Here is a 67,388-nt window from a genome sequence, read left to right on the forward strand (position 1 = left end):
GATGAATCTTTTATTTCAGATGCAAAACCCAAATGTAAGCACAGTAAAGCCACAAGATGCAATGGAGGGCAAGCGTTTTACTGGTGGGGAAGGAGACATTTACACTATGATATCACGACTTGGGAGTGCGTGCCACGGATGCCAAAGAAGACGAGGTCAGCATGAAAATCGCTGTCATTCCAAAATGAAAAACAAAAGAAGACTGTATGGAATTAATTAATTAATTACTTCTTGGATTTGTGATACCAACAATATGTCTGTTGACAATTTTGTTTATTAAGAGCTTAAAAGTGAATATTTAATTGATATGTAAAAGTGTTATGAGGCTGTCAAATACAGAAAGATTTTGAAAAGAAGTTTTTATGAGATTTCATAGCCAGTAGGTGGCAAACTTAATTTTCCATTATTACAGCACTTTCTTTCAGGTGGTGAAGAAGTTCAATATAGCTACGAGTGCCAACGCATAGCGGGAATACAACTTCAAGCAGTGACATGAGTGCAGCAAGATAGGACTTAAGGTAGAGGTAATTATGAGCATACAACTGACAGGTCACATTCACAGAAATTGTACCATGGTTAAGTACTCTCCAGCAGTGAACACCAGTAGTAACAGACCAACAAGAATACATCTTAAAGAATGGTTTTTGCCACTGATAACCAAATTAGTTTCAGCTAGACTGCACTGGGACTGATGGTTTAACGGCGATGTGTAGGCCTAGATTTTGAGAGGCTGTGGTATCAAACCCTGGTCGGGACATGGAATATTTCAGTCTGTCTTTAACGTTGAAAGACTTACATCAGATTATAGTCACAAGGAATCATCATCATCAGAGCTGTGTGTTACATAATCACAATACAATTGCAAAACACTAATTTTCAGTAGACTTTGCCTTCTTGTTTAATTGCAAATAGAGTTACATACTCTGGTGGCAAGAGATTCAACAAGTTTCCATACAACAAAGAAAGAAACTACGAGTGTCTGCCATTTCAAAAGATAATTGAAAGCATATCTCATTACCCAACTTTCTACTAATTAATAAAAGAATGCATTGTCCATTTTAGGCTTTGCTTTATTAAAATAAAGCTATTAGCTAATTTCTGCCTTAATCCATTATCAAGCACACTTGTTATGTCATTTTACATGCTGTGCTCGTCACATTCTTTTATGTCACATACATAAATCCAGAAGTCATACTCAGTCATTAAAAAACCGATGTTACGATGGAGAACGACTCACATAACATATTGAAATATATCATTAACATATGTCACAGTTATCAAAGCCAGATAACTAGCAGTTATACATTGCACTTTAGATGGCACCAGCCCTTTATTCAAAGAAGCAGATTTCATTCTGATTTAGGCTACACAATTATATTTAGATGGCATAAGCATGAGAAGTGTTAAGCAGTGTTATGATAATTTAGAGGTAAAGCAATAAACATGCTAAGTCTCTACAATTTCCTTGTCTTGTCAACAAATCATATATCCTGGCTCATTCCACAACTGTGAAGGCTATCTTTCTTGATGGGATCTATGGAACATGATATGAAGAAATGAATGCACCGCTTCTGGATTTACACCTATCCTCTTAGTATCCTGCATGGGTATGAGAAATTAGTTCTTAGTAAAATTTCTAATGTTTTGAGGAAAGACACTAAATATAGCTTCATTAACTTCCTTGGCTTTGTCCAAGCTGCAGTATTTGATTTACCTGTTTGAATGTTAACTATATTTACTCTGTAAGTCTGTCTTTCAGGTGAATTTATCCTAAAAATGACCTAGGGAATACAATGGTAATCACTGGAATAGGATGGATACTGTACTGGTTAGATGATGTTTTCAAACAATTAGCCCTGCAAGTAGCCTCTTACCAGGAGCTGTCAGATGTAAACAATGGTCTTCAAAGTTTTTATATGTCCATATTGGTGAGAATTTAAACTGGAAAAAACAATTTTGGAACTTAGTTCTGCCATATTTCAACTTCAAATCATTGCAAATCTTGGGGAGAAACAAATCATTAAGTCATTTAATGTCATCATATATAATAATGTTCTGGGATAACTCATCTTTGAGAAAGAAAGTGTTCATTGCATTGCTCAAAAAAGTCCTGTGAGAATAATTTGTGATGCTCATCCACGATCATGTCCTAGACATCTGTTTGAGGAGTTACGCATTTTCACTACTGCCTCATAGTATATCCATTCCCTCATGAAGTTTAAATGTAACTAATCCACTGCAGTAAAACAGGTACAATGATACACATAATTACAATACCAGACAGAAAAATGAAATCGATTACTCCACATTACAGATGTCCTTAGTACAAGAAGTGCATAATTGTGCCTCCAAAATTTTTAGTCACTTACCGTATGACATGAAATGTCACATAGGCAGAAAACTTAAATATGAAATCAAACTGAAAAAGTTTCTTCACATAATATGAATGTGTAATGACAACGTAAAAGGACTTGTTCCACATCATAACAATTTTTCAAATGATCCATGGAACGTGAAACTAAGTAACTCAGTCTCCAAAGAACTGAAGCCATTGGAGATGGCTAGACTGAAGCTAACAGACCTGCAGTATGACTTAGATCTTTGCACCGATTTAGAAGGCTTTATGTTAATCCAGTCACCTGGACCAGGCCTAAAATTACTGCAGCTCCCAAAACTGCCAACTCTTCCTGCACTGCTGCCAAATCAGCATCTAGTTCCAAGATAAGCTACTGTTTATCAAATACTGTGTAGCAAAAGTGACAATCACTGCATTTTCATAAGTAACACTCTTAGAATGAATACTGTACATAACATGGCATTACAATTTAAGAAAAACAAAAACAAAGCAATTTACATACACAGACATTTGCATACTTACGGGTATAGTATGACAAGGATGGAAAAGGTAGCTGGCTGTGGCCATATAGTAGAAACAATCCGAAATTTCCTGAATTTTTTTGAGAAACCATGGAAAACAGAAATCAGGACGGTTGTATGAAGACTGGAGCCTCCATCCTCCTGCAACAGTTTGTACATTTGTTCAAAATAACACTTATGGTATTTGGTTGGCATGCTATGATCATGAAAGGTAAGTGATTTTCGTGCTAAACTGTTTCAAATTAAGAATTATTTTGGGGCAAATCAGTTACATAATTTAGGAGTATTTTTTAACCTTAAATATTATGCACACCACAATGAAACTTATTTTACGAGAGAATATGAAATTTGTTAATTTAGATTTTTAGATCATTTATTGTCACACAAACGGTGGTTATGTTCGTTCACAGCTACCGCACAATCGACATAAAACGAAGTAGTTTGACGATATTCAATGAGTAGTTTTGTGAACACTGATGTTATACGAAATTGGTACCTACAATTACACAAAATTATTGGTAGTTTCGTAAAACTAAATACAAAAACTTATCTATAGCTCTGGGATACAACATCGTTCCGTCGTATTTTCTAGGTAACAAATATTATCTACTAAGTACAAATAAACTTAATATATTATAATAGCTGTGAACGCAATGAACTTCTGTAACTACGAAACTTCAAGTAGTTGCGTCTGAGCTACAATTATAGCTAACCAGGAAAGCAATTCAATAATTAGAATCTTGGGCTACATTACAAACCTATATTTCTCTGCAACCTCCATTCAAAATCAATCATTAAAAATAATGTCGAACATATTGAGCTGAAACTTCAACGAAACTACGGGTAACCTCTGTAGAGCGTCGAATAATTTCAAGTCCAGCGCTTCGAATATTCCCTTCGATCCTCGTCTCTCATTGGCTACCTAAAACTGTCTTCCCATTGGCTAAGGGGACTGACGCATTGCCAACATATATGCTTCGAAAAAAGGAGTGGTTGACACCTTCCTGATATGAAATGAAAAACTGGCATGTTGGATTTTATTTCTGCCAATCAACTTTTGTGCTGTTAAAGGACCTATACATGCACCAGTTTGTCTACCGACCTATCACATACACTGTTTTGACCAACAAATTATGTCGTTTGTTGCACTGTCGTGGCAACCGTCCCACAAAAGTTCATCTGCTGTCACTGCGAGCGGAATAAACGTTGTGTTAAATGAGGCTAAAGGCAGCTAACTGTCCCAGGTTCTGCGGGACCGTCCATCAAGGGAACCTCTAATAACGCACTGGAAGAATTAACCAAAAAAGACCCACAAAACGTCTAACATGTTCCACATTTTTGTAATTTTCACATTCCATCAATCATATTTTATTTTCATACTTCGTAGGAAGTATCGATCGACTTGTTAATACCGATCAACTGGAATGAAAGTAAATCTAATCTAATACAGAATCTCTGTTTGACTATGTGCATTAGCATACGTTGTCAAGTGAAAACGAATAAGAATGAAACACAGCATAACAATTTTTTAACCAGTACAGCTCCGCGAAAAGTTGACCGATTAGTCTGTTACGCGTGGGATGTTCAGATGAAATCACTTGACTTTGCTTGGAGCGGGAATGTGAGAGGAAAAATGCTGACACCAGTGCCAGTAAACGACGGTTGCGCGTGCCTCATACTAGGCAGTGGCAAGCGAATAAATTTCACATAGATGTAACATGCATTCTTGAAAGCGAATTATAAAGGCCCTCTTGGAATGCGGTACTTATTTGTAGAAAAGAAAATGAAACTGAATTAAGGGTTTTGTAATACAATGTGGTTAGCATAACAAAATAACAAACACTGCTGAACCACTGAGGCTGGACAGATCTGTAAAAACGACCTTCGGCGCAAAGCCATTGTTTGAGATTTAATTTAGTCCATGCGCTGACACGACATTGTTAACTTGTGTCTGTGTTGGCCAGTTTGATGAAGTAATCTGCTTGTATTAGTTGGGAATGCCGACGACTGCGAATAAGCGAAGTTGTAAATACACAGAAGACTTGCAGAAAGAGTTCTCTTTTTTACAGTAGTGTTGAGCACCTTTTGGAGTATGGTGCAGTTCACTTTCGACGAGAAAAATACGGCGATCGAGAACTTGCAAGAGTTTGTGGACCTTCAAAGCGGTAAGTCAGAGCCAGAGTCTTAGATCTGTGGAGTGCACTTCTAAATTAATTCAAAAAGGATTTGAATAGAAGTTTCGCTGTGGCAAAACTAAGTACTAGCAATTGTAAAGAGGTGATTGCGCTTTAGTCTTTAGACAGATTGAAGACAGAACTTAATAATGTCCCATTTATATGTACACGTACAGATATTTCAAATGCTAAAAACGTAAAAATATTTCCAATGTAAGTGCAGTACGTTCATCCTATCAGTGGAATTAATGTCAAAATATTAGATATCATCAATTTACCTCGCGAAACTGTAGTCATTATATATGATTCTTTAATAGACATTCTTGCAAAATATGATCTTCTAGAGAAAGTGACTGGAATTTGTGCTGATAACGCAAATAAAAATTTTGTTGTAGTTCAATGTGAAGGATGTTTTCTTCAAACTTCAAGAAGGCTTAGGAAGAAAAATAGCTGGTGTGAGGTGCTCAGCACACATTGCGTACAATAGTATACAAATATCAGTAGATTTGTTACTAGTGGACGTCGAATATATTGTTGCGAAGATATATTCATAATTTTATACATTCACAGTGTGTGTGCAAGCTCTCGAAGATTTTTGCGAAGAGGCGACGATTTAGTACAAAACTATTTTGCGACATAGTAAAACAAGATGGGTCACTCTTTTTCCAGCAGTTGAGAGAATCTTGCAAACATATGTACCACTGAAAGCTTACTTTTTATTGCAAGAAAAAAGTTCAGCTGCACTACATGCATTCTTCTCTAATGAATGCTCAGAGCTGTGGCTGAAATTCGTACATATTCAAGCTGCATTATTTAACGATTCCATGAAAATGACTGAAGGAGTCAAAAATTAGCATTATGGATGTTTCTCATCTGTTTTTGTATCTGAAAATCATCTAGAAAAACCACATAGAAAACGATTATATACCTCTGAGCATACGAAATAAGTTAAAAAAACATTGTGGAGAGTGGACAAGTCGATAGAAATTATTTTATACGGTATATATGTTACTTCTATCACATCTGCATCCAGTACCTACAGAAATATATTCATCAGTACAACGAATTCGAAACATGTAGTTGTAATGAGCTAAAACAATGCCTAAAATGGGCTGATGTGGAGTACACATAACAAAAGTTAATGGTACAGATGCCTAAGACTGCAACGACAATAGCAGAAGCTAACATACTTGAGAAAGTTTGCTGCATCTCACATTATTTGGATCACGATGTTCTGAATAGACGGGAAGAGATCAAGGACAGTACAGAGCAATGGTGGTTTAAGGTGTACAAAATCTTAACAAACCACACAAAATCTGTCTGGCTATCATCCAGCACCAACTCTGTTTACCAGGGATGAATGCACCTACTGAACAAGTATTTTCGTTGATGAAGGTCGTGTAGATTCGACGAAACCGTCACTTGAATTTGAAATGCTAAATGCAGTGCCTATTGTAAAATTTAACATGAGAAGTTGTGAAAATGTTTATAAATTTTAAATCAAAACGCAGAATTAATCAAAGAATGGTACTCTCGTCAGAAATATGAATTTAAAAATAAAATAATACATTAATAATTTACATTTCACTTCTAATTTCAGTGCAATGAAGACACTCAATCACCTATCCTCAGTCCCCACTCACACGCACAAAATGCCTCACAGTGATATTTTGTAAAGGTGGTCGCTTTAGGCTACAGGGTCCCACAGCCAATCGATTGATCACATGTGTCTATCGTATGGGCGACCGATGATACTGAAATCCATCAAGAAGAGTGGTTGGATAAAATACTGTAATAGTTTGACCAAGAATACTAAATTGTAGGGGATATGGCAGAAGGTCTATGTACTTAGGATTATCTCCCCTGGAGTCAATAATGTGCAATCACATGAGTGTATAGAAGAATTCTGTGATTTTATTGACGAATCAAGTATTCGCAATAAATTATTCAGGAGACAAAGGAGAAATCCTGCAACTTGACATATGCTAAGTATGCAGTTCTCTACTAATGAGCTGATATCAGCCCTGCAGCCAAGCGACTAGCGCGAGGTTTGGTGTTCTCGTAAAGATAAGTTATTTTAGATTATAAAACACATAGATTAGTACTGATTACGTGGTAAATAAGTGTATTAGTGTGCCGTTTAAGTGTACCATTAAAGGTTTCATTTCTCATTACGTAATATAGCAGAAAACGCGAAAAGACCGTACAGTCGTATTTTCTGTTTACGTTCTGCTGCAGCAAATCTATAGAATTTCGTTTAGTTGTTCCTTGCTCTCTCCAGCAATTTAACGTAGCGTACCTCTTCATTATTTAACTAGCATTTCCGGAAAGTAGCGTAAAGTTTAACTTGTTGTTTCGGAAACTTTGCACTTTTGTTTTTGTTTACACACAGTTGCGTATAGGCCAAATTTGTGTAACCATATTTTCGTGTTTATCTGTAATTTAACTGACTTATTCTTAATAAATTATTACGTTTATCATGAGTGAAAAGTGCTTGACTTGCCGTAGAATTGTTAGGTCGGGGCTTTGGTGTGATGGGTGCTGTAGTTTTTTCCATGTGGGTGACTGTAGTGGCGTGGGAATAGGGGAAGTAAATGAGACTCATCAGTGGTTTTGTAGGATTTGTAGTAGAGATAGGAAGATACTGGAACAGGAGGGGAAAATTGCTGCCCTTCAGGCTGAGTTAGACAAGGCCAGGGGAGATCTTGACAGGTTAAGGAGGGAGAAGGGTAAAGAGAGGTGGGAAGTGGCAACAGGCAACAGGAGGAACAGGCCTAGAACTTTGTCTGACAGCTTTATGGTGAATGTGGAAAATAGATTTGACCTGTTGCTTCAGTTAGAAGCTGGTGAGCCTCAAGCAGTTACAGGTGTAGACAGGGCACAACAAACTTTCAGCAGCAAATTGAAAAGTAAGAATGTAGGGAAATCAGTAAAGAGAAAGAAAGTGTTGTTGCTAGGTAGTTCCCATGGAAGAGGTGTTGGCCAACTCTTGCAGGATGAACTAGGATCAGAATACCAGGTCACCAATTTTTTTAAACCTAGTGCTGGTCTGGAGCAGGTGACAGAGGATTTAGGATCACTTTGCAAAGATTTCACTAAGGAAGACACCGTGGTTATAGTGGGTGGGGCAGGTAACAGTATTGACAGAGATCCTGGGTACAGCATAGAGTGTGACCTGGCGAAGATTGCATCAGCATCGAGGCATACCAGTGTTGAGTTTGTATCTGTTCTTGGGCGCCATGACCGACCTCATTTGAACTCTTCTGTCAAGAGAGTTAATTTGGAGCTGGAACGGCTGCTCATGTCGGGTGCGGGGTCACACATTGGTGTGGTTCATGTTGATTCTGTCAGTAGGTGGGATTATACTAGGCATGGCCTTCACCTCAACAGGAAGGGGAAGGGTAAATTGGCTGGGGAAATAGCAGGAAAGTTAAAGGGGGGAGGCACTGTCATGAGTGGTAAAATACCAGTGGTTATAGGATTCAGAAAAGACCCTTTTTTAGGGTAGGGAGGACAGAAAGAAAACAAATTTTAAGAGAGGTTAGAACTGAGACAAACCTTCAGTTTGAGAAAGAAATCAAAAAACATAATTCCAGCTTATTACATCAACATAAACAGCCATTGGTTAAGAATTTTCAACTGTCAGCAGATATTTTAACTCCATCCAATTTTAAGTCAGTCAATGTGAAATGTCAGCTATCTTTATTGCATCAAAATATTCGAGGACTGAGAAATAAAATTAATGAATTAACTATCTGCATAGATGAATTAGAGTCTTCAAACCCAGCTGACATAATCTGCCTCTCTGAACATCATGTGACCACTGGTATAGAACTTTTAAGTGTTACAGGGTTTAGGTTAGCATCTCACTATTGTAGATCAGAAATGGAGAAAGGAGGAGTTGCCACATTCATCAGGAACTGTCATAAATTTAAGAACATAGACATTCATAAATTTTGCCTAGAACAGCATATGGAAGCATGTGCAACAGAATTAGATTTTCACAAAAAATCTTTCATAATATTAAGTGTATATCGAGCACCTGCAGGTAACTTTAATCTGTTTGTAAACCACCTTGAAGCTGTACTGGCCCATTTAACAACCAAAAACAAAGAAATAGTGGTTGCTGGTGATTTCAATGTAGATTTCCTTAAAGACTCTCCCAATAAGAACCTATTTGAGTTAGTAACACTATCATTCAACTTAATTCCCACAGTAAAGTTCCCCACTAGGATAACCACTTGCTCACAAACAGCCATTGATAATATCTTTATAGAAAAGTCAAATGAACAAAATTATATTACAAAACCAATAGTCAATGGCCTCTCAGACCATGACATGCAGTTCCTTCTGTTAAATGTTAATACTGAACAGGATATAAAATCTGTTAAATCTGAGCTCAAGAGGGTAATCAGTAAGCCAAAAATTGATTATTTTAGGACACTCCTCAGAGACATTCACTGGACTGATGTTTACAGTGCTCATGGCATGAATGAAAAATATAACATTTTTGCTAATAGTGTGCTTACCTTATTTGAACACTGCTTTCCCCCAAAACTTACCAAGGTTAGAGCAAAGTCTACAAAGAAGCCATGGATTACTCGAGGAATAGGGGTATCTTGTAAAACAAAAAGAAAACTGTATCTGTCAATCCGAAACATTTCCAATGTTGATGCTATAGCACATTATAAGAAATACTGCAAAATATTAAAGACTGTAATACGGATGTCAAAGCAAATATATTACAAGGAAAAGATAGTCATATCAGATAACAAAATAAAGACAATATGGGATATAGTGAAGGAGGAGACCGGTAGAACCAGACATGAAGAGGAACAAATAGCATTAAGAGTAAATGATGCATTGGTGACAGATGTGTATAGTGTTGCAGAACTTTTTAACAAACATTTTATAACTGTTACTGAAAAGATGGGGTTGTCAGGTTCGGTAGATGCTGCTATGGATTACCTTAGACCAGACATTTCAAGTAACTTCCATAATATGAATTTGACCCTCACTACCCCAACAGAAATAATGTCCATCATAAAATCTTTAAAATCAAAAACATCTAGTGGGTATGATGAAATATCAACAAAGTTAATTAAAGAATGTGATTCTGAGCTAAGTAACATATTAAGCTATCTGTGTAACCAGTCGTTTATCAGTGGAATATTTCCCGAATGGCTGAAATATGCTGAAGTTAAGCCACTGTTTAAGAAGGGAGATAAAGAAATAGCATCAAATTTCCGTCCAATTTCACTGTTGCCAGCATTCTCAAAAATTTTCGAAAAAGTAATGTACAGTCGTCTTTATAACCATCTTATCTCAAATAACATACTGTCAAAGTCACAGTTTGGATTTCTAAAAGGTTCTGATATTGAGAAGGCTATCTACACTTACAGTGAAAATGTACTTAATTCATTAGACAAAAAATTGCAGGCAACTGGTATATTTTGTGATCTGTCAAAGGCATTTGACTGTGTAAATCACAATATCCTTTTAAGTAAACTAGAATATTATAGTGTAACAGGAAATGCTGCAAAATGGTTCAAATCTTATATCTCTGGCAGGAAACAAAGGGTGTTATTAGGAAAGAGACATGTATCAAGCTATCAGGCATCATCCAACTGGGAACTAATCACATGTGGGGTCCCACAAGGTTCCATTTTGGGGCCCTTACTTTTTCTTGTGTATATCAATGACCTTTCATCAGTAACATTACCAGATGCCAAGTTTGTTTTGTTTGCTGATGATACAAACATTGCAATAAATAGCAAATCAAGTGTAGTCTTAGAAAGATCAGCCAATAAAATATTTGTAGACATTAATCACTGGTTCCTAGCCAATTCTTTGTCACTAAACTTTGAAAAAACACACTACATGCAGTTCAGAACTTGTAAGGGGTGTCCCAAGAGTATATGTCTAACATATGATGACAAGAAGATAGAAGAAGTGGACAGTGTTAAATTCTTGGGATTACAGCTTGATAATAAATTCAACTGGGAGGAGCACACCACAGAACTGCTGAAGCGTCTTAACAAATCTCTGTTTGCAATGCGAATTTTGTCAGACATAGGGGATATAAAAATGAAAAAGCTGGCATACTATGCTTACTTTCATTCCATAATGTCATATGGGATTATTTTCTGGGGTAATTCATCAAGCCAAGCTAAAGTTTTCCGGGCACAAAAACGTGCAGTAAGAATTATATGTGGTGTGAACTCAAGAACATCCTGCAGAAGCCTGTTTAGGGAACTAGGGATACTAACTACAGCTTCCCAATATATTTATTCCTTAATGAAATTTGTCATTAAAAATATATCACTTTTTCAAACCAACAGCTCAATTCATGGAATCAATACTAGAAATAAGAATAATCTTCACAAGGATTTAAAGTCACTTAGTCTTGTACAAAAAGGTGTGCATTATTCAGGAACACACATTTTCAATAACTTGCCAGCAGCCATAAAAAGCTTAACAACCAATGAAATTCAGTTTAAGAGAAGCCTAAAGGATTTATTGGTGGCCAACTCCTTCTACTCCATTGATGAATTTCTGAGGAAAACCAACTGATTTGTATATAAGTACAACATAACTTCTGCACAATTTCAGTGCAGTAATGTGTTCACTGAAAATTTGTGTGTGTGTGTGTGTGTGTGTGTGTGTGTGTGTGTGTGTGTGTGTGTGTGTGTGTGTGTAAGTATAATCTAACTTCTGCACCATTTCAGTGCAGTAATGTGTTCATTGTAAATAAGTATTACAGTAGTTGTATTACATGTTTCTTACCTTATAAATAAATATAAAACTTTTTTATTTTAAATTCAGTGCAATAGTATTTGTAAAATGACTCTTAGTGTTCATTAAAAAATGACGATCATTCCACTTGGGACCTGTGGAATGGTACATTAGCTTATTTGTTTTAGTTTAAATATTTGTCATGTATTGTTGTTTTTCTGACATGTTCCACATCCTGGAGGACCTCCTCACTACGGATCAATTGGAATGAAAGTAAATCTAATCTAATCTAAAAGTCATCAAAGATAGCACTTATACTGCCTCAGCAATTGATCAGAAAACATATTCCACAATACAAAACATGCCTGACAATGCTGTTTGAAATCTGTAATGGAATTTGGATGCATCAAGAATTAGTCCCAAAATGGAAGACACAGATCATAGTCCTAAATTTTAAAAAATGGAAGGAACCATTATTAGCCACTCATACAGACTGACTTCACTGTCGTCACATATTGCTAAAACATTGGAAAAACTAATATAAAGGTAAATGGAATGGTGGGTAGAATTATCATTCTTACCAGATGGATCACAATTCGGGTTCTGTAGAGGTAAAAGATGCAGGGACAACAGCATGTTAGTTGGCTTTGGTGAGATCAACTATAGAGCAGCACTATTTTAGGATATTGCAAAAGTGTATGATAATATTTAGACAAATATACTGTTTGATAAGTTGCTACATTTAGGACTCCACTAACGTTTGTAGAAGGTATTTCGTCATTAACCAATGAATGGACTCTATATATTAGAGAGAGTAAAACAGAAGGTGGTGAGCAAACTTATGTTATCGACAAAAGAACTGAGTCACTGACTTTGGGGCAATGGCCTGATGGTGACACTGGAGAAATCTTTGGTAGTCATTTTCACTAGGAATGGTTATGTACCAAGAAATTATTTAACACATATATATGATAAAATAATACAAGTTATAGCATTTATTTGGTTCTTTTGAATGACACTAGACAACAGGTTTACGTGGACATTTCCTATTAATACCTGAATCATTCGATCCAGATTGAATTAAGGATATATGTACTACAAATCCACAACTTGCAAAATGTCGAGAAGCTGAGCAGATTACAGTATCACTGTATATGCACGTACTTAGGAGTGACGAAATCCTCACAGATAAATACACTACTAGTGGAGGCGTGAGAAATATCCTTCCAAATATGGAGGAAGAGTTTGTGGAACGATACAGAGTAGAGAAATTATTATGCTGATAGTTTTCAGTTCATCACATTCTATGACTGCACTGTTCTTTCCAGGAAATTGGGGCAGAAAGCCTTTGGATTTCATTTTGGCATGTACTGATTTGGAAAATAAGTGCAAAGATTTTGCCAAAAGTATAGAGTCATCTGCTTACCAATATGACTATTTCATCATCAGAAATCGCATCTCAATGGAAACGACAGAGGGAAAGTCTGATGTCTTGGAGACACTTACAGCAATGCAAAGACGAATGGAGGAAACAAGACAATGGGAAACCGACGTATTCGCAAATGGATCAAAGACATCAGCAGATGACAACACAGGATGTGTTATATTTAGTCCACAACTGCAGATAGTCAAAAATTTTAAATTACCAACTACTTCTACCTATTTGTCCAAAACAATCCCAATATTAAAGGCGATACAATGGTGTATGAATGAGAACTATACATCCTATGCAATATTATCGGACTGGAAAAGTCCCTTCAAGCAATATCAAATATAAAAGTCTGAAAAACCACCAATGAGTACCTACTCCAAGTTCCTTATTGGTATTATGAATACCTCAAAAGACAGAAACAAATCGCCTTTACGTAGGTGAAAGCCCATTTTGGAATCTCAGGCAATGAAGGAGAGATCAAGTGGCAAAACAGGCTATAAGCAACGGAACACCATTAGAAATAAAGCTCAACTATATGGAATATGGACAACTTATTCAGAAACACGCAATCGAATACTGATAGGAAACATGGATGCAGAGCTCACTACACAAAGGAGGCCACTAGCGAGTTCTTGAAACTTTGTTAGTAGACTTTCTCGGGATAGTTTACATCTATCTTCAAGAGAGCTCCAGTATAGTTCCTACAGTATCTCTGAGACACTCCCATGGATAAATCAGCCCTGTAACCATTCATACCCTTCATCTCTGTATACTTTCAACATCCCCTGTTAGCCCTGTTCAGTATGGATCCCAGGCACTTGAGCGATATTCTAGAACTGGTCACACGAGTGATTTGTAAGTATTTCCCTTTGTAGACTGAGTGCCTTCCCCAGTATTCTACCAACAAACGGAAGTCTAGCACTTGCTTTACCCATGCCTGAGCCTATGTAATTACTCCATTTCGTATTCCTACAATGACTGACACCCAGGTGTCTGTGTGAGTTGGCCGACCGCATCAGTGACTCATTGATATTATAGTCACAGGATATTGTGTTTATTCGTTTTTGAAGTGCGCAGTTTTACATTCCTGAACATTTAAGATATGTTGTCAATCTTTGCACACTTTGAAATCTTGTGCAGCTTTTTTCAGACAGTGTTTCGTTATAGATAACTGCATCAGCTAAAAAACGACCGAGGTTCCTGTTAGTATTAATACGATGATTGTAATAACACTACTCGGGGAGATACGAACATATGTTATTTCAATTCAGAAAATATACTGAGGCGAGGAACAAGTTTCTAGCATTTCATATGAAGAGTAAAATCCTGCAAAAATTGCCAGTCAAGTCTGTGCTATATGACCCGAGGATTAAAACCTGCAAGAAGATAATCGTGTTTATATGTAATAGACAGATAAAGATATAAAGTTTAATGGTAAGCTATGAGGGATAGGTAATGCTTACCTACACGAAAGAAAATGGATAGTGAGTGAACAAAACTTTATTATTGCGCAGCAATGACTGAATGGGGTAAAAAAATACCATCTTTGGTTTGTTTACTTTTTCTCTGGCGTGTGTTATTTAGCTTTTGTGTGTTTGTAAACACGTGAGAATATTATACAGATGAAACAGCATAACATGTGGGGGAACTGAGTTTGACTTTTATGAAACCGTCGTAGACCACATGGCGCAGGGAATGTTAGAACGAGTGGTTCCGGCGTGCGACAGTAGATTCGGGGAAAAATATGTACTTTATTATTTCGTAATTTTGGATATTGTTGAGCGTAGTCTTCACACGTTTATATGAATTGCAGTAGTACACGTGACTTTTAAGATGAATAGCAGCTCAACTGTGAATACCTTCATTCGAGGGAAATGCATGTCAATGTGTCCAGAAAAAGAAATAAGGATGTGAGTTCGAACTAGAGTACCGAGCAATATCCTATTCATAAATAATATCTTGAGTGACAATTTCTTTCCTGGAAACCCTCTGCTTTAGAGTTCAACCGCAACCTGTTTATGTGGCTACCTACTTTTACTCTCCTGTATGCTCATTGTACACGTGGCCGAGACATTGCGTCGGTCAGGCACCCATTTGTACCACACAAGTAGAAAGGAAAAAGAATACAGTATACTGTTCTCTGATAATTATCAGAGTTTGCTATTTTAATAAGCGCCATCTTATTTTTTTCCCTTTTAGGCGAGAGCGAAATGGTTTGCTACATCAGTTGGAAAGTGTGCAGATGGGGAAAAGTGAATCTGTAACTGGAAACAGAAGAACTATCAAGTCACGGTGGCGAGCTGACTACAAACGCGTAATTAAAAGCTTCAGTCGGCCGGCAGCTGGACACGGACCACCGGACCCCGACGATATCCGGCCCCCGCAGGTGCTGCTCCAGACTGTAAAATATCTCTTATCCGAGTAAGTCATCAGCAATGATGGTACGCAGCTGTAAGTCATTATTTGCACTACAACTTCTGGTAATGGGTATAACTTCCGTATTGGGCCTCCTTTCCATTTTTCGTAGTTTATATTCGACCCTACGTAGTACATAATATGCATCAAAATACGTGTTGTAAACTTGTTCCATTAACTAATATACGTTTTCATAATTTACCTTATAGTGGTAATTTTATGACGAAAAGTGCGTTAAAATGTAGGCCACACTACAAGTGGGTCAGTCTATTACCACAAACTATATTTGTCTTTCACATTCGTTGCCTTCCACAACTCACGGTCATTGTATCACTTTTCAGCCTTTCCTGAACCACGGGTATCGGTACAGATCTCTTTGTCACCATAAACGGTACTTCATGTGTAGGCGAGAGGGGTATCCAGTGTACACTCTAGCTAGAGGTTTAGGTTAAGTTAAAAAGTGATAATTGCTTGTGAATTCATGAAGCTAATAAATATGAAAACCAAATAAAGTTTATGCTAACAGATTGACCTGTAGCATAGCGTAATGTTTACATTTGCATGATATTTTAACGCATTTTGCCTTATTAAGAAAACCTATATTACATAATGGACTGGTCTTCGACATTTATTTTGATGCAAAGTCCATTACGTAACTTGTTGTTGTTGTTCTGGTCTTCAGTCCTGAGACTAGTTTGATGCAGCTCTCCATGCTACTCTATCCTGTGCAAGCTTCTTCGTCTCCCAGTACTTACTGCAACCTACAACCTTCTGAATCTGCTTAGTGTATTCATCTCTTGGTCTCCCTCTACGATTTTTACCCTCCACGCTGCCCTCCAGTGCTAAATTTGTGATCCCTTGATGCCTCAGAACATGTCCTACCAACAGGTCCTTTCTTCTTGTCAGGTTGTGCCACAAACTCCTCTTCTCCCCAATTCTATTCAATACCTCCTCATTAGTTATGTGATCTACCCATCTAATCTTCAGCATTCTTCTGTAGCATCACATTTCAAAAGCTTCTATTCTCTTCTTGTCCAAACTATTTATCGTCAATGTTTCACTTCCATACATGGCTACACTCCATACAAATACTTTCAGAAACAACTTCCTGACACTTAAATCTATACGCAATGTTAACAAATGTCTCTTCTTCACAAACGCTTTCCTTGCCATTGCCAGTCTACATTTTATATCCTCTCTACTTCGACCATCATCAGTTATTTTGTTCCCCAAATAGCAAAACTCCTTCACTACTTTAAGTGTCTCATTTCCTAATCTAATTCCCTCAGCATCACCCGACTTAATTCGACTACATTCCATACCCTCCTTTCAAGACACTGTCCATTCCGTTCAACTGCTCTTCCAAGTCCTTTGCTGTCTCTGACAGAATTACAATGTCATCGGCGAACCTCAAAGTTTTATATCTTCTCCATGGATTTTAATACTTACTCCAAATTTTTCTTTTGTTTACTTTACTGCTTGCTCAATATACAGATTGAATAACATCGGGGAGAGGCTACAACCCTGTCTCACTCCCTTCCCAACCGCTGCTTCCCTCTCATGTCCCTCGACTCTTATAACTGCCATCTGGTTTCTGTACAAATTGTAAATAGCCTTGTACAAATGCTAGAAACGTAGGTTTGCCTTTCCTAAATCTTTCTTCTAAGATAAGTCATAAGGTCAGTATTGCCTCCCGTGTTCCAATATTTCTACGGAATCCAAACTGATCTTCCCCAAGGTCGGCTTCTACTAGTTTTTCCATTCGTCTGTAAAGAATTCGCATTAGTATTTTGCAGCTGTGGCCTATTAAACTGATTGTTCAGTAATTTTCACATCTGTCAACACCTGCTTTCTTTGGGATTGGAATTATTATATTCTTCTTGAAGTCTGAGGGTATTTCACCTGTCTCATACATCTTGCTCACCAGATGGTAGAGTTTTGTCAGGACTGGCTCTCCCAAGCCTGTCAGTAGTTCTAATGGAATGTTGTCTACTTTGGGGGCCTTGTTTCGACTCAGGTCTTTCAGTGCTCTGTCAAACTCTTCATGCAGTATTTTATCTCCCATTTCGTCTTCATCTACATTCTCTTCGTTTCCAGAATATTGTCCTCAAGTACGTCGCCCTTGTATAGACCCTCTGTATACTCCTTCCACCTTTCTGCTTTCCCTTCTTTGCTTAGAGCTGGGTTTCCATCTGAGCTCTTGATATGCAAGTGGTTCTCCTTTCTCCAAAGACCTCTTTAATTTTCCTGTAGGCAGTATCTATCTTACCCCTAGTGAGATAAGCCTCTACATCCTTACATTTGTCCTCTAGCCATCCCTGCTTAGCCATTTTGCACTTCCTGTCGATCTCATTTTTGGCACGTTTGTATTCCTTTTTGCCTGCTTCATTTACTGCATTTTTATATTTTCTCCTTTCATCAATTAAATTCAATATTTCTTCTGATACCCAAGGGTTTCTACTAGCCCTCGTCTTTTTACCTATTTGATCCTCTGCTGCCTTCACTATTTCATCTCTCAAAGCTACCCATTTTTCTTCTACTGTATTTGTTCCCCCAGTCTTGTCAATTGTTCCCTTATGCTCTCCCTGAAACTCTGTACAACCTCTGGTTCTTTCAGTTTATCCAGGTCCCATCTCCTTAAATTCCCACCTTTTTGCAGTTTCTTCAGTTTTAATCTACAGTTCATAACCAATAGATTGTGGTCAGAGTCCACATCTGCCCCTGGAAATGTCTTACAATTTAAAATCTGGTTCCTAAATCTCTGTCTTACCATTATATAATCTATCTGATACCTTTTAGTATCTCCAGGGTTCTTGCATCTATACAACCTTCTTTCATGATTCTTGAACCAAGTGTTAGCTATGATTAAGTTATGCTCTGCGCAAAATTCTACCAGGCGGCTTCCTCTTTCATTTCTTAGCCCCAATCCATATTCAGCTACTATGTTTCCTTCTCTCCCTTTTCCTACTGTTGAATTCCAGTCACCCATGACTATAAAATTTTTGTCTCCCTTCACTATCAGAATAATTTCTTTTATCTCATCATACATTTCAACAATTTCTTCATCATCTGCACAGCTAGTTGGCATATAAACTTGTACTACTGTAGTAGGCGTGGGCTTTGTGTCTATCTTGGCCACAATAATGTGTTCCCGATGCTGTTTGTAGTAGCTTACCTGTACTCCTAATTTTTATTCATTATTAAACCTACTCTAGCATTACCCCTATTTGATTTTGTATTTATAACCCTGTATTCACCTGACCAAAAGTCTTGCCACCGAAGTTCACTAATTCCCACTATATCTAACTTTGACCTGTCCATTTCCCTTTTTAAATTTTCTAACCTACCTGCCCGATTAAGGGATCTGACATTCCGCGCTCTGATCCGTAAAACGCCAGTTTTCTTTCTCCTGATAACAACGTCCTCTTGAGTAGTCCCCGCCCAGAGATCCGAATGGGGAACTATTTTACCTCTGGAATATTTTACCCAATAGGACGCAATCATCATTTAATCGTACAGTAAAGCTGCGTGCCCTCGGGAAAAATTACGGCTGTTGTTTCCCCTTGCTTCAGCCATTCGCAGTACCAGAACAGCAAGGCCACTTTAATAATAATAATGAATAATGAATAAAAAATAGGAGTGTGGGTAGACTACTACAAACAGCATAGTGAACACATTATTGTGGCCAAGATATACACATGAAGCCCACGCCTACTGCAGTAGTTCAAGTTTATATGCCAATTAGATCTGCAGATGACGAAGAGACTGATGAAATGTATGATGACATAAAAGAAATTATTCAGGTAGTGATGGGAGATGAAAATTTAATAGTGATGGGTGGTACAAGAATCATAAAAGAAGGTAGTATACATGGAAGAAGCCTGGAGATACTGGAAGGATTGAGATAGAATATATAATGATAAGACAGAGATTTAGGAACCAGGTTTGAAATTGTAGGACATTTCCAGGGGCAGATGTGGACTCTGACCACAATCTATTGGTTATGAACTGTAGATTAAAACTGAAGAAACTGCAAAAAGGTGGGAATTTAACGGGATGGGACCTTTATAATCTGACTAAACCAGAGGTTGTACAGTGTTTCAGGGAGAGCATAAGGGAACGATTGACAGGAATGGGGGAAAGATATACAGTAGAAGAAGAATGGGTAGTTTTGAGGGATGAAGTAGTGAAGGCATGGAAACCCAGTTCTAAGCAAAGAGGAGAAAGCAGAAAGGTGGAAGGAGTATATAGAGGGTCTATACATGGGCGACGTACTTAAGGACACTGTAGATGAAGATGGACAGGGAGATATGATACTGCGTGAAGAGTTTGACAGAGCACTGAAAGACCTAAGTCGAAACAAGTCCCCAGGAGTAGACAACATTCCATTAGAACTACTGACAGCCTTGGGAGACCCAGTCCTGACAAAACTCTACCATCTGGTGAGCAAGATGTATGAGACAGGTGAAATACCCTCAGACTTGAAGAGGAATATAATAATTCCAATCCCAAAGAAAGCAGGTGTTGACAGATGTGAAAATTACCAAACTATCAGTTTAATAAGTCACAGCTGCAAAATACTAACGTGAATTCTTTACAGACGAATGGAAAAACTGATAGAAGCCAACATCGGGGAAGCTCAGTTTGGATTCCGTAGAAATGTTGGAACACGGGAGGCAATACTGACACTACGACTTATCTTAGAAGATAGATTAAGGAAAGGCAAACATCTTTTGACAATGTTGACTGGAATACTCTCTTTCAAAAACTGAAGGTGGCAGGGGTAAAATACAGGGAGCGAAAGGCTGTTTACAATTTGTACAGAAACCAGAAGGCAGTTATAAGAGTTGAGGGACATGAAAGGGAAGCAGTGTTTGGGAAGGGAATGAGACAGGTTGTAGCCTATCCCCGATGTTATTCAACCTGTATATTGAGCAAGTAGTAAAGGAAACAAAAGAAAAATTCGGAGTAGATTTCAAAATCCATGGAGAAGATATAAAAACTTTGTGGTTCACCGATGACATTGTAATTCTGTCAGAGACAGTAGAGGACCTGGAAGAGCAGTTGAACAGAATGGACAGTGTCTTGAAAGGAGGGTATAAGATGAACATCAACAAAAGCAAAACGAGAATAATGGAATGTAGTCGAATTAAGTCGGGTGATGCTGCGGGAATTAGATTAGGAAATGAGACACTTAAAGTAGTAAAGGAGTTTTGCTATTTGGGGAGCAAATCAAGTGATGGCGGTCGAAGTGGAGATGATATAAAATGTAGACGGAATTGCAAGGAATGCGTTTCTGAAGAAGAGAAATTTGTTAACATCGAGTATTGATTTAAGTGTCAGGAAGTCGTTTCTGAGAGTATTTGTATGGAGTGTAGCCATGTATGGAAGTGAAACATGGACAATAAATAGTTTGGACAAGAAGAGAATAGAAGCTTTCGAAATGTGGTGCTACAGAAGAATGCTTAAGATTAGATGGGTAGATCACATAACTAATGAGGAGGTATTGAATAGAATTGGGGAGAAGAGAAATTTGTGACACAACTTGTCTAGAAAAAGGGATCGGTTGGTAGGATATGTTCTGAGGCATAAAGGGATCACCAATTTAGTATTGGAGGGCAGCGTGGAGGGTAAAAATCGTAGAGGGAGACCAAGAGATGAATACACTAATCAGATTCATAAGGATGTAGGTTGCAGTAGGTACAGGGAGATGAAGAAGCTTGCACGGCATAGAGTAGCATGGAGTGCTGCATCAAACCAGTCTCTGTACTGAAGACAACAACAAGAGGCCTAGATGCATTGAAACAGTGTGTATTGGGAAGAGAGTCTCCCTACACCAACATAATGAATGAGTCATTTCCAGTGGGGAACTTTCCATTATATCTTAAACAGTCAAGAGTTATGCCTCTGTTTCAGGAAAAGTAACACAATAGGCAGAAAACTACAGGCCCGTTTCTATGCTGTCATCATTTTTAAACCCAATAATCCATTTACCGTATCCACAAAATTGATTTCTCGGCAGAACAGAGCCTCAAGTTCAGTTCTACATGAGAAACAGGCCACTGCACTCAGGACTGCACCTCTTGCCAATAACTGAACGCCGGCAACTGGCTGCCTATCTCTATAACTCTTCAATCGAGTTCAGTGCTCTGTCATTCAACATTGCACCAGACACCAATGTCTCTGAACTGAGTATCCCAGCATCACATTCTCAGGTCTGTTAATCCCCCCGACTTCCTTCTCTGCCAGGCCCTGTCCGACACCAACCTCCGCCTCTGCCTCAGGTACCTGATTCCCCTCACCACCTCCTCTCTGCAGCCTCTGTCCAGATCCACCCGTCCACGTCGCTGTGTGTCGTATGCAGTCCCACTGCCTTCAGCCTGAGTGGGCACACTGGTTCTGAGTCTCTTCTCCGTGTATCTGCTGCCTCTCTCGCAGCTATCGGCCACTTTTTGCCAAATTTTCACCCCATTTTGCACCTCCCCTCTCCCTGTGTCCACACCCATTCCATCTTGTACGATTCCTCTCCACACTTGAGTTGCAGAACTGGCAGAATGTAGTTGGCCAAGCCCAGACAGTGACTCTGTGAACATACAAAGGTGGTTTGATAATTCTGATAAATTTCCGTGAAACAACGGAACATGTTTATTGTGTATCATTCTTGGTAAGCGTTATTATCCCAAGGCTCATATAAAGAATTTCAACAATGTACGGCTTACAGTTCATTGATGACAGCTATCTGAATTCATCAATGTGTCAACAGCAATTGAAAATAGGGAAAATCAAATTACGTGCTGTTATTACAGTTTTTCTGGTGAAGGGTTGAAGTGCCACACAAATCAAAACAGAATTGCATGTATTTCATATGGACTCAAACCGCCATTGGAGACCATTTAATTTTGGATAAAAAAATTGTAACGATTGGACGAGCACTGAAGACGAAGCTCGTTCCGCCCATTCAGTCGGGGTCACCACAAAGCCTTCAAAACCGATGGTACGGTAATCCGAGACCGCTGAATAAGAATTTGTGAGATCGCTGAGACTGTAGGCATCTCAACTGAGCTAATGCATGAATTACAGCATGGAGAATGACCTATATGAAAGCTGTGAGTGACGTGGGTGCCGCAGTTGCTTACAGTTGACCAAAAGCACATCCAGCACAATATTTGAACACAATGTCTTTTGATGTTTAATATAATCTGCAATACTTTTAGCACTGGTTTGTGACTGTTGATGAAACCTGGATCCGCCATTATATACTTGAGTCAAAACAATGAACAAAGGCTGATGAAAGTGCACTGAAGAAGGCTAAGACCATTTTGTCAGCTGGTAAGGAGATGGTCACTGTTTTTTAAGGAATAGTCCTCATAGAATACTAGAAAAAGGGGAGACCCATAACTGGACACTATTCTGTTTCATTGTTGGATCATTTGAAACTTGTGTTGGCTAAAAAAAAAATACGAAGAGAGGCACACAAAAAAGTGCTGGTTCACCAGGATAATGCACCATCCCTCACATCAGTAATAACAATAGCGAAAGTGCTGAGCTTTGAAGCTGTTCAGCATCCACCCTATTCACCAGACTTAGCCCCAAGTGACTTTTGCCATTCCATAACTTGAAGCTTCGGCTTCTTTGGGAAGAAATTTTCATCAAATGGGGAAGTGATAGTTCAACAGAACTTACATTTCCGGCTGGATGAAAAAGCTGGAGGATTGCTGGACAAATGTATATCCTTCAAAGAAGACTATGTTGAGAAGCAAGGTAAGTTGTTTATGAAACAAACATTTTTCTTTTTTTTTTACCAGTATTATCAGACCACCATTGTATATAAAAATCATCATCTGATGTAGTTGGCTGCAGTTGACCACTATAAGAGCTTCATTGTTTTGTTTCTCACGAGAGAGATCAGTGATCGGATGCTACTGTGGTGTTCACCAAGTTTCTTTTTTCTCCCAACTTTATTGGTGTTTGGTCATTGCCTTACACCCATCCCTCTGTACACCAATTTGGTTGACAATTTTCCGTATTGATAATCTGTCTTGCCATAAAGTGACAAAGCATGCACTGCCTGAGTGTGTCGACTGAATGAACAGTACTCACTAACTGCATTGTCTCATTCACGATTGCAAACCCATTGCTTCTTATCATACTGTTCTAAGAGTGCAGGTTTACTTTAACCTCTGTCACACAGGTTGCAGTATGTAGTGACTTTCTGTGGTTGAAGCAAGATCGGGTTAGAGATTACCAACCAAACATAAACTGTGCAAGTCACAAGTTAGCTGCACATTCTCTCTCTCTCTCTCTCTCTCTCTCTCTCTCTCTCTCTCTCTCTCTCTCTCTCTCTCTTTTAAACAGTTTATATTGTTAATGTCCTAGATGAAACTAACATGTGTTTATTTTTGAGCAATGCGATCATTGGCAGTGCCGCTCAATAAACGTCTCACCCGTGTAAACTTTCAGAGTTGTTCCCAGCCAGAGCCTGCCTTGGAATGAAGTGTACGACTTTGTGTTCGACCGCCTGCGTGCTGTGAGGCAGGATTTGGTAATACAAGGCACGCCATCTGTGGAATCGGTGGAGATACTGGAGCCGATTGCGAGATTTCTGGCATACGCCGGATATAGGTACGTAGCACACAGCAGAGCGTGCCTTCATTGTTCATCCTCTTTACAGTTTTCTATGCGGATATTGGCTCGAGAAGATTATAGCGTTGTCAAAAAAAGCTGTTTATTCTTTTCGAGGATAGCCTATATGGAAAAGGGAACTTGGCTTCCCAGTGTGGGCAATCCCACATGTTGCAGAGGTTGTTTTGACTGCACTGCAGAAATTTTGCTGGGAAGCCCTTACGCACCATCTGTACAGTCTTGTTCACTCCAACAAATATTTTTCTGTGAAGTCATGGATTGTCTTGTCTCACATTGGCATAAATGTGTTAACAGATATGGAAATTATTTTTTAAATAATAAAAAGTTTACTTTAAACAATCAAAAATCCTGGAGTGTAACAATATTATGAGAAGAAAAGTTGCTACTCACCAAATAGTGAAGATGCTGAGTCACAAAGAGGCACAACAAAAAGACTCTCACAATTATAGCTTATTGTCATTAAGGCCTTCGTCAACAATAGACAAACATACGCACACGCAAACACACTCACGCAAACGTAATGTGAGTTGAGTTTGCGTGAGTGTGTTTGCAAACTCAACCCACACTGTGTTTGCATAAGTGTGTTTGCCTGTGCGTATGTTTGTCTATTGTTGACAAAGGCCTTAATGACGGAAAGATATAATTGTGAGAGTCTTTTTGTTGTGCCTGTCAGCTACTCAGCATCTCCACTATATGGTTAGTAGCAACTTTCCTTCTCATAATATTGAAACAGTTAATTTATTTTTTTCCATCTGTCCCTCTTTTATTTGACTGCCCCTTATATATTCACTAAAGATAATTCTCATAGATAAACTGTTGCTGCTTGGGGAGAATAGTGATTCCCACAGTTTCAACATTGGAAAAAGAAAGACCGTTATTACTCATTACCAAAGCTGTTATTGTCTCAGAAAGGAGTACAGTACAATATTTTCTGTTCCATAGACAACCATTTATTAAAAAGCGATAGTATGTACAGCAGTTTAAAGAAAGCAGCTTTATATCTATTATTAGGAAGTAGAGTTATGTCAAAGACTAATATGTTTATTCTTGTAAAATTTTTGCTCCACTGTGAGATTTACAAAAACGGTAATGTACCAGCTCCTAAATATATTGTGGATATGTAGCCTCGTTTCACACCTTTTCTTTAAAAATTGTGAAAGTGCTGTATGGAACACACAGCTAACTAACTGCAACTGGTTGCAGATATTTGTGTATTTATGCTGACATATGTCCTAGGAATGCACCAGATGAGGAGGGGATCCAGTACTGGTATCATAGTACCTGAAAAAAGAATCAAAAAACTTCTCCTATCCTTTCTAATTAGGCCGATTCAAGGCTTCCTGGAGGAATATAATGTTAGTATCCCTTCTGAAACTCGGGAAGGATGTCACATTGCCAAGTAGTCACCGTAGTAGAAGTTGTGTTCGACTAGCACATGATCCAGCACTTAGAATTGTAGGAACTGCGTAGTCACTTTTTTGGCAGGTTTGGAAGTACTGTTCGACCCTCGATAGTCTCACACTGTGAGAAGTGGGAATACAATGATAGTCCTTCGTCCCTTGGATGGCACCGTCTAGGTATCTTCTTCAAGCTGTGACTGACGTTATTCAGAGGCGTAATGTCCTCTGAAGGCTCCACAAATGGAACATCTGAGGCTCTCTCTGGGTACTTGTATGTCCTTCCTTTCTCGACGCTTTTTTAGACATTCATTAGGTGATGCTCCTTTGGTCTGATTTGAGCAGGAGAATGGTATCCCTCAGAAATCTTTTTAAGTGTGACTGTTAGATACAGCAGTTGATGACATTCCGCCCATACTTAATTCTTCCATTCATTGTTCAATGCTTGTTGACAACTTTACGATATCTTGACCCTTACCCGATCACATGACAACTACTCGTCAGTCACAACTGACTATAAGGTGGTCAGAGGAGTGCACTGGTACACAGGTTTTAAATTTTTCTTAAGCAGTGTTTCTGTGTAAATTTTGATCATTCCTGTCTTGCTTCTGAAATGAAAATGAAAAACTCTCAATTTTTAAGTTGAATGATGTTTTTGGGTTTCGAAATTTGTGAGAGGGTGACAGAATTATCGCACGTGAGGGATATGAAGGTCAAACACCTAATGGCATTGGATACATTAAAATGCCTCAGACATAGGTCACGGAGAGTAGACTGAATGTTATACGAGATTTTTGTGTGATCTGGCCTCGACTACGAATGCACAGTTCATGGTGCGGCTATGCAGTCACACCTGAAACTCATCTGTTTCGTTCACTGTGAGGGTATTTGGCTGGCAACAGGAACTTATAAGATGGGTCATATTCCCACCAGCTGCTTTGACAAGGGTGGTGAGCCCCACTCACAATTTGGCAACAGACGCTTGTCGTGTCTACACTCTCGATGCCTCGGACACCGAGATTCCCTACTGTCACCCCCCCCCCCCCCACACACACACACACAATGGAGAGAACTTTATAAATGGGCTGCGAGCTTTTAGGCCATTTGGAATTTGAGGGAACCACAGCCTAATAACAATTAATGTGGACCACACGACTGTGCTTCATTAAAGGTGCAGTTGTTCAACTGCCTGGTTAATAAACAGACCCGTAATTATTTTTGATTTATCAGGGTGAAAGTAATAGTGCACGTGACTTTGTTTTCAAATCCATGTTTTTGAGAATTTCATCTAAATACTACATCATTGTTGTACTTTACACTGATGAGCGTAAGCAGGGGTTCCATGGCTGCATTTTATTTCCTGAATATGCCCTAAAGGTTTCTCTAGCTAATTAGATCACAGTCTGCATTTTTTAATTATATGTGATTTTGATGGCTGTAGGGTTGGTAGGTCAAATTGTGCTAGTAAATCCTTCATCTGCAGTGACAATCTAAGAATCTCTCAGGCTATTAACACCTATAACCCAGCAGAAAAAACATGTTGAAATGATCCACCTACAGAGGAAAGGAAAGGATGAGTCACTGTGATAGTTACCTGGGCATTTTGGAAACCAGGTTCATGTGATCAGCAGCAGAAGTATTCACAACAAACTGCAAGAGTTTGAAGTTGTCCTAAAAACAGTGTAGTTAATAATTACTCGGTACACGACTCAATATTGAAGGTAAACACCCAATATTGAGAGTAAGCAGAAATTTGTGATTGGATTGTTCTATCAGTCACAACATTCATCGCCCAATGTAAGTGGAAACATAAGAGAAACCCTCAGTTTACTGGTAGGTATGTACATAATTGGAGGAGTCTTTAATCACCTGACAGTCAACTGCGATAATTACAGTTTTATTAGTGGTAGCATGACAAGACCTCATGTGAGACATTACTGAATGACTTCTCTGAAAATTACATAGAATACCTCTACATCTAAATCTGCATCTACACTCTGTAAACCGCCATGAGGTGCGTGTCAGAGGGTACATCCCATTGTACCAGTTATTAGGGTCTCTTCCTGTTCCATTCACATATGGGGCATGGCAAGAATGATTGATTGAATGGCTCTTTGCACGCAGTAATTGTTCTACTCTTATCCTCATAATCCTTATGTGAGCATTGCGTAGGGGATTGTATCGTATCCCTGGAGTAATCATTTAAAGCCAGTTCTTGAAACTTCATTAAGAGACTTTCTCGGAGTAGTTTACATATATCTTCAAGAGTCTTCAAGTTCAGTTCCTTCAGTATCTCTGTGACACACTGCCACAGATTAAACAAACCTGTGACCATTTATTCTGCCTTTCTCCGTAGCGCAGCTTGTACATCATATGACTGGTTTCACAGGTAGCCCTGCCTTTGCTGGGATAGGTGTTAGTGACTGGATTGGAGTACTTGGTGGTGGGAGAATGTATGGGACAAGTCTTGCATCTAGGTCTATTACAACGGTATGAGCCATGAGGTAAGGGGTTGGGAGCAGGGGTTGTGTAAGGATGGACGAGTATACTGTTTAGGTTCGTTGGATGGTGGAACACCACTGTAGGAGGGGTGGGAAGGATAGTGGGCAGGACATTTCTCATTTCAGGGCACGGCAAGAGGTAATTGGAACCCTGGCAGAGAATGTAATTCAGTTATTAAAAAATAGTCATTTTCACCATAGTAATTTCATTGATAAATCAATCTGTGCAGCAGAAATTCTTCAAATGTGTATTCCATTTATGGTTCATAGTTTGGACATCCCCAAAGAGTTCTCAATGATGGATTAATTATTAGCAGTTGTGGAAGGATTTATAATACAGACAGAAATACTCATCCCTAATTTTAACCACAATTATGCAACTGATAATGATCAAACTTTTTGTGGGAAGGGCAGGCTGTTCAGAGACTTTACGATGAAAGCAGCTACACAGGTACTCATGAAAGGTCCCTCAACAACATATTGAAGACTCGTCAACAAGACTCATCAACCTATGTGATTAACAGGTATGATTGTCCCCTTGTGAGTGTTAAAATATTTTGTGCTTTTGTGTGTATGAGTGAATGAAAATGGAGCACAGTGGATCAGATTTCTGTTTCACACTTTACCTTTTAACATGTAATTATGAACGTTTTAGCCTCACTCATCTCAAAGAACAAGGATCATCCAATAAATAATGCCCCATATTTTTTACCGCCTTTAATATATATAGGAAAACATCCTTTAAGTGCTTCAAACTTGATGTTACTTGTACACTTGTGTGAAGTTTTGAGCAGTTCCAGCGGTTGGAAAGCTATAGTGAACTTTTTTTGGAAAGCTATAGTGAACTGTCAGAATGTTTTCCTGATGAGACATTCTTTAACTGGCAAAGCCCTTTAATTGAATTTCTGCTTGTGGAAAAATAAACTGTGATGAATATGCGTAAATGTTTGTGTACAGTGTGTGGTAATGATGCATTTGACAGGGCTAGTGTTGCGCAATGGGTAAATATGGATAAAGCATCAGAAAATGCAGAAACTGAGCTTCACAATTGGCTGCATTTAAGATGTCCTGTCATGACCACTGCTCCCAACACAGTGAATGAAGTGGATGGCATTATATGTGCGGACTTAATGTTTCTTTATGTGCGACACACTTTGAAGGTGATGAGGGCACAATTGATCTAGTGACAACATGGCTACGATCATGTGACGAGAACATTTACCAACAAGGAACATGTGTCAGTAAATTTAAATTTTTTTGGAGTATATGACTGCATTATAAGCATATAAAATTTTCCAGCATTTTGGCCACGATTTCAAATGGCCTTCCTCAGAGTGGTTTGCTTACTACTGAATGAGAAAAACTTTAGTTCTTATATACCAGTGGAAGAAGCTGTTTTTGTGATCCGATAGGATATTTAGTACATGGAGGAAGGGTATTAGATGTCTGTTATTGGTGTTTGCTTCATTTCTTGTCATTACTGGAAAGGATATGCCACATTCATATTAGTTTCAACACCGACAACAGAATATTGTGCGAACTGGATATGAAAGACTGCTAGAAGGATGACAGGTTAACTTTTTGACAAGCCACGAAGTCGAGCGATAGTATCACCAACCGTCAGACGAGGAACTTTGAGAAGCTGTAGCAGAAAATGACAGATGAACATGGACTGACACCGGACATGTGACAGACAGTGGGTAACCTCTCTATCTACACCGTACGTGATGCAGTTATGCAAATGCTGACTAAGGTGATGAATTTTGCTGTAGCCTGAAAAGGGGTTATGAAAAGAAGGCATCATCGAATCCATTGAGGTTTCAGTATGTCACCTACCACAATTAGTGATGGATAAGAAAGGGTACAAGTCCTGGCTCACACAAAGCAACCCAAACAAAACATCAGCAAGAAGAAATGATATTCTATTGCAAACCTGAAGAACGGTGCTAAGTAGTATTACAGCCAGACAAGGTAAATGGCGCCATAGTGTTGGACATATCAGATTATATCAAATGACTGGAGGATCTCCTTAGTGAACCCATTTATAAGTAACGTAAAGGGAATCTGACAGCCAAGATAATCAAATTGATACAAGCACTGTTAAAGCAAACCAGAATGAACTTCACACAGCTGGAAGATTCACCCCGCAAGTTTCACCGGCACTGAGGACGTATGGGATGCCAAAGTTCCACAAAGGTCTTTTCCTACAAGACCCACAGTTAACAGCATAAACTCACCAAACTATAAAGTAGCAAAAGAAGTCGCTCTGAAGCTTCAACATCTAGTGAGCCAATAGATTCATACTTTAAGGACCCCACTCATTTTGGACACTTTTAAAAGAAGAATGTATCTTGGTTATGGATCTGCTGGTTAGTTACAATGTGAAGTCTTTATTTATGAATGGAGCAGTCGGCCACTGTGAACATCTCAGAGGAATGCGTTGCTACCGATGTCTGTGAGCTAGTGCGCCACTGTTTAATGACCGCCTACCTCAACAGACAATGTACCTGCATGTTTCCCCTCTCACCTATTGCAGCAGACATGTTCATGGAGGCATTTGAAGAAACAGCTCTCCAGTCAGCCCCATTATGCCCAAAATTCTGGTTCTGGTGTATTGATGATACCTCTGTTTTCCGGCCTCAAGGAGAAGAAGATTAAGAGAATTTCCACCAACACCTGACCGAACAGTATAGTAAAATCCAATTTACTATGGAGATCGAAAAGAATAGGGTGCTGCCTTTCCTCGATGTGGAAATTTACCAAAATCCAGATAGTAAACATGACCACAGCATATACAGAAAAATCCACAAGCATAGACAGGTGTCTAAATGCTTACTGCCACTATCTCCCTGCTCAGAAGAAATCTGCCCTGCTTACTTTAACTGAGAGGACCCACAAGATCGGCGATGACGAACATCTGGAGGCAGAACTAAAAAACCTGGGGTCCACCTTTCGATCGTATGGTTATGATGTGAAAATAATAGGCAAAGCTTAGGTGGCAAAGGAAGGCAGTAGGGAAGTGCAGAAGGAAACACAGAGTACCGTCGTATTAGTGTGCCTGTGAGGGGTCACCGAACGTGGGGGAAAATTCTCCACAGAGCAAGTTTCGAGCCAATTTTTCGAATCAGGGACGTAATAAAAGATGTTCTCGGTTCAATGAAAGCTGCAGTAGACGACTACATACAGCTGGAGTTCACGAAATCGGCTGCGAGTGTGAACTAGTGTACGTAGATGAGGCTCGGTGACCGATTATGACACAGATATGTGGACACGAAAACTATATCTGCCCGAGAGAACACACCGAGTCGGCAGTGTCAAAACGCCAGGACGAGTGCGAAATAAGCACAGGATTTCGAGAAGCACGCGTACTGGTGAAATGGCCGTTACTCTGACGATGAAGATTAGAGAGGTGATAGAAGTAACCGAATGACCGGGCAACACGAGTAGAGAAGATTGGTACACACTTTCAGCATCTCAGCTGCCAGCAGTAACAGTGCTACGGGGTATCAGCTCTCACAAGAGACCCGAACAGTCGGGCAGGAGACCAAAGTGACCGTAGGCACACAGGGTACTGGCACGCCTCAGCTAGCACTGGGCAGCAAGTAAACGGCACTACATCACAACTGCCACTCATTTCTCATATGCCTATTTTCACCAGTGGTGAGAAATAAATCAAATGCCACTAGAGGATTTCTGTTTCCACCAATAACAAGAAACAAAAGAAAAACCAATAAAGGATGTATTAATGCCCTTCCTCCTCATCCTTAAAACCTATCAGATCACGAAAACAGCTTCTTCCTTAGTCTATAAGAACTATTTTTTTTTTTCATTCAACAGCAAACAAAACACCTCCAGAAAGGTCATTTGCAATAGTGGCCAAACCATCGGAGAATTTTACATACTGACAATGAAGTCACATACCCTGAAAAAGTTTGTTGACAGTGACCACATACTCGCAGAAGCCTACACTTGCAAGGAATACATACTCTTGTGTGTCCCACAGACTGTGTAGGAAAAAAGTAATGTGGAAGAAATGTCGATTGACATTGTCACCAAATTCTACCTCTTAAGAGAAAAATACGTTCCGAGAGAAAAGTTGTGGGGCACTATCAATCGAACGACCCCCGTTGCCCTGTACGTACGACTTACCTGAGTTTCAAGTAGCGCATTTTCCAGGTCGTGCGAAGAGCCAGCATCGCGCTTTGACGCGGTGATCCACAGGCAGCACTTGCTGGAGTGCGTGCAGCGGCTGCTGGTTCTCTACGACCGGAAGGAGCAGGAGAGTGGAGGGAGCGCGACCGGCTGCGACGGTCGGGCGGACACCGAGGCCCTCTACCTCGTGCTGGCGCCGGGAAGTGCAGACGCGCTGCAGCGGGCTCTGCAGCTGCCTGCGGCGTACAGGTGCGTCTGAGCCGACCCGTTAAAATGCAACCACCAGAAATGGATACTTATCTTGCAGTTTCTTGAAGTTTGTGATATCTTCAAATATCTAAGGCTGTCAGTAATAGAGCTGCTTATCTCGGTTAATAAAATCTACTAAATACAGTGGAACCTCACTTAACGAGCACCTTGCATAGTGTGCAATTCGCATAATGAGCAAAACAAACTGTAAAAAATGATTCACATAATGAGCGATGTTTCGCGCAATGAGTGACAGCAGTTTAGTGTGATGCCACACACGTTCAACAGTTTGAACACCTTTCATTCTCAGCAGCGGCATACGAACTGTGTCTTTAGTACATACTGCAATCTGGATTTAGTGTTCTTTCTGCTACCGTCTTAGTGCAGCTTGTGATCACACATTTCTCTAAACTTGTGTTCACACTGTGCTTTTTTTGTGCAAATTTTTGAAACGATCCTAGAAATGTTCCCGAAGATAAAGCTGCGAGAACATGACCGTAAGACAAAGAAAATGACCTTAGAAATGAAATGTAAAATCGTTGAAAAATGCGAACGTGGTGTGAGCATTGCTGATTTAGCAGGCACATATAATCAGTCTACATCAAGTATTTGCACTGTTCTCAAGAAGAAGGACAAGATTAAGGAGATAGGTGCTTCAAAGGGAGTGACAAAAGTATCTAAACAATGGTTTCATTTTTTAGATGATATCAACAGGTTGCTCCTTACCTGGATAAATGAAAAGCAGTTGCAGGGCAACACTATTAACGAGAACATCGTTTGTGACGAGACGAGAATGATTTTCGCCGGCCTCATTAAGAAGACGCCAGGATCGTCAGTGATTGAAGGAGTGTTTAAGGGAAGCCGTCGGTGGTTCGAGAAGTTTAAGAGAAGATCCGACATCCACAGTGTTATGAGGCACGGCGAAGCAGCCAGCTCTGACACAGAGGCAGCAGAGAACTTCATCGGCAGCTTCGAGATGCTCGTAGATTCTGAGGGTTTACGCAACAGGTTTTTAATTGTGATGAGACTGATCTATTTTGGAGAAAGATGCCGAATTGTACCTTTATAACAACAGCGGAGAATACACTGCACCGTCACAAGAAAATGAAAGATTGTCTCACACTGCTGTTTTGTGTCAATGAAAGCAGTGATTTGTAAATTAAACTGCTACTTGTTTACCATTCAGAAACTCCACGAGCCTTCGAGACGTATAAAGTCCAGAAGATGTAAATGTGATGTGGAGGTCAAACAAGAAGGCTTGGGAGACACATGATGTTTTTTGTCATTGGATCAGTGAAATGTTGATCGCTATGGACGATGCTCCTACCCATCCTCCAGGGCTACAAGACCACTTCCTTCAAGAATTTCAGTTCATCAGTATCCTATTTTTGCCTCCCAACACCACTCCATTACTCCAGCCTATTGACCAGCAAATTATTTGTAACTTTAAGAAGCTCTACACTAAAACACTCTCCAAGTATTGCTTTGAGTTGACCGAAGCTACCAATTCCACTCTCATGCAATTTTGAGAATATCACTTCAATATCGTTGCCTGCATCAAGGTGATGGTTAAGGCATGAGGGTTACCGAGATAACTCTCAGTTCTGCTTGCAAGGAGCTTTTGCCGAAGTGTGTTGTCGAATGTGACTCTGAGGCATTTGAGTCAGTACCTGTGGAGCCTGTAGTCAATGAGATTGTGTCTTTGGCCAAGAGCATGATACTAGAAATGTTTACCAATGATGTCAGTGATCTTGCAGAAGATCACAACCAAGAAATTACTACCAAAGAGTTTATGGAGTTGCAGTGTGTTTCACATCAGGAAGTTGTGGAGAGAGGTCTTCAGAGGAATAAGCAGTAACAGCAAAACTGTAATCTTCTGGCACAATAAGAGAAATTCTGAAAGCATGCAAATCAGTTGCATCGTACATTGAAAATCATCATCCCAATAAAGCAGTGGCTATGTGCACTTTGCATATATTTGACAATAATGCTATGTCACATTTTCGCCAAGTGTTGAAGCATCTGCAGAAACGAATGACTACAGGTAGCTTCCTAGTGAAAAAGAATTAATTATGTATTGTGGATAATAAAGTACATAATACTGTATGTGTAATTTTCTTTGAATTTATGGCACGAATAAGATAAAACTTGTAGTACTTTTTCTGCAAGGAACATATTATCATATTTTACATTAATTTATACGGGACAAATTGTTCGCGCAACGCCTGTTTTTCGCACTACGAGTATGATTAGGGAACAAATTATGCTCAGTATGTGAGGTTCCACTGTAATGATGCAGAAATGAAAATGTGCTTAATTATTTGTTTGTTCACACCACTAAGGTGACGTAACATCGAACCTACGAAATATGAGACAATACTCGCTACGACTGTGCTGCTGCCGTGGTCCCTTATATAGGGCAGGTCAAAAAGGACTGTACTGTACAACTTTGGGATGATATAGAAATTTGTTGAGATAACTTACAGAATCAGTGGATGTGTCATTTTGTAATTAATGATCTCAAGTTTCACAATAAATTGTCAAGTGTCGTTTTGGTTCAGTGTGACTACTATTTGTGATGCAACATACTACCCACTGGTAATCAATTTCTTCCCACACCCATTGCAGCAAATTGGGCATAACTAGTGCAATGGCAGTGTATGTTTGATTTTTCAGATCTGCTTAACTGTTTGTTAGGGGAGGAACACATACACTGTCTTTAATGTAACCCCAGAGGAAGAAGTCCAGTGGTGTCAAGTCTGGGAACCGAGGTAGCCGGCCATGCAATTGGCCCTTCACAGCCAATCCACCGACCTGGGAAGCGATAGTCGTGGTACACTGTGCTGCCGTTGGTGAACCGTCCCATCTCGGTCATCTCCATCGACCTGTGGAATTAAAAAGTTGATATTTGTGGACTCCAGGCAAAGCTCTCCCTAACTTGACATAATTGTCAATATGCGGGTGACCGTGCGATTTATGATGTCGCAGTGAACAGCTCGTCTCAATAATGTTCTTGTGCCAGAAATAAATTGTAAGCCTGCTCGGAGGTTCTTTAGTGTATTCGGTACAAAATGTACACCAAACATTTGTCGCAGAGTTTGTTTCACGAAACCGAGCCGCAAAGCGAACGTGCTCCGCACCAGTGAGAGTAACCTATGTAACTGTGCCCTACCCTGTGACTCCTGGTGGCAGAATGGGATACTGATGCACTATGTGAATCAAAGTTGAAGTTGTTTGCTGCAAAATGACACCCCTACTGATTCTGTAAGTTATCTCAATAAATTTCTATATCATTTCAAAGCTGTAAAGTCCTTTTTGAATTGCCCTGTAATAGTCAAAATATAAATACATTCATTGTTGAAAACATTAACTTTGACATTTACAATTAAAAATAATTAGTTTTCCAAAATAATTTGTCACAATTATTTCTCAGAAATAAACATGCAGTAATAATACAGTTATTATTGTCATAGTAAATGAAATACTTTTCATAACAATATTTGATGTACAAATATTAATCACTTCTTAAATACAAGTTTGATTTCATTGAATCCTGGGATCTTTACACATCACTGAACATTATTTACAATTAGGTTTCTTTGTACAAAATTTGTAAATACTGGTTTTAGCATATGTTTGCATTTGTTACACATGCTTTCGGATAGAAGCCATATTTCATCATTATTTAGGTTCAGGTGCCTCTGTTTCATTAACTCGGTCAGCTGATATCGTTACAATATGAGGTGTGTGAGAAAAGTAATGGGACTGATTTTTCTATCTGCCAAAATTTTTATTTATTTATTTTCAAACAATAATATTGTCTCCTTAAAAGTAGTTCCCTTTGGCAGCTCTGCACTGGCAGAGTCACTGTTCACAGTCTCGGTAGCAGTGCGAAAAGCATCAACTGGTAGTGCCTTTAACATATCAGAGATGCTCAGTCGCAGATAGGCACAACAAAAAGGCTCTCACAATTATAGCTTTCGGCCATTAAGCCCTTCTTCAACAATAAACACACAGACGCGCACACACACTACTTGTGCATGTGAGTTGCGCGCCTGTGTGTGTGTGTGTGTGTGTGTGTGTGTGTGTGTGTGTGTGTGTGTGTGTGTGTTTGTGTGTGTGTAGGACACCAGCTGTAGCCACAGTCATTTCCCACATAAGCACTGATATTGAGATTTGTGAACAGGAGACAGGATTATTATTCTTCTCCATTTCAGATTAATGTCAGCTCAGATTAAAAAACTACTGCATATTCAGTAAGCAGAGTCCACGCAGATTGTTGTGGCCAGTATGCAGTGACAAATTTTTCTCCAAAGTGCGGGGCGAGTTCATTTGTTTGTGCAGAAGGGGAGCAATGGTCGTTTGCTCACTTTCGGCCAGGCGGCAAGGAACTGTACCGGCAGAAGCAAGATGCGCAATCTGAAATTTTTCTCAAATTCTTTTACAGAAACTATTCATCGATGTCTCCCTTTAAGTATAACACTACCTGAAATTTGGTAAGTTCGCAACGAAAAGCAAGGGCCACTTTGATTTTAGTTTAGGTGTATTTTACATCATACATTATTGTGTAAGGAATTAAACTAGTATATTGAATTTTTCCTTAGACTCGAATGGAGATTCGTACCTTCACCAATCTCGAGAAAATTGATTTTTATACAGTGCACTCATTTGCAATCACGTGCACTGGTAATAAAGCCAGAATGAAATATCTGAAACGTTCCTGACTCCTGATAAACTTTTAAGATATTGAAACGACATTTTGTCAAATGATAGAATGTGGAGTATTTTGCCACACGATTAATTTGCGAAACTTCGTTATCTTCCATGTTATTTGACTAAATACAGAATTTTTCAATTGAACACTGTAATTTTTAAGGGTGAAATGAGAATTGCTGTTGGTTTTACAGCAACATAACTGAAGATATTGCACATATATTTTTGTACTGAGAATGTGCCTTCTCATAAGATACTGGCTTTATTCGTCCTCAGTTCCTCACTTAAAACCACTGTTTCAAGATTCTCCCACAACTGAATCTGCACGACATGTTAGTGAGCTGACATTGTACACAGTGCTCTACATAATGGTGTGTTTTGGCAATAGAAACAATAAAAAAATAGCAACAAGAGAAATGTAGGCTTTACTCAAAATTCTCCACTCTTGACACTTCACTGGAAGTTTCAAACGGTTAACAAGCCAGGTGAAGATAAGTTGCTGCCTTCATTTCATTTTCAGCGGAATTATTTTTAGACACTAACCGAAGCAGAGGTGACAGTAGGTCTTTTTAGATGGCCACCGTGCAAGTGTGGGTGTGAGGGGCTCCACTTAATACGAGTGTAGGCTTCAGTTTAGAAAGGCATTTCGCCTTCAGTGCTCAGCATTTCCCCCACCACTACTGCTCTCCCCCCCCCCCCCCCCCTCCTACTTGCCCACGTCATTCTGCACGCGGTCTGTTGTGCATATTTTACAGTAGCAAAAGGTGACAAAGTTGCACGGATTTTTCAGACATTTGGAACAGTTTATTGCACACACCTGACTACTGGAGAGAGAGAGACCGTGTTTGTAAGCACAAAAGTCTTCGAGTAGTAGAATTGTGATCTTTCAGTATTTACACACACTCTCTCAGTTGGAGTTTCCGAGTCATTACGGTTGGGACCATTCGAGTATACTGTAAAATGGGGTCCACTGAACCTACAGAAAGAAGATGTTAATGTTGTTCCACAACAGAATGAAGATGTAGAGTGTGACATCGTACATGTACAAATGGAAGGACAATAGAACACTGACAGTATTTCTTTTTCTCTCTGTTAGTTTTTGGAACATTTGTCGTGGTGACAGACTGAACTGTAGCATAGCCCACAGTCTAGGTTTGGCAGTAAGGAGGCACCGTGACGGCTTCTCGCCAAAGCCGACGGATGGGAATACGGTGTAATGTAGCCCGAGGTCTAGCTTCGGTCGAAAGGTGACAATTCGGTCGTAAGTCTGCCAGACTTCAGTTAATCTGTAAGATTCCACGCTCGGTGCTTTCTTTTTACCAGGTCCGACACGGTGAAGAGTGCGCTGGAGTTCAGCCTGGCCTGCTACTCGGGGAACTATGTGCGGGCGCTGCGCCGCCTGCCACCCCTGCCGCCACTGCTCGCCTGCCTCGCCGCATTACACGTGCCGCACCTCCGCAGGTGGGCCGCCTGCCGCCACTGCCGCCACTGCTCGCCTGCCTCGCCACATTACACGTGCCGCACCTCCGCAGGTGGGCCGCCTGCCGCCACTGCCCCATCTCTGGCGTACGGACTCGGTGTACCGAATGTCCTCAGCTGTGATGCGTCCGTCCGATGGCTACAGTTTAGTACCCGGACCACCTGCTGCCTGTGGCACAGAGGGGCAGTGAGACTTTAGCAGTCCGACGTGGAAATGTCCGGAGATTTGCGGATCGGAGGAGGACGACCGGAGGTGTCCGACGCGTGCTCTGTCTTGCCCTTCCGGCCGCGGTCGAAACTACCGCCTCTGTGCGTTGAGGCCGTATTGTGTGATGCACTTGTGACGTTCACCTGTGCAGCAGGACCCCGAACGTATGCGTTTGTAACTGCAGCTTTGTTCACATCACCCAATTACAGAGCACGTGTGGAATATTTGTGATGGAAATACTTGAATGGGAAGGTCTGAGTTAATGTTAAGTTGTTTTTCATTTCTACTAAAAATTTATGAGAGATTCAGATTCTTACTTATTAGGTAGTTTTTGTTCTCTTATGTAGCAGTCGTAGAACTAAGCTATTGCTGTACCGTATTACGGCCTCGACTGCTTGTTTTGTATCGTGCAGCTCACTTGCACGGGCATACACTTATCCGGAAGAAGACAGAAGACAGATACACGTATTCCCTATTAGGAATGTTGATATTCTTTAAAAAATTGGGAATCCAGTACACCAGTATTTTAAAAAATATTGTTATCTGCCCTCGATAAATTGAAACAAAATTGTCAACGTTTTGATATGTCGACGGAAAAAGTATCGACATACCGGCCAAAAAAATATCAGTTGCACATTGTAAATAAACTGCCTGTTTTAGAGCTGTATATTTAAGTACTGGTTTATTATTGGATATAATGTACGCCGACAAGCTAGCAGCCTGCTTATCCCCTTCAAATCGAGGATTGAAAGAAAAACGGTGCACGTTCACGTTTGGCGATAAACACTGTGCTACTGGTGGTAACTGCATGTAAGAGGCACAATAAAAGGTATCCGATGGATCTGTCGTTTGGTTTCATCACGTATCGGATTTCTCTCGAACACTTCGTATCGATTTACCTCTTTTTTCGTTTCTGCAAACACCTGCGACCTAGCAGTTGTAGCATCAAAACTGCACCGTGAAGTTAAACGTTGCAGTTTCTATCGGTAGTGTCGGCCACCGAACGTGTCGGCATTTACCCTCAAATGTCTCCAACCTCCGCAAAGACCAATATTGTCATTTAGATCCTTGTTCATCAGTTTCAGCAACTAGCGTGCTATTTCTTCACTTCGGATTTGTTGTTATTCCGTTCACACTGCCACTCCCCGTAGCAAACGGACTTCTTCTTTGTGCCATCTGTACTTGCTTCACACGGCCAAAGAGGAAGACTGGATGCGATGAGAGTTCAGAAAGCAGTGAGACTTCTTTACATGGTGCAAATAAAATTATGTTATATTTCAATTTCGAAGGAACAACTTCAAATATTTATCAGAAATTGTAAAAAAATATAATATAAAATAATATTGGCACTCAATAATAATATCGCCAATATATATTGGTATTTCATCGAGAGCTCTATTTCCTATTAGAAGGAGCTGAGGCCCCCGATCCACGAGAGTTGTTTTTCACTAGCTCTGTCGATGATAAAGGAAGGAATTCACTCGAGTGACAGAGTAATGAGGCCATCGGTTTCACGTAATCAGGAATAAGAATACAATTGCCTACATATCTTATAACAATACGTCGGATCATGAGGGATTGCACAAACATCTTTCCTCACTACACATCTCGGTTAGGATTCTCGAGCCTTGTTTGTGTTCCATTTTCAGAATATAAAGCAGTTAGTACAAAGAATGCATTTTGGAACAGCAGTACATAGAAAAGAGTATCTACATGAGGAAATAACAAGTTTTCCCTCATCCCTGTGACATCACAGGCACTGTCACCGCCATTCTTCATCTTTGGCTCACACCATATCTACGAGGCTGGACTCGACGACACGGAATAACCGTCCGACTGGCAGGTACCGTGAACGCGGCACGACGTTTATCGTCATCCTGACTTGTAGATATGCTGCATCTATCTATTTCGTGAGACACGCACACAAATAAAATGTACATCCGAGCAGGAGGTTCTGTTAATTCATTAAAAAAATCGACTTTCTATGGTGGCAATCATCTGTCATCGGTTCGACAAATGCTTGTGCGACACTTCACTTCACCAAAGTGATATGTTACACTAAAAATCACTTCAGGTGTACTCCAGATATGTGTGTTAGAAATCTTGCCATTTACATTATACATTAATGACCTCGAACACAATATTAATAGAAACCTCAGACTTTCTGCAGTTATCTTTAATGAAGTATTATGTGAAAAAAAATTGCACAGTGTTCAGTTAGATATTGATTTAAGTGTTCAGAAATGTAAAAATGTGAACTTTACAAAATGCAGAAATGAATCAGTGAGTCATGTATGATCTTTACAACTGGCCTCAATCAATTCATACAAATTATTTGGTGTAACAATTTATGGGAATCTGAAATGGAAGATCATATAGGATCGTTCAGTTGTGCGTAAAGCAGGTGGCGGACCTTTGGATCAGTGGTAGGATGCTGACAAAATGCAATTGGTCTACAAAGGAGGCTTCTTAAAACACTTGTACGAGCTGTCTGTACTAATGATAAAACTGTAAAATTATCGTGTCTGTTCGAACACACTGATCCCCAAAGGTACATTACAAATTTTCATGGGGTTTTCACATTTAACTTGAGTACAGCTGGGTGAATCATGTAGGCTTTGTTTTTTTGAAAATCAGAACACAAAGAAAAGATATGATCTATAGTTTTATCTGAAATTGTCTGCTCAGCTTAGTAGTTCAGATACTTAATTACCACGGTAAACAGTGAGGTGACAAGAGTCGTGGGATGCCTCCTAATATCATGTCGGGCCTCCTTTTGCCCGGCACAGTGCAGCATTTTGATGTGGCACGGACTCGACAAGTCGACGGAAGTGCCCGGCAGAAATACTGAGCCGTGCCGCATCCTTAGCCGTACACAATTGCAAAAGTGTTGCCGGCACAGGATTTTGTACACAAACTGACCTCTCGATTACGTCTAAGTCCTGTAAATCCGCCGTCGTTTGGGAACGTGAAGTCCACGAACGGCTGCAGACGGTCTCCGAGCAGCCGAACGTAACCATTTCTGGTCAGTGATTGGTTCCTTTGAACCTGAGGACCAGTCCATTCTGTTTAAACACAGCCCTTACCATTATGGAGTCACCACCAGGTTGCACAGTGCCTTGTTGACAACTGGTACAGTGGCTTTGTGGGATCCACACCAGACTCAAACCCTGCCATTGGCTCTTACCGAATGAAATCGGGACTCGTCTGACTGGGCCACACTTTTCCGGTCGTGCAGGGTCCAGCCGCCGTGGCCACGAGGACAGGAGAGGCACTGGAGGCGATGTCGTGCTGTTAGCAGAGACACTCGTGTCGTCCGTCTGCTGCCGCGGCTGTTAGTGCCAGATTGGCTGCACTCTCTGAACAGATATGTTTGTCGTGCATTCTGTTTTGGTTTCTGTGGTTATTTCGTGCAGTGCTGCTTGTCGTTTAGCACTGACAGCACTACGCAGACACTACTGTTGTCGGTCATTGAGTGAAGGCCATTGTCTGTGGTGAGAGGTAATGACCGAAATTTGGTATCCTCGGCAAACTCTTGACGTTGCCGGCCTCGGAATATTGAACTCCCTAATGATTTTTGAAATGGAATGTCCTTCGCGTGTAGCTCAATCGCGTCGCAAACCTTTTCACACGAATCACCCTAGTACAAATGACAACCCTGCCAATGCACTGCCCTTATATACCTCGTGTGTGCGATACTACTGCCATCTGTATGTGTGCGTATCACTATTCCACAACTTTTGTCACATTATTGTACGAGGTGTCCAAACAGTCTCTCCGCAGTGCTATATGATTGTTAGCCGCACGTGCCGTATGCCGCAGTGTATACACCGAAATGAAACTCGGTGAAATGCGAGTTATTAATTTATTGAAATTCATTTTTATGTACAAATTTTCACATTAAATGTTGAAAGTGTCCCCACTGTTGTCGAATACACAATTCAGTTTGTCTAATCGTGTTTCCAAACACGAGCTGTAACATTTCTTCTGTAACAGAAGCAGTGAAAGTGGATATTGCAATTTGTCGACAAATTTTGGACGGTTTTTATAGACAGTTGCTTTTGCTGCACACCAGAAGAAAAAGTTAGATGGTGTTAGGTCAGGTGATCGTGGAGGCGCAAGTCCCTGTGAAATTATGCGATCACCAAAAACATCGGCAAGCAGTGACATTGAAACGTGAGCTGTATGCGCAGTTGCACCATCTGATTGAAAGTAACCATTCACTGTTTCACTTAACACAAGTTCTCCTACGAATGGATACAGACTATCACTGCAGTATCGTTGTGCGTTTATCGTTTAGTTGAAAAACCCAGGCAGGCGAACAATCGTACGGCATGTGAGGCTAACAGTCGTACAGCACTGCGGAGAGACTTTTTGAACACCCCGTATTTTTTTAACTCAGTCAAATGTATTTTTGGTTTATGTGAGTGACAGAATTAAGTACCACAATCTTACATTTATATGAATACAAACTAACATTGAATTTACATGGCTTTGATATAAAGATACACTGACTTTGCTTTGTGTATTAAAACCGTAATGACATTGCTTTACTTTTTTTAATAGGTTTTATTTATAATTTTTGTTAGAGGTGCCTACCCATTACATTTTGATTTCGTTTTGTTTACAAATAAAAATGATTCCTAGGAAGCAGCAAAGTCTTTCTTAATGCATCAGGATGGGTAAAATACTGAGGACCGTGCCCGACTCGAGAATCCACAGACTTGCTGCAGCTCGAGAACATCAGACTTTAACTTGCTGTGTAGAAACTCTTTCCAAAAGTGAAGCACAACGTAAATCTGAACAAGATGCAGTATTTCAGTACTCAGAATCCTTCACTTGAAGAGGTTTAAAGTTTCTTCTCTTCGACATAACTTCAAAGAAGCAGAAATTCTTATTGCGAAATGTTATTCTCGAGTGAGTTTTTATACCTCAAATCCCGGTTATTCCTAACAATTTACGATTTTGCTTTAACTGTACAGTTCCCGGCGATCTCGTGTTATAACACGACCATAAACAGAGGACGAGGCCATACACTGCATGTCGCGGGCGTGGACCTCGGTGCCAGTTGCGTTTTGCATGGACGGCTCTGTGTGGCTCTCTCCCGTGTCGGCAAAGCAGATGAGCTCTTTGTTTGTGGCCTCAATTGTACTGCTTCCGACATCGTGTACAAAGAAACTTTATAAGTGAAAAATGAATTCCAAACGTATGAATAAATAAATAAATACATGGGCAGAGATGGGTTTCTCAGCTTGCTCTAGAATATTTCTCAAGTGCTTCAGTCCTATACGAAACAGGGCTACAGGGGATACGGAATGTATACAAAGAAGAGGGCCACGAACGGTCACAGACGCCAACCATCCCACAAACACTTACTTCGAGAATGTGCTTTAAGTGATGAAACTAGAAACATATTTCACACTTCATGTATCTCTCAGATGCGAAGACAAGGTTAAACTAATTTGAGCGTGCTCAGAAGCATTTAAACAATTGTTCTTCCAGAACTTCATGTGTGAACGAAACAAGAAGACAACCAGTATTTGTGGTGCAGTGGGAAGCAGCCTTTGCCCTGCGTTGCAGTGGTTTGCATAGCCCAAATGTAGATGTAGTTGTAAGTATGTATGTCTGTGAGATTTGGCAATCTTTGTTAAGGAAATAAAATCGCTCTGTTGATTCTGCTGCATCATTTTTGTCTGAAAAGAAAAAAAAGAATGGAGAAGAGAAATATGATGCAGCCTAATCACTTAGAATATTTTATAAACATTTAAACCATTTAGTGCAATCACCTAGTGTGCTAACTTGCAGTTTCTTTACCCAGTATCTCAAAGCCTTGATTTTTTTTCCTGACATAAATCAAGAGTAATGTAGCAATTAATTGACACCTATGTGCAATTTTAATGAATTATGGAAATAGTTGTTGTGAGTATGCTGTAAATAATGTCAGTTTTATCTTAAGCAGAGTTTTACACTATCCACCTTTGTTCCAACTTCTAACAAGGATTCAGAATTTCATTTGAATATTTAGAATGGCTTACGTCTCGAACTGTACGCCGATTCTTTCTCAATTAAACTTTTTTACGTTCTGCAAAAATAATTTATTTTTAGTATACTGTATATCTAACGTTGTGCACACCAAACCTGATAGAGACGAGTAGTCGTATCGAAAGGGGAGGAGGAGTGAAGATAAGAAGAGGATGTGAAAGGCGGGGGCAGAGGACAGAGGATGGCCACCTGGTGACTCTTAAGGGAGAGTGGGGAGGCAGGGGAAGTTATCTACAACTTGTGCAGAATCCAGACTGCACTTGTAAGATCGAATGACGTGAAAGGGAGTCAGATAGGGTTGTCGTGTATCTCCCACATTGTTCGATCCGAAAATGGAGCTCATAGTAAAGGAAACTGATGAGAAAGTTGGAAATGGGAGTACAGTTCAGGGAGGAGAATAAAAAACTTTACGGATTAGTGATGAAATAACTTTTGTCATGCAAAGAATTTGGAAGAACAGTCAAATGAAATGGTTACTATCTTAAAAAGAGATTTTTGAGGTAAATATCGAGAACAGTAAAACTAGGATAACAGACTGTAGTCTGCAAGGGTTCGTGCTGACGAATTGCAACGTCTCGCAGTTAGGCCCTCATGCTGGTCGGACGACTGCCCTGCAGAGTCTCAAAATATTTTCACACAATGGTTTCCTAGTAGAAAATCTGTGTGTCGGTTAATGACTCACTTTATTATCTGTTCATTAAATTGTGAGAAGTCCGCGACACAGAACTTCTCCAGGAGGGACTCCACGGCACACTGCGTCGCAGACTCCGAGGACACACTGTTCGATGACGTAAGCATGTCATAAAGAGACCTCGTGTCACTGCACAGCGGACCAGGAGTACCTCAAACGTAAAATTACTGCCAAATAAAAACACTTTAACTAACGAACGCCGTTGCTCTGAACCTTGTTTGAAATGTCCACACTTGCTCAATCGTACACAAACATTGAGGGCACAAAGTCTATTCAGATGCTCTCTATGTTTAGAAAAACCTTACCCTGTACCCCCACGAATGGGATTTATTGGGTAGTGCTGTGGAAATTGGACTAGGAAATGAGAAACTAAAAGTAATTCACGTGTTTTGCTGTTCGGGCAGCAAAATAACTGACGGCGGCCGGCAGCAAAATAACTGACGGTAGCCAAAGTAGAAAGGATATAGAATGCAGACGGGTTGTAGTGCAAAAAGCTTTTCTGAAAAGAGCAATTTGTTAACATTAAATATAAATTTAACTGGTAGGAAGTATTATCTGAAGGTATTTGTGTGAACTGTTGCCTTGTACAGAAGTTAAACTTTGGCGGTAAGCAGTTCAGATCGGAAGAGAGTAGAAATTTTTTATATGTGGCACTGTATGACAATGCTGAAGGTTAGATAGGTAGATTGAGTAACTAGTGAGGAAGCACTGAATCGAACTGAGTAAAAAAAGAAATTTATGGCACAACTTCACAAACAGAAGGGATCGGTCGACAGGACACATTCCGAAGCACCGACAGATCACCAATTTGGTTAACGGAGGAAAGTGTCGGGGGTAAAAATTGTAGTGGGAGATTGAGGCTCAGATACATTAAGCGGGTTCGAACGGATGTAGGTTGCAGTAGTTATTCGGAGATGGACGTGCTGATACGGGATAAATTACTGTATAAAACTGCACGAAACCAGTGGCTGTGACATGTAATGGGAGTGTGCATCTGCCAGGCAGGCCCTGCGGGTGATGAGTGTGGCCTACAGCAGCCGCACCCTGCGCTACCCGAGCACTGTGCTCGCAGACCTCTTCTTGGCGGGCAGCGCGGCCGAAGTCGTGGACGAGTGTCGGCACTACGGGCTGAGCGCCGACGTCGACGCCGGAATATCTTTCGACAAGAACCGTTTCGACCTCAGTGTACGAGTGGTGAGTACGAGGCGTGTACAGAATAAACACGTCTATTAAGATTCCTGCAAGTGGTCAGATGGTGGGGCGCGAGCTATTTCACGATTTAGAGCCGGCTACCTCGTCGGATAGAGTACGGTCCCGTCACTGCCGCTTTTGGGCAGCTCGGCTCGTCACACGTCCGACGTGTCGCGTGCCTCGTTCAGCTGACGGGGTGACGGTCGAGTGTAGTACGAGTGAGATACCTGTGTGTCGCCCACGTAGGTCGATCTGTCTCCGAGGTCGACCGGGTGCCGTATCTGGCGTGTGCTGCAAGTGACCCTGTAAGGCGGAGACGACAAGAGGCGACGTGCGTGGGGGACTGCACCTCGTCAGCAGCGGTTGCCGCAAACTGTCGCAGGTTGTAATCGCGGATAGGTGGATCGATCGAATCTACCGATACCAGATGCGAGGCCTTCATCCCGTAACACGATGATGCTGTGGTGTGTGATGTTAGGTGTGCATAAAGAGGAGGACAGAAGAGTTGTAATCCTTTTTTTGTCACGGAATGTAGGTTATAGTGACTGGCCGATCTTTAGCTTAGCCCGAGTTCCGTATTAGGCTGGAAGATGACAGTTCAGTTGTGAGTTGGTGAAGCACTATTGAAGGATCCAGTTAATTCAATTATTCACGCTTTTGGTAGTGCTTAGTAATGGGTGATCAGTGGCCACACAGTTTGTAAGTCTGCGCCTCATGTATGTAACTGTGATTGCTGCAGAAGATAGAGGAGACACGTGGGTGCCTTCCCTGCATACTCAGAATGTGGAAAACATTACCACAAATGATGAGTTATGAGTTTTGATACGCTCCTATTTGCTGGAAACCAACTAGAGGATGGAGAACAGCACTCTGTGGCCATTCCTCCTCCTCCTCCTCTGATATTTTGAGCACATCTGGGATTCCAACAAACATAGGGTTTCCCTCAGAGCCAATTCTGACCAACATTTGTGAGCTGTGGGCGGCAGTCGAAATGCAACTCCGTGGTGGTTTCGATTTCGTGTGGAGCCGAACCGAGCTCTGTCAGTAGCAGAGAGGTTGGGGGTAGCCAGTTGCTTGGCTATTTGAGAAATCTGCAGACACGAAGTGGTCACACTTCTGAGAATAGCTCACGCATCTAGAGCAGACGCATTCTACCGCCCCAGTCTTAGTTGTTATCGATGCGCACTGTTTGTGTTAAAGAATTTCACAAGTAATAAAATTGATATTCGTAATATTGATCACATCGGTCAGTGACTGTTCGAAATCTAACTGCACAAAAGTATTTATGAGGCCTTAATATATTATCGTACACTGAATGAGAAGTGCTATTAACAGTGTAAAACACAATGCACTGATTACGTACGGAACGATACTATGCCGACCATCGGTCATCGTCTCTCAATTACAACTGCTATTCCGTGCACTAACAGCCACTCTGCAACTACTACAATACAGCTCCACCCCCACTTTGTTTTGTGCCTCTACATATCGTCTACATTGGACTGTATTTATACTAATAATTTACAGATTATTTAAATAAACTTATTTCGTACAATCTATGTTAATGTAATTTGAATCAATAGTGTAATATAATTGATACATGTTTCCATATGTTCTCTTGCTCTTCTGAATATATACAGGTGGTTTGATAAATCTGGCAAAAAGCAAGGAGAATATTTTTCACTGTCAGTTTTGGCAATCTCACGAATTTTTATTCGGCTGTCTTACATTACCGTATCGTGGATTTTGTCAGTGGTTTCCTTTGTGGTCACCTTAGTTGGATGGCCGGAGTGCTCTTCATCTTTGGTGCTTGTCCAGTCATGTTTAAATTCATTAATCAAAAAGTAAATGATCTTCAGTGATGCACAGGGTTCGCATAAACTTCATCCAGTTCTGTTTTGGTTGTGTGTCAGTGCAACCCTTCAAATGAAAATGTTTCATAACAGCATGAAACTCAGTTTTCTCAGTCGAAAAACTGACCAATACAAGTGCTGTCGACAACGAACTGTACACCGTACACTGTTGAAATTCTTTATGTGGTCCTTGGAATAATCTAGCTCACCAACGATGAGGATGCAATAGAAATTTTCCATTCTTTCATGGAAATTTACCAGATGTATCAAACCATTCATGTAAATTAATCATATCATATTTTTTTAAGCAAAAGTATGAAGCAATATTCATTATTATGTATTTGTAAACAACGAAATATGAGGGCTTTTCAGAAAGTAGGAAATGTTTTGGCATAAAAAAAAACTAAGTACAAGAAATACATTTTATTATATACATCTGAAAGAGCGACTGACATACTACTTTTCCACATAGTCACCAAACACATTGAGGCACTTATCATAGCGGTGGACAAGCTTTGAAAGACCTTCGTCGTAAAATTCTGCCGCCTGAGACTTCAGTCAGTGAGTCACACCCTCCTGGAGTTCCACGTCGTCACCAAAGCGCTGTGATGCAAGCCAGTTCTTCATCTTGGGAAACAAGTGGAAAGCGCTTGGTGCAAGATTGGGGCTGTAGGGCGGATGAGGGAAAATTTCCCATTTGAATGAATTAAGGAGTTATTTAGTGCGGTTTGCCGAGTGAGGTTAGGCATTGTCGTGCAAAAACAAAATTTTGGAAATCAGTTTTCCTCAACCTTAGTTTTGAACTGCTCTTCTAAGGTTTTGCAAAGTTTGGCAGTACTGGGCAGAATTTATGGTTGCTCCATGTTCGAGAAAATCAATAAGAAGCACACCTTGCCTATCCCAAAACACTGTCACCGTCAACTTCCTTCCTGACAAGGTTTGCAAACATTTTCTTGGTTTTTGGGGAGTCCTTGTGTGCCCCCACTCCATGGACTGTAATTTTATCTCACAATTGATGTGTTTCACCCAAGTCTCATCACCAGTTAAAATTTGATCCAGTAATGAATTGCCATGTTTGTGGTTGGCCTCCAGAAATGTCAACGTTGCCCCTTTCACTGTTCTTTATGGTGCTCTGTAAGCATTTTGGGCACCCATTGTGCACAAAATTTGTGGTAGCCTAGCTTTTGAGTGACAATTTCAAATAACAAAATCTCGTGAAACTTGTGGAAAAGAAAGCTAAAGCTCTGTTATTGTGAAGCGACGGTTTTCACGAATCGTTTCATCAACGTTAGCGACAAGATCGTCAGTCACAATGCTCGGGTGTCCACTCTTCTCTTCATCATGAACGTTGGTTTGGCCATTTTTAAACCGAATGCAACATTTCCAGACTGAACATTCACTCATTATGTTGTTTTCGTACGCTTCGCACAGTGCACGATAAATTTCTATAGGTTTTAGGTTTTTTGCCAACAAAAGCCGTATCATAGACCACACATCACAACTGACGGGATTTTCGACCGCACTTCACAACTGACAGGATTTTCGATTGCAGCGCACATTTCAAATTTCAATAATCGAAAAAATCAGATGCACAGAGATGTTCCCGCTTCATGGATCACCACGCGCCTAGCGGTGTCAGACGGAAACGTTCCCTACTTGCTGAATAGCCCTCATATGTAAATTAAAGCAACTTTTCAAATTAAAACATATTAGGTAAAATGAAACAAATTCATATACTCAGGAAACTTGGTAATTTATATCATTATAAGTCAGTGTATTAGCAAAAGTTTCTCAGAGGGTCAAAATGAGTAGTACTGAAAAATTTCATATATCTAGTTTTTCTGTAAAACAAAATATTGTCAGTAAAACTACAGTATGATCGAAATAACTTGTGAATTGTGACAGTGGATCGTGCCGCCATTACTCAGGTAATAGCGCTGACGAGCCAGAGTCCTCTCTAGCACTGCTGATAGATCGGCAAGCTCGGGCGTGACCTGTCGTTACTCTGTCGGTTGTTTTCTGTGTTCGTCAGCTTTTGTTGCAGAGTTGTGTTTTCAAGTATCAGTAAGTCTTCCATTTGTCTGCTGTTGTGAACTAGTGTTTTTGGATTAGGACTATTTTAATCAATGAGTGACACATACCGGTAAGTGAGTTACTGTAAAAGTGATAGTCTGAGAACACATTCACCAGCTTCGAAGATACAGAGGGTCGAAAGGGAAATTACAGTCTGCAGACGAGGACACTGATCTGGCTGTTTGGAACTGGAGTGCATTAGTAGAGGTCCAATTGCAGATGTAGAGAACAGTGATGTGCAGAACAGCTGCTACACTTAACATTTGTTGGTCTACTGTGCTGAGAGTTGGTATTGCAGAAACATGAGAACAGTGTAGCAATGCTGGGCAGGAAAACGTGTTGTTACAGACAGATAACGGAGATGGATGCATACCGGCAGGATGCAATATGCAGAAGAGTGTACAGTTATTGCTGACATGAGGAATATGCTACTAAAGGGCCAACTAGGAAATCTGGGATAAACCCAGGACTTTTTTCATCTGGGCAAAAACTGGGAATTTTTTAGATTTCCAGGTATTTTTCATTGTTTTAGTTTTCAATTAAATTTTTGTAATTTTTACTGGTAAGAAGTGATACTCTTACAAAGAATTTTACTTTAGCCTGTTAATGCAGAATAATACTGCAGCAACAAAATATAAGGGAGAGGAAAAACCAAAAATAAAACTTAAATTGCAGAAAAAAATGCACGATTTATAAAACAAAACACAATGTGCACACAACTGCCTGCCGACAGCAAAATGTGTGCTGGAAAATACTGCGAGTGGTGGTTTGAGAAGTGTTACTTTCAAAGTACATTTCCTTTTACTCGAGATGAATTGCGTTACATGTGAGAATGTTTAATGAATTTCTTAAATTAAAGAACATCTGACTATCATTCAAAAATTAAGAATTTGAGGATCAGCCACTTAGAAAAATTTTGGGCCCAGAAGCTCAGGCAGTTGTGTCATTATTTAAAATTTTACTGGCACATTTGTGGTCGGTATTTCTTAAAGGGGAAAACACGCGTCACTTAACATGGAGAAAGTGTATTTTCACACCGGAAAATGTTATTTCACCAGGGAAAAAATGTATTTTATCTCTTAAGTCCGGGAAAAACTTGGAAATTATTTTTCCTTGTTCAAAAAACAAAGATGCTGTGACTTACCAAACAAAAGCGCTGGCAGGTCGATAGACACACAAACGTACACACAAAATTTAAGCTTTCGCAACCAACGGTTGCTTCATCAGGAAAGAGGGAGGGAGAGGGAAAGACTAAAGGATGTGGGTTTTAAGGGAGAGGGTAAGGAGTCATTCCAATCCCGGAAGCGGAAAGACTTACCTTAGGGGGAAAAAAGGACATATATACACTCGCCACACACACACATATCCATCCACACGTACACAGACACAAGCAGACATTTGTAAAGGCCTTGTTCATTTATACACACTGTACGACCGTGACAGTTTCACAGAGTGATTATCTAATTTTCTGATCCAAAATATTCCCAAAAATTCAACAGTAGTAATGGACAGTGGGCCGTAGTGTTACTCCTGTGAGCTACAACATTCTGACCCCTGCCCACTGTGAGACTGAATGCCTGGAGGCATTTAAAGTATGTGAAGAGGTGAGGAAAGAACAACACAAATGAATCGGGAATCATTCTAGTGACAATATGGGCTGCAGATGGGGAAGTCCACTGATATAAGTGACCACAATAAGGAGCAAATTGTTGTGGCTAGGGAGCAAGCCTCTCAGAAGTGGTGAAGCTGGTTGTCTAATTGTGTGCTGCTGTCGTGAGCATCTGCTGGTAGTATTTTAAGGGTGGTGACTCACGATTAGGCGACAACTTGTGACGACATCTGAGGCTCCTCACAAAAGTGGAGGCTGGCTCGCCCACTCTGCAACGCAGGATACGTGTCAATCTGTGGCAGATTGGATGACAGAAGACGAGGTGTCTGTAATTAAAGTTCCAGTTTTTAAATGCTGTAGGAAGAGAACTACTGCTCTGAATGACATTGAACAGCACATAGGGGTAAATGTCAGGGAAGGAAAAAAATGTAACAAAAATTCTATAAACAGATGGAACTTTAATTGTCTTAATGTAAATGAGGTCTGCTACAAATGACAGATGATTCACAATCTGACTAATATGGTTTGAGGTGCACATTACACCATCTGTGCTGCCCAGTGAGCATGACTTTGTGCAGTCGACGACTGTGACATTATTAGGTAGATAAGCTCATCCACTGTGGCAAGGTTGTGTGACAATGGATGGGAAAAACTGGTTTTTAATTCTTCCGAGGCTAAAAACTGCATAAAAGGCAGCATTGCAAATATTTTGTAATTCTTCTAGGGTCTTTTTAATTGTCTTGTGGCCAAAAGTACATAAAAAGCAAAATAACATCGGTTTCTAATTGTCGAGAGACTGGTGCGAGACGTATTTGATATGCTGTCCGCTGTTTCCCGCTACAAGTTGAAATTGAGAAACGGCATGTTTCACAACAAATCACTGTGTCTCGTCGGTCACATTCAGAGTGCATTGTGCAAAGTGTGCCTTTTGGATTAACTACATTTGTAACTTGAGCGCTGAACACATCATCTTTCAGATAACCTCACAGCCAGAAGTCGAATGGCAAAAGATCAAGTGATCTTTACAGCCATGCTGTAGGGAAATGACAACTGATAATTGTAGGAACTCCGTAATGCCTCTGCAGGGGCCGCTTCACTGGCTGTGCAATGTATGGAGGAGCACCATCTTGCATAAATTGCGGATATTCTGCAGTTCTGTGTATTGACGTGTCTCGGAGGTACAGATGAGCTTTGTCTGACCAGAGAATATTCTGTGGCCATTCAGTGTCCATTTCCATGGGAGCAATAAATTCTAGAGCTTGCAGATCAGGAAGTAGCTCCTGAACGCAAGTGGTTTTGTTTGGATAGCAATGTAGGATGTTTTGTAGGATTTTGTGCACCACGTTCACAGGGAAGTCCAACGTTTGGATTATTCCCTGTGCACTGTACGTTTGCACACCATCGCTCCATCCCTCGTGCAGTGCTGTGGCCACATCTTTGACAGATGTTGGATCAATTGTTTTTCTCACTCTATCACTCACCTGTCTTTTCAAATTTTGTAATCTTCTCCAGACATCAGACCAATGCGTATTTTCATACTCTGAAGTGTCAGGAACTTCTATAGGGCTCCTGGCCACAGTCACCATTCTCATAGCAGAGTTGTACCAGCAGTGTGCAATCCTTTGTGGAGACGGTAGTGTCGGGCGTCTCAGACGCAAACTGAGGAACAGCCGTGTGTCATGTGTTTGTCGATGTGTATATTGTGTCACTTGCGACGCCATTTACTGGTCAAATTTTCATTTTTATTTATTTTATTTTATTTTTTTTATGCCACGGCATTTCCCCCTGCATCAATGGTTGTTTGTTGTTGTGGTCTTCAGTCCTGAGACTGGTTTGATGCAGCTCTCCATGCTACTCTATCCTGTGCAAGCTTTTTCATCTCCCAGTACCTACTGCAACCTACATCCTTCTGAATCTGCTTAGTGTATTCATCTCTTGGTTTCCCTCTACGATTTTTACCCTCTACGCTCCCCTCCAATACTAAATTGGTGATCCCTTGATGCCTCAGAACATGTCCTACCAACCGATCCCTTCTTCTGGTCAAGTTGTGCCACAAACTTCTCATCAATGGTATGCTGTTAAAATTTGACATCATTCTTAGCAATTTTCCTTTCTGCACCATTTTGAAATTGGAACTTTAATTACAAACACCCTGTGCAATGTTAGTGCAGGCATTAGTGTTTCGGAGAATTCTATGTGGCAGATGCTGTTGACAATGGTGCTCTGTAGCATACATCACCTACGGCTTCCCACTTTGACCGACATCGTCGTCATCTCCGGTTGCAGTGGGCACGAGATTGAGGACATTGGAATGTGGATCAGTGGAAATGTGTTGTTCATTTGAACGAATCACGTTTCTTGTTACATCCGATTGACGGTCGTGTCTGGATATACTATCAGGAGGTAAACTGCTCTTAGAAACGCATGTGGGTCAGGTGGGTAAGTAGTATGCTGTGGGGAGTATTGACCTAGCCATATGTGGGACATGTGGCAGTAATCGAATGCACTGCAGCAGCTGTGTATTACACGAACATTATTGTGGACCACTCGCATATCTTCGTGCTCTGTGGCGACCCCGACGGTGACGGCACTGTTTGGCAGGATAACTGTCCCTGTCACGAAGTGAAAATTGTGTTGCAATTGTTTGAGGAGCACGATAGTGAATGCATGTTGGTTTCTGGATCACTTAACTTGATCTGAACCTCAGAGAATACATATGAGATTCTATCTGGCATCAGCTCCGCACCTACAAACCACTGGTCCATAATTTACACGGACCGCGTGACCCGAGTGTAGATGTCTCGTGCTACTACCTCCGGAAACCTATCGAGTTCTTGTCAAAACCGTGCCACACAGAATCGCTGCTGTATTGTGTTCTATATTTGAACCGACACACCGTTAAGTACACGGTTATAGGTGTTTTGGCTCATCAGTTTAAATAAATAGTGCGTTGTAGGACAGTAAATATGTCGTTCGAAGTAGAGAGGAACGTTCCACCGAGGAAATCTAACCCGATACAAGTAGTTTACAGAGCTCGTATTACTGTCGAGACCAGAAAACCCATACTATTTGGTCGACAGCAAAACATGCAGGTCACTTCTGTACGTAGGAAGTGTGAAAGAATGGATCCACAAAGTTACAGATAGATGTCCTTAAAATTGGTTTTCTCAGAATCCTAGAACATATTCTAAGTTCAAATATAATAAAATTCTTAGGGGCCAAAAAGCTGATGTTCACGTGTCACTCAGATGAAACTCAGCTTGCCCTTTTCTCACGTGATATACTGCAAACTATGGATGAAGACCAACAGGTAGATTCCATATTTCTAGAGTTCCGAAAAGCATTTAAAATGGTGCCACATTGCAGACTGTTAATGAAAGTACGAATGTACAGAATAGGTTCCCAGGTGCGTGATTCGCTCGAAGACTTCTGAAGTAATAGAACCCAGAATGTTGTCCTCGACAGTGAGCATTCGTCATAGATGAGGGTGTTATCAGGAGTGCCCTGATAGGACCGCTGTTATTTTCTATATACATGAATGATCCAGAAGTTTGTAGTGGTTTGCTGATGATGCTGTGCTGTATGGGCAGTTTTTGAAGATGAAGTGGCTGTAGGGTGGTACAAGGTGACCCACACAAAATGTCTAGTTTGTGTGAAGAGTGCCAGCTGGTTCTAAATGGCAAAAATGTAAGTTAATGTGGATAAGTAGGAAAAACAAACTCATCTCGTTCTGATACAACATTAGTCGTGTCCTGCTCGACACAGTCACATCGTTTAAGTATCTGGGAGTAATGGCACAAAGTGATACAGAATGGAGTGAGCATGTGAGGATTGTGGTAGGGAAGGCAAACGGTTAGCTTCAGTCGATTGGGAAAATTTTTGGAAAGTGTGATTCATTTGCGAAGGAGACCACATAGAGGACACTCCCGTGACCTATTCTTGAGTGTTTAGGATCTGCACCATATTGGATTAAAGGAAGACACTGAATAGTTTCAGAGGCAGGCTGCTATACTCGTTACTGGAAGGTTCAAACAACACGCGAGTAATATGGAGATACTTCGGGAACTGAAATGGGAATCCCTGGAGAAAAGGTGATGTTTGTTTCGAGAAGCAATATTGACAAAATTTGTAGTGCTGGCATTTAAAGCTGTCTCTAGAACAATTCTACTTCCACTTCACATAAGGACCACGGAGATGATGTAAGATAAATTAGGGCTCATGTGGAGGCATATAGACAGTCATTTTATCCTGTTTCTATTGGTGAGTGGAACAGGAAAGGAAATGAACAGTAATGGTACAGGGTACCCTCCCCCATGAACCACACAGTGGATTGCGAAGTTTGTAAGTCGATATAGATCTAGACGAACTGTTTATGCTAAATGGCCAAAGCATAATTAGGCTTCCTTTGGACAGTGTATATTGCAAAGTGATTCATTGTACACAGGTTCAAGTGGAAAGTAATGTGGCAAGAAGCTACAAAAATTTTATTTTGAAATGATGTCGAAAGAAGCTGATGCGAGAGTTACTACCCTGTACGAATCTTGACTTCTGATCAGTGCTAAGGTAATTGAGGACGTGGATCTGTGAGTGATTACTGCTAGAACAAATCGAAGAGATGATCATTCGTCTAAGAATTTGTACCATTTCTCGGTCCGAGATAGAGTACGGCATCAGTTGGGTTGTTCGGCCTTACACAAAAACTCTAAGTAGTTAGAAAAAAATCACTGACAGAAGTACCTTTTTTGGTATTTCCATTTCTTCATTCCTTAGCATTATATTCTGACAGCCAGTTAACAACTAAAATCTGTATGTGCGCACGGTGCGGATAGTTTGTGCTGGTGATGACATTCCCCTCCACGACTGCCAAAAGTCACACTTTATATCGACTGTGGAAATGTTGCAGCTTGTTACATTCACAACCAGAAAAAAGTTTGCTGTGATGGCACTGGTGATTCAAACTAATAAAAGTGTGATGCTTGCTAATTTCAGAGTGACGAGTGATATTTAAACATGTGTAATCTCAGGTGAAATTAACCTTATAGAAATGGATCGAGTGCCTGTGTGGTTTTTTAGGTAATTCTTAGACAAATATTTAACATGTCATTACAGCAAAGAGCACAAAGTTATTTGTTGTGGTCGGGGAAGGGCCTGTAAATGGGGACCAGTTATTTAACCCAACTGGTTGTTTGTTGTAATTACTGGTATTTCTATTTCCACTGTGTCTGACATGTATTCTTTTATCTGTACAGCGTACGCCGGTCCGCCTGAAAGCAGTCGACCAGAAGCTGGCTGCGGCAGACGTCACAAAATTGTTGCTGGGAGAACCTGTGTGATCATTTGGGAAGCAGTAAGCATTAAGTGGCACATAGGCCTACGTGCCAAAGGACAAAATATGTAATCCTGTATTGTTGAACTAGTAAACCAGTGGGGTGACTACTGCTTTGAGTTTCTTTTTATCCTGCTGCCTACTTGCTAACAACAAGAGAGCAACCATCACTAGAAAGGGACTTCCATAGAAGTTAAAAAACAGGGTACGTAAAACACCTCTGTTTTTCTCTACATTATACTGCAGTTAGTATCTATGACCCTAGCAAGTTGTTAGTTCTGTATGTTTTAGAGGATGGAAAGGGGCATCATTGAGTACTCAGTTTTAGCAAGTGTCTACAATGTAATAGTCTCACTGCAGAGTGGTAGCAAAAATAGAAAATTGACAGTACTGAAAACTGTGAACCGTATCGCATGTGGCAATGTCGGCACATTGATTAGTCCGGCACGAGAAAAACGACAATTGAAAAATCCTGACTCTTTATTATTGCTCAGACACTATACTGTGACAGTTTTCGGTGGGTGACGTTTTGATTTACGGTTGCTAAAGTTACCGGTAGAGTCAGCCCTGTCTCATCACTCTTAGTGGCACTGCCGGCAGTTACCGAAAGCCTCACGCATTCACTACTACACTTTGTTTTGCTTTGTATTGTGTGTCGCTCATTGCTCACATCTCGTAACTCGAAATGAGTGAAGATGCCACTCTGGCTCCATCACGGGTTTCCGGTACGACTCTAGTGACCCCTAAAAGGAAAGGTATGTTTGTAATACGGACTGGTGCACTTAAAATGATGCCCAATTTGCCAGAGTACTGCGAGGTGGGAAAGGAGTGCCAAAAATGCCTACATCTGTAAGGGAGCTGCCACTTAGATCAACAGAAGTGTGTCAATCCTAGACAAAATTAGAAAGTTTGCAAACTTGGTAACCCAGGGAAGAAAGGGTCAATTTTGGTTGGAATTTGTACTGTAAAAGTGTATAGCTGTTTGTATTTGACAGTGCTTTCAAGTAGGCAGCTGTTTGGTTCAAATTACTTTATTTTTATTTTGTTGCTCTTAGGAAGAGATGCAGTGATATTGAAAAAGCCAACAACTTCAATAAATTAGTAGTAAGGAGTACTGCTGAGGTTTTCTACACTCGACAGAAAATAGTTCCTAGTGTGGCAGAACTCCTTCCAGTGCTGTGTGAGAAGATAAATTGGAGATGGGGCAGTACCTCACTAAAAAACTCGCTCGAGGCGATGGGGTTTGTACGTAAATCTGTACCGAACAAAGAAATCTCTTGTGGTAACACTGTTCTCGGGCAAGCACATTTCCTTGCGCACGTGAGGAGCATTACAGAAGCTCGACAAAACATTTTTTACCTCGACAGTTCACGGATTGACAGCATTGTAATGTGCGGCAGATGTCGGCAGAGACCACGAGATGAATTGGGTGTTACAGTATGGGGAAGTGGCTCCAGAAAAATGGTAGTGGCAAGTGTCAGTTCGAAAAACGGGTTTGTAAAGCAAGGGAAGCTGAAGTTGACACGAGGAGGTTACCGAAGCCAAATGAACTCTGAGAATTTCAAGAAGTGGTTTTTGGAGGTGGTGCTCCACTTGTTCGGTCCAGTTCTCCCATTGTCGCATACAGCGCATTGTGTCACTGTAGGCAAGTGGAGAAAACTCCACCAATATACTGTCTGAGGGTGGTGATCATAGAATAACTGCACAAAAGAAAGCTAAAATGAAACAGAAATATGACAGAGGGTGGGCTGTACGCTCTGGGCTTGCCTGTAGAATTGCGACCTGAACACCACTGAATTCGTGTAGGCAAATATTAAACTTTATGTAAGGAAGAAAAATGCTTTTGGTGGCATGTTTGCAGCAAATCTCTAGAAACTCACACATGATGTCTTAGTTCTGTCACACCAGTCAGCTGAGAAGGGTACTGCAGGGAAGTACAAGACAAGGAAAACAATTATAGGAGGCACAAAGGTGTCACGGAAATTGCAATTGACAACATTATAATACATTCTAATGACTCTAGTGATGACTCATTTAATGTAAACACAGTGGAACAGAAGAGCTCATTTTGGACACACACAGCTGAAAATGAATTTTTGTTTACTGACTTTTTGTGCAGTATGTAAATGTTTCAAATGTTGTGTGTATTTATATTTAATTACATTGGTCTTCTGTCACACATTTTGTTTACCTATAATTTCATATTGTATCTGAGAACTGTTACGCTCTTCATAGCAATAGGTGTCTTCACTAGTATCGGCATTCACTATCGTCCTCTACCACTCCAGTTCTCGTCGTTTATTTACGCCCACGGCTGAGTGCCACAATATAGTGTCAGAATATTAACAGAAAATGTATACGGAACTGATAGAGGCACAGCATTTTGTAGCAGGTGAAGAAAACAGTCAAAAACACAAATTTGTTTTCTCTTGAAATAAGTGAGCCTCCAGGCAGAAGACAGGGAGGGAGACCAGTACTGCTGGGGTGATCTGATGTGTCCAAAGCGCTCCTCTTCCAGAACAAACCTCTCACTCTGCATCACAGTCCGCCATTTCGAAACTTCCTGATAGATAAAAGGGCCGGGTCAGAATACAAAATGTAGATAAATTCTCTCATGTGCCTTACCGGGATAATAAAGTCAAACATTTATTTGCTAAGTGTGAAAACGGAGCAGACTCCCAAAGATTCATGCTGGAAACAACCACTAGGCTGTCACTAAGCATTTTATCTTCTGGGGGTGCTAACCCGGAGTTGTACCGGTTTAACTACCTGATAATCATGGACACTGCTGCAGATTACTTTTTATATGTGTATTTAGGAGAAGAGCAGCTTCTTCGAGAACATTCCCCTCCTCGCCACTAGCCGACTCCTATTTTTATCTACTGTTGACCACTTATATAACTTTACTTATTTCTGAGAACACTGTAAATGTGTGTGGTTTGGAAAAGCAAAAAACTTGTTTAATGTGAACAACAGTATTAATTGGACTTCATGTCCCCCAGAAGTCCAAATAGTCTCACAAATTATATGAGCAGTGGCTGATATGGTACTATTTTTATCCCTAAAGAGGGATGCATAGTCTACTGGGAAATTATTTTAATTATTTGAATTCAGTCTTGTTACTAGCCACAAATAACTATGTTGGCACATGCTCAGTCCCTGAAGAGGCTTCTGCGAGATGTTCACTTAATAAACTGTACACGATATCCTTATGGCACAAGACTTCTTTGACCTTAGCTGCATTACCCCAAAAGTATGCTAGCAAGCCCACCTTGAGGCCAATACATTGTGAAAAGCTTATACAGGCATGATACAGGTAGGACTGAACTTTTTGGTTTATTTAAGTTTCTTATCTGTATAGACATACAAACAAGAAGAGAATAGAAGCTTTTCAAGTGTGGTGTTACAAAAGAATAATGAGGCGGTACTGAACTGAACTGGATAGAAAAGAAATAACAAATTATCTATGGCACACCTTGATTAAAAGAAGGGATCGATTGGTAGAACACATTGTGAGGTGTCAAGGATTCATCATGTTGACAATGGAAGGAAGTTTAATGGGGAAGGGGAGAACGGTGTAATTGTACAGTGAAACCAAGGCTTGAATACAATAATCAGATTTAGAAGAATGTAGGCTGCAGTAGTTATTTGGAGTTGAAGAGGCTTGCATAGGATGGAGTAACATGGAGAGCTGCATCAAACCGGAGTTCAGATGAAGATCACAAGAAGAAGAAGAAGAAGAAGAAGAACAGCAACATGTGCTACAATCCACGTTAAACAAACAACAAACACCCAGAAACTTTACACATGGAAGTTTGTGCCCATTGATGCCTACATCTGTTACCCGTAAATATTTTTATTTGTTTGATATTGCATCATTTTATGTATGTGTGTGTGTGTGTTGTTTTGTCCTTTTGTCAGTATACTTATGTTATTGGGAAGCTTCACAGTTTCAGTTTTTGAAGGGTCTTGCAATATCTTTGGTAAGTCATTTGTATAGGCCATGTGCTGAACCTCTGAGAGACTACAAGTAGATAAGATTTCGTACTGAGAGGAGTTGAAGATGATCATAATGACTGGAGGGCTCGCAAAAAAAAAAAAAAAAAAAAAAAAAAAAAAAAAAAAAAAAAAAAAAAAAAAAAAAAAAAAAAATGAAATGAAATTGAAGGTCAAAACTGAGTTGAGGAGGTTTTGGTAGATTAAATAGAATGAAAGCTAAGTTTCTAGTGTTTATGAAAAGGAAAACATACACTTCTGCCAGTTGGACTCGTTATTTTAATGTGAATGCCACAGGTTGTGCACTGGGAACAAACAAATTGAGGTGGATAGGACATATAGCCCAGTAAATTGATGGAAGGTGAAACAAAAGCTGTTGGCTTGTTTCTGAGATAGCAGCCAAATGCAGTGTGAACAGACACTGCAGGAGCAAGTGGATGGGTGATATCTTCGTGATACTTTGGTTTGTTGTATGAAATTATATTGTATCATACAGAATCACAAAGAATGACTGTGTGATTGTCTCTCTCTTTCAGGTGTGTGTGGGGGGGGGGGGGGGGGCATGGATGAATTCCCTCACTGCTGTAAATTTCAAGTTGACCGTACGAGGTGCGATATGATAGTCTGAGAAAAGAAGAGATTAATAATGGAACTTTTGAAACTGCCACAAGAAAAACTTGCTAGTACAAATTCAATCATCTTTAGCCCAACTCCTTACTCACTAAAAGACGTGTTTTTCAACAAACATATGGTATGATTAAAACTAGCTAGCACTCGATACAAAGTTCCGACATATGTAGGCACCTGACGCAGTACATCGTACGCTGCGGTGATAGAAAATTGCCTTAAAAGTCTATCTCCAACAAAAATCAAGTAAAAAACCTCAAATTCATGTACTTTATAGATCTCTATACTGTTTGTAAGTATATCAAAAATCTGTTGTTAATTTTTATTAGAGTCGGACTTACATTATTTTTTTTAAAAAAACAGACTGTTTTCCCGTCATAAACAGCTTCAATCTTATCGCATCATATCTCAAAAACTATTGAACACACAGTAATACTTATTTTTCTTCGGTTACCAAAATACCTCGTTCAATGACAGATCTTTTAAAAATTATGTATTGCATTGAGTTTCCTATATCTAAGCTTTTGAAAATTGCATTTTTATGCAATTGTGTCAATACTTGACTCGTAAGGGACAAGGTCGGATTAGGGAAGGATAGGGAAGGAAATCAGCTGTACACTTTCGAAGTAACCATCCTGGCATTTGCCTGAAATGATTTAGGGAAATCACAGAAAACCAAAATCGGGATGGCCGGTCGCGGGTTTGAACTGTCATCCTCCCAAACGTGAGTCCAGTGTGCTAACGACTGCACCACCTCGCTCTGTAACTAAGAGTTATGTAGTTTAAAGTCTCTATCTCCTACAAAAATCATGTGAAAGTTATGAAATTCATATGTAGTATAGCTCTCACTAGTCTACTAAGCTTGTAAAAAGACCTTTTCTTAATTTAAAACATAATGGAAATTCCTAGATGAAGCAAAATGTAAAATACAGCAGAGGCAACCACCTACCTATAGTGGATTGGTGCTTGGCATCACAGAAACACACAACAGAAAACAGCATTCACACCAGCTTTCGAGCACTAGCTCTTTGTCTAGCAATAGTACACACATTCCCACATGCAGCCACACAAACGCACTCTTCCACGTGCACAACAGGTGTAATTGTTGATACCGATTACTTAAAGCAGTTGCCTGACCAGATGGAGATGAAGAAGGGTAGGGAAGGGTGTAAGAACAAGAGGCAGGTCTTTGGACGTATGATGACAAGACAAAAACACTACAGAGGATACAACAAAAGAGATGTAGGAAGAGGGAGAGGGGGCATGAGGGGAGGGAAAGGCAATGGGAAAAAGAACAGAAGAGTGAAGGTGAAGAGGGACAAATGGTGGTGAGGAGAAGGGAGAGAGGTTGAGGGCAGGGTGTGTGTGTGTGTGTGTGTGTGTGTGTGTGTGTGTGTGTGTGTGTGTGTGAGAGAGAGAGAGAGAGAGAGAGAGAGAGAGAGAGAGAGAGAATATGTCTGCATAGTGCATAGGGAGGGGCAGGTAAGAGGGGGAGAGGAAGCAGTGCTTGATATGGATGGAGGAGGAGTGGTGTGGACAGAATAGCACAGGGAAAAGGCAACACATTAGTGGAGTGTGCAAACGAATTTTGGGCTTGCAGCCGGTCACCGTTTAATTCACTGCCCGATATTTGGTGGGCACATGTGAGTCACCTTCAAGTGAGCCGTCGGAGACTGACAGAGACTCGCTCCGTTATAGCAAGCTGCAAGTGTCCCGTGCGTGCATCAAATTTCAAGTCGACAGGCAAACCACACGTCACGGGGGCAGTGCCCTCACTGGTGGAACTGTGAATTCAATTGTCCTCCGTGTTACCGCTTGCCGTGGCCGTTGCCGAACTCCGTCGTCTTTGATTAGAACAGATTGTGAAGATGACTGGGTTCCGTGCGCTGTCTATCTGTTAGCCGCTATCACAGTTCGTCAGATTTTTCAGGAGGCGTGTTTCCGTGGATTCTTTAGTAATGGAGCCCGAAACAGTTGTAGCTGTGGTCTGTATCACAGTTCTGTCGTACTCTATTGAATGTCAGTGGAAATGCAGCATTTGGCAAGAGCGGACTTGTTTGGTTGCAAAAGACAAATGCAATATTGATGTTCGGCACAGGGTTCTTTCACAGTACATGTGGTCTGTCCAATGTAAGCCATACCCCATTGACAAGGTATTTTGTAAATTCTGGCTTTCCGCAATAACGAGTCGTCCTTCACCGATCCCAAAAGGTCTGCAGCCTTAGATGGTGGACGGAAAATCATTTTCTCTTGAAATTTACAGCGTATTACCACTGTTTTAAACAAAATGTTGCCCACAAAAGGAAGAAAAGCTAAAGATTTTGCCGACTTGCTCTCCTCCTTATACGTGATTTTATATGACAGAACCCTATCAATCTGGTGGGTGGAATATCTATCCTTTATATAAATTGTCTTATGGGGGACTAGCTCCTTAGATAAAGTATCTAGATCCGAGGTGTTGGGAACTCTGTAAACAAATGTTTTAACCGAGCTCACAGTTTGCGATTAGTGACGACAACGTGACACTTGCAAATAGAAATCAGTGTGAGTGGGCTTACAACAAACTGGATGCCCCAGAGAGCCATCATTCGTTTGTCTAACCGAGACATCCAAGAAAGGCAGACAACCATCTTTCTCTATTTCCATGGTGAACCAAATGTTGTGAATGGATTTGAAATGGTGAAGAAAATACGTCAATTTATCTATTCCGTGAGGACACACTACGAAAGCGCTGTCCACATACCTCCAAAATATGATTGGTTTAAGGTCAGCTGATTCAAGTGCTCTCCCCTTGAAATCCTCCATGAAAAGGAGGCCATTTTCCCACCAACAGTCTCAGCAACAAACCAAGATGTTTGGCTAAACCATAGGTAGGTGCTCCAATGTTACGCATTATTGGACGTATGGAACACTTTCCTCGTGTAATTTTTGAGATCATCTCTTGTAGAGAACAGCAGTTTTTCTTAGTACTTTGAAGTGAACATAAACAGTCTCGACCACAAGAAACCTTTATTCTCGGGGTTACAGGTTTCGCCCAGTTCCTGACCGTCTCCAGACTTCATATCACGATGGTAGGCAGTAGCAATCAACGGACCAGGAATCACGGACTCCACGAACATCCTTATGAATTTTTGGAAGGCCGTGCAGTATTGGTGGTACACAGCCACGAGGTCTTAACCACTTGATGATCTGAGGTAAGGAGGAGGAATTTAATAGTGCAGAAGGTTCACAGTGCACAAATCCTTTAGGGTTGTAATCAACCCTCCTATAGGTAGAGTCACTTAGTAGATCATACATCTTACCATCATACCCACCCTGAGGTAACAAAACGGTTGCATTACCTTTATCAGCCTTCAGTACCACTACATCAGTTCCTTTCATTCACACGTTAGTGGAGATTTAGGCCAGGGGCATTGCAAGTACGCAGGATGTGTAGGAGGGATGATTCCCTCCTTCGTAGTTAACACACACTTATGCTGGTAGAGAGAGAATCCGAATGGCTCAGACAGTGAAGCAGCTGTCGAAGCCATTTGCCTTACGGTGTGCAGCACGTCTGTCAACTCGACAGTCGTGTTTTGGTGTCGGCCACTGTTCGGCAGTGGCCGTTTGTGCGAGTTGACAGTCAGTTATTTATCGTGCTCACGTAGAATGCTGTCTGTAATTGATATATAATGTAGCAGCATTCACACGCGACCCAAACTTTTATTGGGTAGGAAATGCCTGTGACTGGACTGTAGTAGGAGATGGTGGGTGGTGTATGGGACAGGTTTTGCACCCAGGCCGAACAGAAGGGTGTGGGATTGGGAGTAGGACTGTAATAGGCACAGACGAGGATATTCTGCAGGTCAGGTAGGTAGCAGAACAGTATTTTTGGCGATGTGGGCAGGAGTTCGGATAGGGTATCCCTCATTTCGGCACAACGGAGGTAATCGGAGCCCCGGTGGAGGGTGTGGTTGAGCTTCTCAGGGCCAGGCTGATACTGAGTAGTCAGTGGAGGTTGGTTAACAGGTGATTTGTTTATAGATAAGGTGGCTAGGATATTGTCTGTCAGTAACGGCTCTGGCAAGGTTATCGGTGTCTTTTGACAACTCCTGCTTTTCACTGCATATGATGAGGCACCACTCCATCCCCTCTTCCCCCTTCCTCTCTCCCACTTTTCACTCGCTCTCCTTTCTCTCCCCCCTCCCTTTCCCTTTTCATCTTCACCTTTCTCTCCTCCCCCCCCCCCCCCCCCTCCTTAAATATTGTTTTGCTGTACCCTCTATATTTTTTTCATCTTGGTGGCCGCAGAACTGTCTGTCCGAAGACTGGCCTCTTTCCTGCTACCGACTCCACACCTCCACCAGCTCGGGCAAATGTTTTCAATAATTGGTATCGACAATTAGTCTTGCTGTGGCCACAGAAGTGTGTGTTTGGGTGGGTGTCTGAGTTTGTAAATGTGTGTATTACTGCTAGAAAAAAAAAACTAGTAGCTAAAAGCTATAAGATTGCAATTTTCTGTGGTTTTGTTCCCCAGGCGCTGACCTGCTACAGGTGAGTGCCTTTTCCTTATTTTACATATTTTTCTTAATTTAAATTAGAGCCAGTGGTATGTTTAATTATTGAAATCCAAGAAATAATCACGTGTGGAAAATGTTCGTGTTTGTCACGACATATCTCTAAAACTGCTACATGCACTGAAATAACATTTTGTGTGTGCACAAATGCAGTTAAATTACCATAAGGAGGTGATGGCAGCTTACTCAACACCATAGTCTTACAACAGGAAAGATAAATTGACAAACAAGATTTGATTGGAATCAGAGCTTCATTTAAGAACATTATACACTACACAGTAGTCAGACAATGGAGAAACACCGCTTAAATCGGTCTCAGTAGAACTATAGAGTTACCTGTTTATAGTGGAAGATACAGTCGAGTCTTTACTGCACTGTTGCAATATACCTTCTTTTTTCCCTTCTTTCAGCATCACTAATTTCACATGTTTCACTACTGTTTTATTCTC

General features: G+C 40.5%; 1 protein-coding gene across 5 annotated transcripts; it reads left to right on the plus strand.

Moving 5' to 3' along the window:
- Window positions 1–14,685: 14,685 nt before the first annotated feature.
- Window positions 14,686–57,870, plus strand: LOC126428116 (SAC3 domain-containing protein 1). 5 transcript variants are annotated; one of them, XM_050090020.1, is made up of 7 exons: window positions 14,686–14,747; window positions 15,418–15,639; window positions 24,094–24,255; window positions 32,351–32,575; window positions 38,612–38,820; window positions 46,714–46,902; window positions 57,684–57,870. In XM_050090020.1, the coding sequence occupies exons 1-7, from the start codon at window positions 14,743–14,745 to the stop codon at window positions 57,830–57,832; spliced, it is 1,161 nt and encodes a 386-aa protein (XP_049945977.1). In that variant the 5' UTR covers window positions 14,686–14,742; the 3' UTR covers window positions 57,833–57,870. The 5 variants fall into 5 exon arrangements, with proteins under 5 accessions (XP_049945977.1, XP_049945976.1, XP_049945978.1 ...); XM_050090019.1 differs by lacking the exon at window positions 14,686–14,747 and adding an exon at window positions 14,798–15,128; XM_050090021.1 differs by lacking the exon at window positions 14,686–14,747 and adding an exon at window positions 14,798–15,128 and having other exon boundaries at window positions 38,612–38,749; window positions 46,710–46,902.
- The last annotated feature ends 9,518 nt before the right edge of the window (window positions 57,871–67,388 follow it).

Source organism: Schistocerca serialis, chromosome 12 (genome assembly GCF_023864345.2).
Source record: "Schistocerca serialis cubense isolate TAMUIC-IGC-003099 chromosome 12, iqSchSeri2.2, whole genome shotgun sequence".
Classification (NCBI taxonomy): Eukaryota; Metazoa; Arthropoda; class Insecta; order Orthoptera; family Acrididae; genus Schistocerca; species Schistocerca serialis.

What these genes read in the sequence shown, in the direction of transcription:
- LOC126428116 (XM_050090019.1), top strand. Translation starts at nt 15,052, where the DNA reads ATGAATAGCAGCTCAACTGTGAATACCTTCATTCGAGGGAAATGCATG. An exon ending in CACGTGCCGCACCTCCGCAG is followed by an intron (nt 38,821 to 46,713) that starts GTGGGCCGCCTG and finishes TCTGCCAGGCAG; the next exon opens with GCCCTGCGGGTGATGAGTGT. An exon ending in TCGACCTCAGTGTACGAGTG is followed by an intron (nt 46,903 to 57,683) that starts GTGAGTACGAGG and finishes TTATCTGTACAG; the next exon opens with CGTACGCCGGTCCGCCTGAA.